General features: G+C 40.0%; 1 protein-coding gene and 1 non-coding gene across 2 annotated transcripts; one reads left to right on the forward strand and one right to left on the reverse strand.

Annotated features, from left to right (window-relative positions):
• Nucleotides 1-24,238: 24,238 nt before the first annotated feature.
• Nucleotides 24,239-24,347, forward strand: LOC120106095. Its single transcript, XR_005508332.1, has one exon. It is a non-coding gene; the product is annotated as a small nucleolar RNA R71 (small nucleolar RNA).
• A 5,464-nt stretch (nt 24,348-29,811) lies between these two features.
• LOC103716835 (fra a 1-associated protein) lies at nt 29,812-38,045 on the reverse strand. The gene is made up of 2 exons (XM_008805011.4): nt 37,705-38,045; nt 29,812-30,386 (listed from the first exon to the last, which is right to left on the reverse strand). The coding sequence occupies exons 1-2, from the start codon at nt 37,926-37,928 to the stop codon at nt 30,029-30,031; spliced, it is 582 nt and encodes a 193-aa protein (XP_008803233.2). The 5' UTR covers nt 37,929-38,045; the 3' UTR covers nt 29,812-30,028.
• Between the last annotated feature and the right edge of the window lie 34,044 nt (nt 38,046-72,089).

Below are 72,089 nucleotides of genomic sequence, written 5' to 3' on the forward strand. Positions count from 1 at the left end.
GGCATCTCCATTAATCAAGCAAAATATATCAAGGAGATGCTCAAGAAGTTTGATATGGAGGGAAACAAGTCAATCAGCACCCCCATGAGCTCATCATGCAAATTAGACCAAGATGAATCAGGTAAATCTGTAGATCAAAAACTTTATAGAGGTATGATAGGTTCTTTACTGTATCTTACTGCAAGTAGGCCTGATATTATGTTTAGTGTGTGCATGTGTGCTAGATATCAGGCTAATCCTAAAGAATCACACCTAGCTGCAGTTAAGAGAATCTTTAAATACTTAATTAGAACTAAGAACATAGGGCTGTGGTACTCTAAAGAATCTAGCCTAACCTTAATAGGGTACACAGATTCAGACTTCGCTGGATGTAAGCTGGATAGAAAAAGTACCAGCGGGTCCTGTCAATTTCTAGGAGAAAACCTAATCTCATGGTTTAGCAAGAAACAAAACTCGGTTGCGTTATCCACTGCAGAAGCTGAATATATTGCAGCCGGGAGTTGTTGTGCTCAAATCTTATGGATTAAACAACAATTAGAAGATTATGGCATTAAACAAGATAAAATCTCCATTAATTGTGATAACACAAGTGCCATAAATCTCACTAAAAATCCAATTCAACACTCAAGAACTAAACACATTGAGATAAGACATCACTTCATAAGAGATCATGTATTGAATGGTGATGTGTCACTCCAATTTGTGTGTACTGATAATCAATTAGCAGACATTTTTACAAAACCCCTAAGTGAAGAGAGGTTTAGTGTGCTTAGAAGGGGATTAGGAGTGATTGATCCATCCTAGTGGGAATTGTTCACTAGATTAATTGATTTTGATGATTAGAATGAGGTTAAAATAGAGTTTCTATACAGTGATCATCAAATCAGTCCTTAATTAGCTGATTTTTCCTCATTTGGCACGATTATGACATGGTTTTTAGGTGCGTGCCAAGGTTAGAGACGACTCGAGTAAGTTTCAGAGCCGGCTCCTAAGGGGGAGTCGACTCGCACATTTGCGGGAGTCGACTCGCAAAGTTGGCAGCTGAGGGGGAGTCGACTCGCACAATGTCGGGAGTCGACTCGAAGTCTACATGCGCTAACAGAGAGTCGACTCGCGCATATTCTGGAGTCGACTCGAGGTCGAGTCGACTCGCGACTCAGGGGAGTCGACTCGCAGTCGGGATCCGACTTTTTAACCCTAGGATTGTCGTTTCGCAAACACTTTTCCTCAAGCCGCCACTGTTCACAAAGCCCTAGAGCCGACTCCTAGGTCATCCCCGATCGTCTCCAAGCCCTTTTCCCGTTGATTCTTCGCCGGACATTGAGTTTCCGTCCGTTCCTAGGTCATTTCCGGTCCGTCCCGAGCTTCCTCTGTCGGTCCTTCACCGTCCTCTAGGTATTTTTCTTCCCGTTTAGGTCAAGATGCCTCGTAAGACCGTCGTTAGGAAGAGGTCCCGTCCCGAGGCAGGTCCCGAGCGGCGCTCCAAGGCGCGGCACGATCCCGCGAGGCAACCACCTCCGAATCGTTCCCCGCCTAGGGTGGTTCTCGTTAGGCCGTTGGCCGGGAAGGCCGTCACCTCCGGGAGGTTTGTCGATTTCGACTATCTCTCCCGGGAGGGGTTCACCATAGGCGATAGGCTTAGAGCCCAGGGCCTAGAGTACTTCCTCACCTTGGACCTTCCCACCTATCCTGGCCTAGTTCAAGAGTTTTATAGTACCGTCCATCGGGGAGATGGAGGTATCGAGGGCACGGTAGTAGGTGTCCCGTTGCGTGTCACAGAGGACCTCATTGCCCATATCCTTCACCTTCCATTAGTAGGGGTGGCTCCCGCACACCCTGAGGATAGAGTTGCGGCCCTTACGGTCGTCTTAGGGCATCCACCTCAGTCCCCCCTAGATGAGGTATCTGCTAGCTCACTTCCTATTGAAGTGAGAATCCTTTTGAGCATTCTGTCCAGGTCCATCTTCCCTAAGACAGGGAGATTTGATTTTGTGAATGAGAGGGACTTAGCTATTATGTCTTATATCCTTCAGGACACCCCGATCAACTTTCCAAAGCTCATTTATAGGTATATGTGTGAGCCCCTAGATAGACCTAGGCTCTCACTCCCATACGGGATGTTATTCACTCTTCTTTTTAGGCAGTACGAGATTTCCATTCCTGAGAGGGAACCCTCTCGTGCCTTGCGATGGACTGATCGCTTATGTATGGGGACTATGCACAGGATGGGGTTTCGGAAGAGAGAAGGGATCTGGGTTAGGAAGTCCACTCTCACTGCTCAGACCACCAGACCATCACCCAGTCCTGAGCCAGATTCAGACTACCCAGACCTTCCAGACCATCCAGACCTCCCATCCACTCCTCCTGCTCCTACCACCTCTGCCGGACCTTCCTCCTCAGTTCCACCATCTATGGAGGTCCGTATTGATACAGAGCAGCTCCGGGAGCTGCGGCAGGAGATCGTCCGAGATCTGAAGGACGAGCTGCTTCGGGAGATCCGCGGCTCGGTGCCTGCTCCCTCTTCTGCGCCCACTTCCTCTGCCCTGGTCCCTTCCTTGACAGCCGTGACTGACATGACGGCTCATGTACGGAAAGAGATCTACAATATCCGGAGTTTGGTCCAGGCCCAGTTCCATAGCATGAGTGAGGTCACGAGCTCCACTCGACAGATGCGAGAGGAGATAGGTCGTGACATGCACACCACCACCGAGGGGGCCGAGCGCTTGTCGAATGTACTCATCGACAAGCTGGACGCACTACAGACATCGGTGACTGGACTTCAGGCGTCGGTGACAGAGCTCTCCACTACACATAGCAGAGCCACCACGTCTATTATCACGCAGCTCGGACATGTGACAAATGCAGTCACCCTCCTCATGGAGCAGAGCCGATTGAGAGGAGGAGCACCATCCTCCAGAGGAGGTGCCACATCCTCGAGAGGAGGAGCCACACCCTCCAGAGGAGGAGATGCATCCTCGAGAGGGGGAGCTTCATCCTCGAGGAGGACATAGATGTGTTTGAGTTGTGTTTTGTCTTGCTTTGCTTTACTTATTGTATTCTCACATGTATTTACATTCATATCAATACAATGAGTAGACATTTTATCTTCAATTATGTGCCATTTGATGATTGGTTGTGCCATTGATTGTGTGTGATTACCTCCTTTTTGGTATGATGACAAAAAGGGGGAGAAATATGTATAAAATATGTAAAAAGGGGAGAAATATGAAAAAATGTGTAAAAGAAATCAATGGAAATAAATAAAAAGATAAACTCTTAATAACACACACAAATTTGTTCTAAGTGGATTCGGTACCTCGAGGCTCATTATCTCTCTTTTGGGGCTCCTAATGGAGTAATCTCCAGAATCTATTCAAGGAATATTCGGAGATTAGCTGAATCCTACTCAAGAACAAATTGACAGATTTTTCCTCTAAAAAGATAAAATTCAGTTCAAAAACTTCAAAGCATTAAAAGGAAATTCAGAGAATCAAAACATAGTTGAATGCATATGTTGAGGGGGAGAATCTGAATTTTAATCAAGCTAAATCATTAATGACATATAAGCCGAACAATTGATTGCATAATATGAAGGCTTATATAATTCCAAATGAAAGGGGGAGCTTTAACTCCGAAATTTAATGTTTCACTCCTTTCAAACTTGGATAAATTAAATTATCAGACATTTGAATTCATTTATGGATTTTACTTCATTGTTTTATGAGCAATTCACTTTACATATACTCAAAGTTTTGTCATCATCAAAAAGGGGGAGATTGTGGAGTGATTGATTAAAACCCCATTTGAATTTGATGAGCTCAAAGCATTTGAGTATATCTTGTGATTACTAATGAATTCAATTGAGTGTTTCAGTGAAAATCCTGTCCAAGTGTTCCTAGACTTGGTTCATAGTATTTTGGATAAGTTAAGAAGTCTGCATGAACCAATGTCTGAGACTCGAGTCGACTCCCGAGTATCACGAGTCGACTCCAAGCGTATCAAGTTCACTGGCACGAGCTCGAGTCGACTCCAGATCAGTACGAGTCGACTCCGACTGAGAACAGACAGAAGGACAGAAAGCTTCAACTTAGAAACTGTCAACGAGTCGACTCCCGAAGTGCGTGAGTCGACTCCAATGTTCAACGAGTCGACTACAGGGTAGTAAGAGTCGACTCCAAGAGAAACACAAAGAAAAGTCAGAGAGCAGTTTTCGGGTCTGAGATTCGAGTCGACTCCGGTGGAACGCGAGTCGACTCCGATGGTTGGCAGATCGACTCCAAAGAAGGTAAGAGTCGACTCTCAGAGGAACACAAAGAAAAAGTCAGAGAACGATTTTCGGACTCTGAGATTCGAGTCGACTTCCGCAGTACGCGAGTCGACTCCGAGACTGAGCGACCATCAACAGACAGAAGACCATGTTACTGCCTCTGAGATTCGAGTCGACTCACAGACAGCTCGAGTCGACTCCGAGACAAGCTTCACGTCAAAAGGCAGAAGACCAACTTTCGGAAACTGAGAGCCGAGTCGACTCCAAGGAAGTTCGAGTCGACTCCAAGAATGGATGAGCCAAAAGACAGAGAATCGGGAGTTCGGGCTCTGAGATTCGAGTCGACTTCCAGGACAGTCGAGTCGACTCGAGTGGACAAAATTCAAATTTGGATCCACGGACTTCAGTGGATGAGCCGACTCCAAAATTGCCACGTCAGTTCCAGAAGTTGGCGAGTCGACTCCAGGTCAAGACGAGTCGACTCCCAGTCAAGACTGCAACTTTAATTCAAATTTGGAACAGTTGCCGAGTCGACTCCGGAAAAGCGTGAGTCGACTCCTGCTACAGCCGAGTCGACTCCTGATCGCGCGAGTCGACTCCAACCCACCAACGGTCATATTGTCAGGCTGCGCAGAGTGTGCAGAACGGCCAGAAAAAGCAGAGTAACGGCTAGTTTCCGTGGGGGTTGGCTTAAATAGCCACAGAGGACTGTAGCAAGGCAGGGAACAGATATTCCACTCCAAGCATTCAAGTTTTCAAGCTCTCCAAGTGCTCTTAAACGAAAAAGGGGAGATCTGCATTTACTGCTCCAACAACTTCTTCCGAACAATCAAAGCTTCCTCCTCCTGTATTCAAGTCGACCACTCTTTCAAGAGGAGACCGGAGTTCCAGAAGCCATACCTCTTCACCAGCTTAAAAGCGTTTGAGGGCTTCTAACTCCTTTACGATTATATTGTTTTAAATCTGCTTTTTGAGAAGCTATTTTCTGTTTTCTTCTATCTCTTGTATTTACTTGATTCAATCGGGGGATTGAATCAAGGGGTTTAAGGTTGGTTGGTGAGCCAAGTTAAAACCAACGTGTGTAAGGGTTTGATTGTGAGCCCGGAAAAACAGTCGGGGTTTGGTTCTAGTCGGTGAGCCTGGGAAAACCGACCGAGTTCGTTGTGAGCTTGTAAAACAACAAGTTTGGTTGTGAGCTTGCAAAACAACCGGCTGTAATCCAAGGGGGTTATAGTGAAATTCCCAAGTGAGACTTAGGGAGTGGACGTAGGAGCAAGGGTTAGCTCCGAACCACTATAAAACTTTGTGTTTGTAGTGCATTGTCTCTCATCTTCTTCCCCGGACACTACTCACAGCACTTAGCTTTAATTAAACAACTTGCTATAGCTTTAAATTAATCATCCACAAAGTTTTAAATATTCAAGTTAATTTAAAAACCCAATTCACCCCCCCCCCTCTTGGGTTGTCTATCTGGGCAACAAATATTATTTTCAACAATTAAATTCTGCGATTCTTGATTAAGGATTAATTAGATAGAATAGTTCTAAGCATGGGATATATACTTTGAAAACATGAATTCAACATTCAAGTATTTATCGTGCCGGTTACGTCTACGACAAATCAAAAATCGAAACAATCCATGCATCAATAAATATAAACCTGTTGCCCAGAGATGGTCACCCAAGAGGGGGGTGAATTGGGTGTTTTAAAACTTTTCGCCTAATTAAAAATAAAACACACAAATATATGCACTAAAGTAAAGAAAGAGGAATGAGAAAGGTCAATCGCAAACACAAGATTTTATAGTGGTTCGGAGCTTCCACTGCTCCTACATCTACTCCCCAAATCACCTTTGGGAATTTCCACTATAATCCAAGATTACAATACGGTAGTTTTGCGAGTTCACTACCTAACTCGTTGTTTTACACCGGGCTCACAACAAACCCTAACACCCCCAATTTCACTTAGGCTTGGGACGCCTTTCCCTTGTTCCACGTCCCTTGACTGGAACAAGCACCACAAAGAAAGAGTTTACACAGAAAAGAAAAGCTCTAGAAAAGCAAATATGGCAATGATGAACAATAGAACCCGGTAGAATCCTTTTGCCGTTGGAAGCGTGGGAAATGGTGATTCTTCCGATGTGGATCGCGTAGATTTGAGTGTGAGCTTTGAATGCACGAGCGGAAGAGAGTGGTTGAGCTTGAAATCACTTGGGAAGCTTGAAAGCACTTGATTTCTTCACTTGAATGCACTCACTCCCTTGAACTTCTCTCTCTTGCTTCTCTCTTAAATGATCTAGCTTTTGGGTTGGTGAAAAGTTGTTTTGAAGCACTTAAGAGCTCCCTTTTATAGCCCAAAAAGCAAATATAGCCGTTAGAGATAAAGTAAAAGAGATTTGAAATTCAAACCAAACCTGTAAAAGTTGTCAGTCGCGTCCCAAGCGTTCCGGGGACGTCTCCGCTTCAACGAGAGACGTCTCGGCTACAAGATTTTACTTTTTACGTTGTCTGGGGTCGACTCGGCACTTTACGGGGACGACTCTGCTTGTTTGCACTTTTTGAATGGGGACGACTCCGCTGTATCGGGGTCGACTCCGCTTCTTTATCTCCGAAAAACATGTCCTCTGGAATTCCCTGAGAGAGCCGACTCCGCTCTTTCAGGGGACGTCTCCGCTGCCTTATCACCGAAAAAATCATTCTCTGGAAAACCCTGAGAGAGCCGTCTCCGCTATCTTGGGGACGACTCGGGAAGTCTCCTTTTTACTTGTGGGGACGACTCTGCTTGCTGTGGGGACGTCTCGCGCATATCTCTTGAAAACTGCCTTTCTGCCGCCACTGAGAGGTCGACTCCGCTACTGAGAGAGTCGACTCCGCTGTCGTGGGGACGACTCGGCAGGTGCCGGGGACGTCTCCAAGTGTGCCAGTTCTTCCTGTTTATGCCAGAGACGTCTCTGAGACTATCAGGGGACGTCTCGGCTGTCCCTGAACTTTTTCTTTCATCTCAAAAAAAAAATCTTCAATAAATTCATAAAAATTATGAGAACTTGCCTAGACATTTCTTAACAATATTCTTAATAAAACACATGAATTTCTCAATTAAATTGTTAAGATAAATGGAATTATACTCTAGTGTTTTGTATTCATCAAAATCCATTAGGGGGTCAACAATCTCCCCCTTTTTGATGATGACAAAATACTGAGTATATGCAAAATTCAAAATTTAAACATATACATAGTATTTGCTCAGATGTACAGGTATAAAGATAATTGAAAGCTAAGTTCTTTTTGACTCCCCCTTTCTTTTCCAGAAGGGCAATTATCTTAAAGCCAATATTCTTCAATTTTATCTCTTCCAATTCAACTTTTAAGCATGAATTTTGTATTTTGCATTCCAATGTATCCATATTGGTTCTACTCCCCTTATCCATATTGGTTCTATGGTTCTACTCCCCCTTTTTGTCATCAACAATGAAGGGGACAAATTATCTGTAGGTGCTTAAAGCATACTTCCTAGTAAGATTCAGCATATTTCCATGAACGACTCAAGAATATTCAAGTTATGCTCCCCCTGTCCAAGTCATTTCTATTAATGAATTCAGTCATTCATATCACTCCCCCTTTGTTTTGGAATTCATTTCAGACTCATCTTTTTGTTTAGTATAGTTATCACAAGATGTGCCCCCTCTGTTTTAGATGCATTGTTTCTTTGTATCAAATTTGAACACTCAAGGTATGTGATGAGATTTTTATGGCACATCACAAACTCACATACACAATCACATACACAGAGTTAGAAATGTACACAGGGTTTCAAAAGAGATAGTATGTCATTCATATGTCATTGTAAATCTTTGAAGTCAGTACATAGTCAAAAGAAGAAATCATTACAAGTATTGATTTCTAATACAAAAAGTGTTTCAAAATAGCCTAGGGTTTACAAAAAGAAGATTCCTAGATGTTTACAAAGCGTCCCTTATCGGCGACGTTGCTCATAAATCCTACAAGCTGCATCTATAAAAGCATTGATTGAATCCATTAGGGTCTTAAATTGATCTCCCTGTGACTTGTGGAAGGCTGCCACAAGTGCTTCAAATTCTTCAGTTGCCATTTCAATCCTCCCTCTAAGTTGGGCAACTAAAGTGCCCACATTGCCTCCTGGGCTTGTCAACTCTTTGAGGCTCTTGGAAATGGTCTTCAAGCTGTCCTTGAGCTCTATTGATCTGAATTTTTGGGAGGCATCCACACCAATTATTTCATGTGTTGTGGCTTCAATTTGACTTCTAATGTCCTTCAGCTCTTGTAGAAGCACTTCATGTGAAGCTCTGAAGGGGGCCAACTCTGTAGAGATCATGGATCTCATCTCCTCCCTCATTTGTTGGCAAATTGCAGATGCTAGGGTGCGCATCTGATCTTCTGAAAGAAAGGAGGGCCCGCTAACTGGAGGAGGTGGTGGCATGGATGTGGAAGGTCCAGCTGAGCTGGAGGGTATATCAGGGATATCCAAGTGGCTAGGTGGAGGAGAGTGATGGTCAGACTCATGATGTGGGTTCTCGGGCTCTAGGATTTGGGCTTTTCTCTTTGGTACCTTCATCCACGACCCATCTATCCATTCTTCTCATTGTGCCCTCATTATAATAGTCGGTGTTTCTCAAGGGCTTTGCAGGTTCATTTGTTGGAATGGGAACTTTGAAGTGTTTGAAAACTAAGGTAAAGATCATGCCGTAGGGTAAACTAAACCTAGAATACCTATGACATAGGGCAATGTAGTTTAGCATAAGTCTAGGGAGGTTTAGGGGTATCCCTAGTAGGATATGGTGCATTATAACTAAATCTCGCTCCGAAATAAAATCGAAGCGACCGGTTTTGGGAAATAGGATCCGGTTGACAATACTTAAAAGAAGTCTCATCTCTGCATTTAGGTCCTGGGAATTGACAACATCAAGAGGGCCGCAGTCCTCTCTTCCTAAAAGTAGATTTAGGGCTGATTCCCTTTGGGAATGTGAGGTTGGAGCCTCACCGTCCTTAGGGATTTGTAAGACAGTGGATAGGACATCTTCATTGACTTCTACTAATGTCCCCCGGACATATGCAGTGTACCCTTGGTCCCCTAAGGCCATATTGCTAAAAAGTTCTCTAACTAGGCCGGGGTAGGTCGAGGTATTTAGGGTACAAAGGTGCTCCCACCCTTGGGCTCGGAGTCTCTCTCCAATAGAGAACCCCTCATGATCTAAAAATGAGAAATCTATGTACCTTCCGGTCGTGACTGTGCGATTTGCACAGGAAATAGTCGTGGTTGGCGGAGCAACCGGAGGAGACGGCGGGGAATGTTCTTCCCTCCGTTCCTCATCGTCGGCCGCTGCCCTAGGTCGCCTTCCACGGGTTGTCCTAGCTCTTTTGGGTGCCATGATTGGAAATCCTAAGAAAAAGTGGAGAAGGAGGCTAGGGTTTGTGATGGAGAACAAATGGAGGCTAGGGTTTTCGTTTTTGATCGGGGATGAGAGAAGATAGCTCGGGTCGGCTCGAGCTGTTTCACTTATTTTAAAAACCCTAGTTCGGTCCCCGAGACGTCTCTGCGACTAAGGCGAGACGTCTCGCTTGGGGGGACGTCTCTGCGACTTGCCAGAAACGTCTCCGGCACTGAAAAATTTCAGACTGAATTTTATTTTTTCCCAAATTTTTATTTAATCGCCCTAAACAACATGATTTCTTTTGATAAACACAGAGTGAATTTGTTTGTGGTCCTCCCCATTAATAATACACCCTATAATAATTTGGTTATGATTTTTGAATTATTAATATTGAAATGAGGAATGTTTGACCAAATTTCGAATACCTATGATATAGGCTCTGAAAATATCTCTATGAAGAGTCCAAGGGAGGGTAACCATCCTCCGGAAAGTCAAACAGTTCGTCATTTAGATTAGATGGATTCATGCTTTCACTTATATTGACCTTGAGATGGATTACTAGTTTGAGTAGCAAAGCAATGCAATACAAATTCAATTCATTTGCTAGGATCATACAAGCTTAAAGCATTCCTCAAGAAATTGAATCTATCTTTACAAAGGGGCTTTGTAAAGATATCAGCCAATTGATTTTCAGTACATACATATTCAATCATCACATCATTTTTCAGCACATGATCCCTAATAAAGTGATGCCTAATCTCTATATGCTTTGACTTAGAGTGTTGGACGGGATTTTTTGTTAAATTAATTGCATTTGTATTATCACATTTAATTGGTATATTATCCATTTTGATACTGAAATCCTCAAGTTGTTGCTTAATCCAAAGAACTTGGGCACAACAGCTTCCAGCTGCAATGTACTCAGCCTCAGCTGTGGACAAGGCAACTGAATTTTGTTTCTTGCTAAACCAAGAAACCAAATTGGCACCCAAGAATTGACATGTGCCACTTGTGCTTTTTCTGTCGAGTTTGCACCCAGCAAAATCAGCATCGGAATAAGCAATTAAATTTATGTCAGATTGTTTAGAATACCATAAGCCTACATTAGATGTCCCTACTAGATATCTAAAAATTCTCTTAACAGCTTGCAAGTGTGATTCCTTAGGACATGCTTGGTATCTAGCACACATACAAACACTGAATAATATATCTGGTCTACTAGCAGTAAGGTAAAGTAGAGAGCCTATCATACCTCTGTACAATTTGCAGTCTATACTTTTACCTTTTTCATCTTTGTCAAGCTTGCAACTTGAGCCCATGGGTGTGCTGATTTCCTTTGCATCCTTCATCTTGAATTTTTCCAACATTTCCTTGATGTATTTGGACTGACTGATGAAGATGCCCTCCTCTGATTGTTTTATTTGTAGCCCAAGGAAGAAGTTGAGCTCACCCATCATGCTCATTTCAAATTCTCCCTGCATAAGCTTGGCAAACTCTTGACAAAGACTATCATTAGTAGCACCAAAAATTATATCATCCACATAAATTTGTACAAGCAATAAGTCATTTCCTTTTCTTTTAATAAAGAGGGTTTTGTCTACATTTCCTCTCTTAAATTTGTTTTCAATTAGAAAATTACTTAATCTTTCATACCATGCCCTAGGGGCTTGCTTAAGGCCATACAATGCTTTATACAATTTATACACATAATCTGGATGTAAGTGATTTTCAAAATCTGGAGGTTGTCCTACATAAACTTCCTCCATTATATAGCCGTTTAAAAATGCACTTTTTACATCCATTTGATAGAGTTTAAAATCCATGAAGCATGCATATGCCAAAAGTAATCTAATAGCTTCTAATCTAGCAACAGGAGCAAAAGTTTCATCAAAGTCTATTCCTTCCTCCTGATTATATCCTTTGGCCACTAGCCTGGCTTTGTTTCTTATTACTATCCCATCTTCATCTAGTTTATTTCTATATACCCATTTGGTGCCTATAATTGAAACATTAGGGGGTCTTTTCATTAGAGTCCAAACTTTATTTCTTTCAAATTGATTTAATTTCTCTTGCATAGCATTCATCCAATTATCATCTTTTTCAGCTTCTTCTAGTGATTTAGGCTCTATTTGTGAAACGAAAGCAAGATAATTACTAGTATTTCTTAGAGAGGATCTAGTTCTTATACCTTGTGAAGGATCACCAAGGATTAGATCCTTTGGATGACCATGTGCATACCTCCATTCCTTAGGAAGATCTTGAATTCTTGATGGAGGTTGATCTTCTTCACCTTGCTGATTTGTATCTTCTTTGATCTCATTCTCATGTTGTTTGTCTTGTATGGAGAATTCCTTCATTCGGTCTTCAAGTATACCTGCATCATCATCTTCTTCTTTTCTAGAAGAATCTCCATTAGCTTCATCAAAAACAACATGAATGGATTCTTCAACAACAAGAGTTCTCTTGTTGAAGACCCTGTATGCTCTACTAGATGAGGAATAACCTAAGAAGATCCCCTCATTTGATTTAGCACTAAATTTGCTTAGATTGTCCTTTCCATTATTTAAAACAAAGCATCGACAACCGAAAACATGAAAATAGCTTATATTTGGTTTCTTACCTTTTATTAACTCATAAGGTGTTTTCTTCAAGATGGATCTAACTAATGCACGGTTCAAAATGTGACATGCAGTATTTATTGCTTCAGCCCAGAAATATTTTGGTAGATCCGATTCGCACAACATGGTACGAGCCATATCTGCTAGTGTGTGATTCTTCCTCTCTACCACCCCATTTTGTTGGGGTGTTCTAGGTGCCGAGAAATTGTGATTGATACCATTTTCGTCACAAAACTTTTCAAAGTGCTGATTTTCAAACTCGGTACCATGATCACTCCTAATTGCTTTTAATTTAAGATTGAGTTCATTCGAAACTCTATTATGAAACTTGATAAAAGCGGGAAAGGACTCATCTTTATGTACAAGAAATGAAACCCATGTAAAACGTGAAAAATCATCAATAATTACAAGACCAAATTTCTTACCCCCTAGACTAGCAGTTCTAGTGGGTCCAAACAAGTCCATGTGAATTAGTTCCAAGGGTTTTGTTGTTGAGACTATGTTCTTAGACTTGAAAGAATTTCTTGTTTGTTTCCCTAATTGACATGCAGCACAAATTTTATTCTTTTCAAAGTCTATTTTTGGTAGTCCTTTAACTAGATCCTTTGTAATTAATTTAGAGATTAAATCCATGCTAGCATGCCCTAACCTACGATGCCATAACCAACTAGTCTCATTGACTTTGGGATTCATGGCTACAAGACATTGGCCATCCTTCATGGTGAGATCATCAAGATCTACCATGTAAACATTTCCATGCCTATGTCCTGTGAGTATGATCTCATTATCAATTGGACTACTAATTATGCATAGTGATGATTCAAATGATACTTTAAATCCCTTGTCACAAAATTGACTTATACTTAATAAATTATGTTTTAGTCCATTAACTAACAATACATTATCAATGAATGAGGAGGGTGATATGGAGATTTTACCAACACCAATGATTCGGCCTTTAGCATTGTCTCCAAATGTGACTACTCCTCCTTCTTTTGATTCCAAGGTGACGAAGAGACTCTTGTCACCGGTCATATGCCTTGAGCAGCCACTATCAAGATACCACATTCTCTTTTTATTCCCGGCTGCAAGGCATACCTACAAAATGATCACGTGAAGCTCTTAGGTACCCAAGTTTTCTTGGGTCCTTCGTGGTTAGTGTAGTTGGTTCCCTTAGGCACCCATACTTTAGTTATGTTTTTAGCTTTCACAAATGTACTCTTGTTAGTTTGGATCTTTCTTTGAATACAAGAGTAGGCTTTATGTCCATTCTTTCCACAATGAAAGCATGTAGGTTTTTCAGTTTTTACATCTTTTGCTTTTACAAAGAAATTCTTTAGATACTTTTGTTGCTTGTTAGTTTTATATCCTAATCCGGCTTTATTAAAAACAGCTCTTTGATTTAAAAGAATAAGATTTAATTTTTCAGAGCTTTGTGTAAATTTTTCAACAATTGGTTTGTACTTATGTACCTCATTCTTAAGATTCAAATTTTCTTTGACTAGTTCTTCCTTATCCTTTTTAAGAGATTCAACATTTTGTGCAAGTGAGGTATTATTATCGAGTAGGGATTTTACTTTTAGATTTAATTCCTTAATTACTGTTTTTGCCTTTTCATTTTCAATGGTAAGTTTTGAATTTTTGATTTCTAGGTTAGTAGTGTTAATATTTTTAACGTTCTCCTTTTCAATTAATAGGTTTTCAATATCTTCCTTCAGTTTTTGATTGGGGGCTTTTAATTCTTTATTTTTTGCTCCTAACATACTACAATCACCCATAAGTTCTTGAAAAGCTTCATACAATTCTTCTAAAGTAAAATTTATGGTTGGGTTTTGACATACCTCGTCGTCTTCGAACGCCATGAAGCACAAATTGGCGGTCTCTTCCTTCTCTTCCTCGGAGGATGATGTGTCACTATCATCCCATGTTGCCTTCAATGCCTTCTTCTTCTTCTTTCCAAAATACTTCTTTTGTTGAGGACATTCGGAACGAATGTGTCCCGGTCTCTTGCAATCATAGCATATGATTGGGTCTCTTTCTTTTTCCTTTTCTTTTTCCCAATCATTTCTCCCTCCAAATTTCTTTCTTGGGAAGGGTTTCTTTCTTCTCATGAATTTCTTAAACTTCCTTACTATCAAACCCAAGTCCTCATCTTGGCTTTCTTCTTCACTCTCACTACTCTCTTCTTCACACACACTTGAGGTAGCCTTGAGTGCGATTGTCTTTTTCTTAGGCAACTCTTCTTCATGTTGCTTCATCGTGAGCTCATGCGTCATCAATGACCCCAAAAGTTGTTCTAGCCCCAAGGTGTTGAGGTCTTTGGCTTCTACGATTGCCGTGACCTTTGCTTCCCATGCTTTTGGCAAAGACCTGAGAATTTTACTCACAAGTTCCGGGTTAGTGTAAGATTTACCCAAGCTCTTTAGACCATTAATAATATCGGTAAAGCGTGTAAACATGCATGTAATAGTTTCATTAGGTTCCATCTTAAACAATTCATATTTGTGAACTAGAATGTTCACTTTGGACTCTTTGACTTGATTTGTACCCTCGTGGGTAACTTCAAGCCTATCCCATATTTCCTTAGCGGAACTACATGTGGAGACTCTATTAAACTCATTTACATCTAAAGAACAAAATAATGAGTTCATGGCTCTCGAATTGAGTTGAGCCATCCTATCATCATTCTCATCCCAATCCTCCTCAGGTTTGGGAACTCGAATGCCATTAACCACGTGTGATGGTTCTTGTGGTCCCATGACTATAACCCTCCACAAGGCATAGTCTTGTGCTTGAATGAAAATTCTCATTCTAGTCTTCCAATAGGTATAATTTGTCCCATTGAAGAGTGGAGGTCTATTGGTTGCTTGCCCCTCGGCAGGAACATTGTTAAAGGGTGTTGCCATCTAGATCTTTGGCTAAGACGGTTAGGTCTTTCAAGAAATACACAGAGCACCTGCTCTGATACCACTTGTTGCCCAGAGATGGTCACCCAAGAGGGGGGTGAATTGGGTGTTTTAAAACTTTTCGCCTAATTAAAAATAAAACACACAAATATATGCACTAAAGTAAAGAAAGAGGAATGAGAAAGGTCAATCGCAAACACAAGGTTTTATAGTGGTTCGGAGCTTCCACTGCTCCTACATCCACTCCCCAAATCACCTTTGGGAATTTCCACTATAATCCAAGATTACAGTACGGTAGTTTTGCGAGTTCACTACCTAACTCGTTGTTTTACACCGGGCTCACAACAAACCCTAACACCCCCAATTTCACTTAGGCTTGGGACGCCTTTCCCTTGTTCCACGTCCCTTGACTGGAACAAGCACCGCAAAGAAAGAGTTTACACAGAAAAGAAAAGCTCTAGAAAAGCAAATATGGCAATGATGAACAATAGAACCCGGAAGAATCCTTTTGCCGTTGGAAGCGTGGGAAATGGTGATTCTTCCGATGTGGATCGCGTAGATTTGAGTGTGAGCTTTGAATGCACGAGCGGAAGAGAGTGGTTGAGCTTGAAATCACTTGGGAAGCTTGAAAGCACTTGATTTCTTCACTTGAATGCACTCACTCCCTTGAACTTCTCTCTCTTGCTTCTCTCTTAAATGATCTAGCTTTTGGGTTGGTGAAAAGTTGTTTTGAAGCACTTAAGAGCTCCCTTTTATAGCCCAAAAAGCAAATATAGCCGTTAGAGATAAAGTAAAAGAGATTTGAAATTCAAACCAAACCTGTAAAAGTTGTCAGTCGCGTCCCAGGCGTTCCGGAGACGTCTCCGCTTCAACGAGAGACGTCTCGGCTGCAAGATTTTACTTTTTACGTTGTCTGGGGTCGACTCGGCACTTTACGGGGACGACTCTACTTGTTTGCACTTTTTGAATGGGGACGACTCCGCTGTCTCGGGGTCGACTCCGCTTCTTTATCTCCGAAAAACATGTCCTCTGGAATTCCCTGAGAGAGCCGACTCCGCTCTTTCAGGGGACGTCTCCGCTGCCTTATCACCGAAAAAATCATTCTCTGGAAAACCCTGAGAGAGCCGTCTCCGCTATCTTGGGGACGACTCGGGAAGTCTCCTTTTTACTTGTGGGGACGACTCTGCTTGCTGTGGGGACGTCTCGCGCATATCTCTTGAAAACTGCCTTTCTGCCGCCACTGAGAGAGTCGACTCCGCTACTGAGAGAGTCGACTCCGCTGTCGTGGGGACGACTCGGCAGGTGCCGGGGACGTCTCCAAGTGTGCCAGTTCTTCTTGTTTGTGCCAGAGACGTCTCTGAGACTATCAGGAGACGTCTCGGCTGTCCCTGAACTTTTTCTTTCATCTCAAAAAAAAAATTCTTCAATAAATTCATAAAAATTATGGAAACTTGCCTAGACATTTCTTAACAATATTCTTAATAAAACACATGAATTTCTCAATTAAATTGTTAAGATAAATGGAATTATACTCTAGTGTTTTGTATTCATCAAAATCCATTAGGGGGTCAACAAAACCATACAAGATCTATCTAACAAATAAGTATGCAAGAACCAAGAGCATATAATAGATGTAAATCAAAGAGAATAATCGTTCAGAATTTACTTGAAGAAAGCAAACTGTCAAGGGTTCTTCCATCACCCTTGACCAAAGGTGTTAGCCTCCCATTACAATAGTAGCCTCCTCTTTTATATTTTTCTTTTCTTTTTTTTTCGGAAACAGGGCATACCCTGTTTCCTTTCTTTCTTCCCTTCTCTCTTTTGAAAACAGTCACCTTCTCTCCTCTATTTTTTGTGTGGGAACCAGAACCCCCCTGGCTCGCTGACTCCCTCTCTTTTTATACAATGAAACCTCTCCCCACAAACAAGATTTCCTTGCTTAAATTTTGCTGGGAGGAGGAGCTCGTCCGGGATGCGCATTCCGGCTGGCCGCGGGATGCCCGGACATTGGATCCGGCTGTGACATCGGGAGGGTGCTTGGACTGCGGAAGAGGCGTGAGGAGGAGTGGACAGCGGCTGATGTGGCCAGCTGGGGAAGGCTGAAGGTAGTAACGGAAGCTCAAATCATGGATCCGGGAGCTAGGTGCATGGGATCCTGAGATCTGGGAGCTAATCGTGGGCGCTGTGTTCGGAAGCTGGCAATGGATGCATCGCTGGAGGAATGAGCGCTGATCTCGGCTGAGATGAGGACTCCGAAAGAAGGAATGGGATCGCGGACAGACGCCATGGATCACTCGCAGGAGGCGGATGAATGGGCGTTGGGCTCGCTCGCAGGAAACGGATGAATGGGCGTGGCTCACTTGCGGAAACAGGAGAGTGTAAGCGGGAGTCGTGGCTCGGATGTGCGAGAACCCGGAAGAGGTGCCGCGCTGGGAGGTGATCGCGGGCAGGAGGGCTCGGGTGGACGCTGTGGAGGAAGCTGGAGATCCAATTGTAGATCTTCTTGGCTTGATGAATCTAAGCCCTTGGATGTTTCATTACGCATTGCCTCCAGATGGCTGCCATGTGTCCCTCGGGTGCAAGTGTGCTTGACCAGGTTCAATTCTGTTCCAGTGTAATTAGGCTTGAAGTCAACCAAATGCACATTTAAACTCTGATTTACGATAATCTGTGCCAAATAAAATATAAAATTAATGCAGCCCTTTTATTATTATTTGTTAGCAATAATATTAATTTAAGCAACGTGTATAACGCACTTTTGTGTTCTCATCATACCCCCCAACTAGCTTATTGCTAGTCTCTAGTAATTAACTAGCAAACAATAATGAGGACACAAAAGGTGTGGTTTAACCTATGACTTTTTATTGAAGCTAAAAACACAAAACTAAGATACGTACCCACTTTCGTAGGACATCACGATTGCACTTAGCTCGTGCAACAAGCCGTTAAACCCCTAGGTTACCCTAGCGGACGAGTGTTGTCTCGTGAGGGTTTGTAGAGATGTTACCCACAAACATCATGAATGATATGACATGAGGTCCTAAATTTTAAGCTAATACTCATGTAACTAATATATATTTTTAAGCATGGCAACTATCAATGCAAGGAAAATATGAAAGTGTAGTGTGCATAAAAGAGTATGACTTTCTTAGAGCACTAATACCTCCACCACAACATAGCACTGCTTGAATTTTTAGGTGCACTACTCAAGTTCACAAGTGTTTACTACAGTTTATTAGAGCCTGATCTATCAAATTTTCAGAATATCTCATGTTGTCTAAATTTGTCAAAAATGGTGCGCATATAAAGAAGGAGCAATCAAGCCCAGCTAAACATCCAAAGTACACAGAGTTCCAAATTAATGGAGTCAAACCAGTCATTACCACATGTCACTGGGTTCAGTCCAACCAACCTTATTCATGCTTATTTTTATTTTTAAACAAATATGACGATTACAATAGTCCAACCCCCTTAGGCTCTAGTAAGATCCATGTAGCGAGTTTTCGGCCAATGACTCCTGATCCAGTTGGCTCAAGGCATTAGGTGAAACACCCCTCGGGCTTAATTACTCGAACCAGACTACACCACGAGGTCAGACTTGTCATCTTTTTTTTTTTTTCGAGATAAAAAGAGGAGGTAAACTGAACCATATAACGTGACTGCATCGTGACTATAGGTCAACCAAGGTCGGAACATAAGGCACTTAGGTGATCTAGCCAGGGTATTCAACCTCTATCTTTATGTGAAAACCATATCATGAACCTTATAGTACGGACAAGGATACTCGTACTTCTTTTACAGATACGGCTTAATAAAAATGCATTAAACAAATATGAACTCCTGAGGCCTTCCTATAATCATTAAGTACATGTGCGGGGATCTAATAATAGGTCTCTGATCAGTTATAATATGCATGTGTTCCTTGCCGTAATAGTTGCACAAACTCAATATGAAATACATGTGCATTTGCTTAGAAAAGAAAGTAATAGAATAAATCAAATGCAAAAGCAAGTTTTTTTTTTTGCAAAATATTTCCCTCCCCCAACTTAAACATTGCATTGTCCTCAATGTAATAGATACAAGAAAACTATATATGAGAGACAGTAGAGAAAATAATATTAGAGAGAAGAGGAATACCTTGAGCTGTTGATATCTAAAAAATAAAACCTACAAAATAAGAAGAACACTAGAAATAAAAGAAAAAATTAATTCTAACTAATATACAGATAACTTTGCCGTCATGCTCAGTCGTAAGAAGGCTTCCCCAAGGAAAAGGAGTCCTCTTCATCTGCAAAATTCTCAAGAAAAGGTTTTAACCTATGTCCATTTACCTTCAAAATTCTACCATCCCGTGGATTCTCAATCTCAACCGCCCCATGTGGAAAAACAGTTTTTATAATGTAAGGACCTGTCCATCTCGATCGCAACTTACCAGAAAACAGATGTAAGCGGGAATCATATAAAAGAACTTTTTGCAAAGGTTCAAAAGATTTCTTTAAAATTGATTTATCATGTAAGATCTTTATTCGTTCTTTGCAAATTTTAGCATTATCATAAGCATCTCTGCGAATCTCATTAAGCTCGTTCAATTGCAATTTTCTAGCTAGACCGGCATCATGTAAATCAAAATTCAATTTTCTAATTGCCCAATACGATTTATGTTCTATTTTTACAGGCAGATGACACGCTTTTCCATAGACTAGCCGGTAGGGAGACATGCCAAGAATGGTTTTGTATGCAGTACGATAGGCCCATAATGCATCTGATAGTTTCAAGGACCAATCTTTTCGTAATGGGTTCACCGTTTTCTCTAAAATACGCTTGATCTCCCTATTGGCTAACTCTACCTGGCTACTGGTTTGCGGATGATATGGGGTAGCAATTCTATGGGTGACACCATACTTTTTCAATAAGGTTTCGAAAGGCTTATTACAAAAGTGTCTTCCACCGTCACTAATTATGATCTTAGGCATCCCAAATCGTGAAAAAATATTTTCTTTTAAAAACTTCAGGACGGTTTGTGATCATTGGTCCTACAAGCGACAGCTTCTACCCATTTGGACACATACTCGACACCAACTAAAATGTATTCATATCTAAAAGACGGTGGGAATGGTCCCATAAAATCGATGCCCCAACAATCGAAAATTTCGATAATAGTAATGGGTTGAAGAGGCATCATCTGCCTACGAGTTAGACTTCCAATACGTTGACATGGATCACATGTCCTGCAAAACTCGTGGGCATCTTTGAACATAGTGGGCCAATAGAAACCACATTGCAAAACTTTTGCAATAGTTTTCTTAGAGGCAAAGTGTCCACCACAAGCATCAGTGTGACAGAAAGAAAGTACACTTTGTATATCATGATCCGGTATGCATCGTCTAAAAATTTGGTCATTGCAATATTTAAATAAATAGGGTTCGTCATAGTAATAATTTCTTACTTCGCGCAAAAAATTTTTTCTATCTGTCGACCCCCAATGCTCCGGAATCCGGTTCGTAACAAGAAAATTTACAATGTCAGCGAACCATGGCACAGTAGAGAGTGCAAACAACTGCTCTTCAGGGAATGAGTCCTTGATGGAAAACTGTGGTACCGAATCATTAAAAACTAATCGTGATAAATGGTCTACCACATTCTCTACTCCTTTTTTATCTTTGATAGTGATGTCAAATTCTTGGAGTAGAAGTATCCATCGTATTAAGCGTGGTTTGGCCTCTTTCTTATCCAACAAATATTTTAGTGCTGCATGGTCCGTGAAGATAATAATAGGAGCACCAAGGATATAAGAGCGAAATTTATCTAAGGCAAATACTACTGCAAGCAATTTCTTTTCGGTAGTGGTGTAATTCATTTGAGCATCGTTTAAGGTTTTGCTTGCATAGTAAATGACATATGGCTTATTATCCTTGCATTGTCCTAGGACAGCTCCTATCGCATAGTTACTAGCATCACACATGATCTCAAAAGGTAATGACCAATCAGGTGGTCGTACGATGAGTGCAGTGCTAAGCATAGACTTCAACTTTTCGAATGCAGCTTGACAGGTTTCAGTCCAATTGAACGGTGTATCAAGGGATAGGAGGTTACATAATGGTCGAGCTATGACGCTAAAGTCCTTGATGAACCTCCTATAAAATCCGGCGTGACCCAAAAATGATCTAACATCTCTAACCGTCTTAGGTGCAGGTAGCTTAGCAATTAAATCAATCTTAGCTCTATCTACTTTCATGCCCTTCGATGAAACAATTTGTCCTAAGACAATTCCCTTTGGCACCATGAAGTGGCATTTCTCTCAATTTAGTATCAAATTCTTTTCCATACATCGAGCTAAGACGGCTTGTAAATGTGACAGGCAATCATCATATGTGTCGCCAAAAATGGAGAAGTCGTCCATGAACACTTCCAAAAATTTCTCGTTCATGTCTTCAAAGATGCTGAGCATGCATCTTTGGAATGTTGCAGGTGCATTACACAACCCAAATGGCATTCGTCGGAAAGCAAATGTGCCAAAAGGACAAGTGAAGGTAGTCTTCTCTTGATCTTCTGGTGAAATTTCAATTTGATAATATCCCGAATAGCCATCGAGAAAACAATAGAAATCATGCCCTGAAACTCTCTCCAACACTTGGTCTAGGAAGGGTAGAGGAAAGTGATCCTTTCGTGTGACCAAATTTAGCTTTCGGTAGTCAACACACATGCGCCAACTCGTCGGAACACGAGTTGGAACTAGTTCATCTTGTTCATTTTCCACTACCGTCAAACCCGACTTCTTAGGGACGACTTGAGTAGGGCTTACCCACTTGCTGTCGGAAATTGGATAAATAATACCCACGTCAAGCAACTTGAGGACTTTTGCCTTAACTACATCTTTCATCATAGGATTTAACCTTCATTGCATTTGCCTTGTGATTTTGGCATTGTCCTCCAAATATATCCGGTGCGTACAGATTAAGGGGCTAATCTCCTTCAAGTCGGCAATAGACCATCCTAAGGCTCCTTTATGATTCTTTAGAACACCAACTAATTTTCTTTCTTGGGTATGATCAAGTCCAGACGAGATGATTACAGGAAAAGTATCCTCAGGCCCAAGAAAGGCATACTTGAGTTCCTTCGATAAAGGTTTTAACTCGAGCTTAGGCACTTGCTCATGTAATGGTACTATCTTTGCTTCTCGAGGTGGCAACTGTTCAAATTTTTCTACTTTTGGTCTCCACCCATTGATCATCATGGCGTTCGAAAAATTCATACTAAGTTTGACCAACAAATTATCTTCATTGGTGCTATTAGAACACCAATCAATTAAACTATCGCCGGATGGATCGTTAAATGCTTCAGCTAACAAATATTCCTCCGTGATGGTTTCAACCCAATCAACCTCCTTACTCTCTTCGGAATCATTAGGTTGTTTGCACACATTAAAAATGTTTAGTTCTAAGGTCATGTTACCAAAAGAAAGCTTCATGATGCCATTCCTACAATTAATCAATGCATTAGAAGTTGCAAGGAATGGACGTCCTAAAATGACCGGAATCTGAGACTGTGAGTTCGAAGCCGGATGTGTGTCCAATACGATAAAATCGACAGGAAAGTAGAACTTGTCTACTTGGACTAATACATCCTCGACAATCCCCCTTGGAATTTTAACTGACCTGTCAGCTAATTGCAAAGTGACGGAGGTTGGCTTCAACTCACCTAAACCAAGTTGCTCATATACAGAATATGGCAACAAATTCACACTTGCCCCCAAATCTAACAATGCTCGCTCTATCCTAAAGTCGCCTATGATGCATGAAATGGTTGGGCAACCTGGATCTTTATATTTAGGAAGAATGTTGTGCTGCAAAATAGCACTCACATTTTCAGTTAAAAATGCCTTCTTCTTAACATTTAATCGGCGTTTGACAGTACACAAGTTCTTCAAAAATTTGGCATATGAGGATACTTGTTTGATTGCATCAAGAAGAGGTATGTTGATCTTTACTTGTTTAAAAAGCTCAAGAATTTCAGAATTAGGTTCGAGCTTTTGCAACGGCTTTAACCGTTGTGAAAAAGGTGGAGGAAAAGGACATTCAACTTTCTTGGTAGAAGTTGGGACCTCAACTTCTTCTTTGTCCCTTTCATCGACTTTGGGAGCATCAGAATTAGAAGTGACCTGCGGTCTCAATGGGGCGGTCTGATCAATGACTTTCCCATTACGCAAAGTCATGATGCTCTTTGCATGTTCTGTATGCGAACTAGAAGGAGCTGTATTATTACTACCGTGCATTTGTGGGTTAGGTTGGGGTTGAGCTGGAAGCTTACCCTTCTCTTGGGTACTGAGGACGGTAGTCAACATTGACAATTGGTTGCTTATATCTTCAAAATTTCGAGTGTTTTGAGCGTTGATATTAGCTTGACCTTGTAGAAAAGTTTGTATAGATTGCAAGGTATCCTCGATATTCGGCTTCTAAGAGGGTGGTGATGCAAAAGTAGGATGTGCAGGTGGAGGAGCTGAATGGTGTGACTGTTGAGGATGATCGTTTCTCCACCTAAAATTTGGATGATTCTTCCAACCAGGGTTATAGGTATTCGAGTATGGATCGTTATAAGGCTTTTGGTAGGAGTTCATAGCATTTGCTTGATCGTGCAAGACTTCTTTGAATGCCGGTATGGTGGGGCAATCTGTAGTGGTATGACCCGACATATCGCAGATACCACAACACTCGTTTCTAAGCTTTATAGTCTTGACAGACTCAACCTCCTAAGCTCAATTTCTTCTACCTTCCTAGTAAGGGCTGCCATTTTAGCATGAAGATCATCCTCAGTTCTGAGGTTGTAAAGGCCTCCCTGTACAGAGCTAGTAGGCTTAGGCAAAGACTTGTTATTTCTATCCCCGTTATCCCAAAGTTGGGCAGTCTCAGCAAGGGAATCCAAATACTCCCATGCCTCATCAGGTTATTTTTCTAAAAATCTACCATTGCACATGGTCTCTACAAACTGTTTCAATTGTGGAGATAAACCTTCATAAAAGAAGCTAATGGTTCTCCAAGTTTTGAATCCGTGATGAGGGCATGAGAGAAGAAGGTCTTTAAATCTTTCCCAACATTCATAAAATGTTTCGTTATCTTTTTGTTGGAAATTGCTGATATGTCTTTTCAAAAAGTTGGTCCTTTGTGTGGGAAAGAACTTCTTTAAAAATTCTCTCTGCATATCTTGCCAAGTTCTTATTGATCTAGGTCGCAAAGAGTTTAGCCATGTTTTGGCCTTATCCTTTAGAGAGAAAGGAAACAATGTCAGCTTGAGGACATCCTCGGTGACGTTTGGCACTCTAAATGTAATGCTCAATTCTTCAAAATCCTTTAAATGAAGATACGGACTCTCGGATTCTAACCCATGAAACTTGGGCAGCAATTGAATTACCCCGGGTTTGATGTCAAAATGTCCTACATTATCAGGAAAAATTATGCATGAAGGATGACTAGTCCTAGCCGGTTGTAGGTATTGTCTTAGGGTCATAATATGGGGTTCACGTTCTCGATCGTGGTGACTCCCCACATCTTCATTTAAATCAGCCATCTCACAAGGTGTGAGATACTGCGAAGGAATTTCAGGAATATGTCCTGAGGGATGATCTAAAGTTGTACGACTTAATTGACCAGTGTCGTCCCTATTCCACTTTAGCATGCAAAATATTTCCCTCTCTTTTTTTTATTTTATTTTTTTTTTAAAATATAAGTACCAACGAAAGATAACCTAAAACGACACCCTAAAACAAAAATCTATTCACAATCAAACATGCAACAAAACATTACACCTCAATTTCTAATATTTTTCTTAAATTTCTAGACAGCTCCTAACTGGTTTGAAGAGGGCACCTAAGCCTCCAATCCGGTCTAATGAACCGAGTTGACCAGGTAAGTGGAGGGGTCACGATGCATTCGCAAAGGTCCCACTTAAAATCCACTTGCCTCGAACAGATGAACTGTCTCCCTTATAGGGACAAAGCTTGCCTAGACATCAACTAAGCCACGGAGCGAAATTGGTGCAACTTTCGGTGGTCTTCGTCCTATTGAGCTCGAATGTCCTTAGGGGCCAACGTCTAGTTGATTTTAGTTAAGCTTAGGATATTTATGCACTGGGGTGATTTTTGGGCTAAGGACGAGTGATGAAATCCCGACCTTATCTTTTTAAATAGGTTCAGCCCTTAGAATATTTTATGCTGATGCCTTATACTATATGCAATAATCAAGAGACTTTTTTTTTAATGTTTTATGACATGACATTAAATTTCATTGAATAGGTGATCAAGCAAATTATTTATTTTTTTATAAAAAATTTTATGAGTTGAAGTTTGAAATTTGAATTCTGAAATTTGAAATTTAAAATTTAAAATTTTAGGTTTTCCCTTTTTTTTAATTTTTGAATCATCACCCTTGATCTTCTCTTAAAGGTTTTTTTTTAAATTGATTTTCAATTAGCAACAAGGGTTAATGAGATATGATAACAATAAAATTCTGATTCTAAAAAAAAATTAAATGCAGAAAATTTAAAACAGAAAGCAGCAAGGTTTCATATTAATCTAATGGTCTTAAAAGTCTCAGAATATCAATCAGACCGTTCCGATTATTGAACAATGTGTCATGTACTAGCTGACCAAATTTGAGTCAAATCAGACGGCTACTTTCTATTATATCTGAGTTTGATGCAAACTGTGTAGGGAATTAAAAATAGTAGTAAAGATTTATTTTTTTTTCAAAAGAAAAATACTAACTACTAAGGTAAAAATTAAATCTAAAATTATACTAATAACTCAGCCGTTCCCCGGCAACGGCGTCAAAAACTTGATGCAAAAATAAAACTGCTCTCCCAAGTGCAGGAGAATCGCACAAGTAGTATAACTCGGAAGTCCGAGGTCGATTCCTCAGAGAACGATCTATGGATTATTAGTGTAATTTTTAGATGAAATTTTTAGTTAATCTTTAGAAATTAAAAGCAGAGAATAATATGTGATTAAACAACGTTCAAGAATATAGAGAAGGCTAGGGATCTGGATTCTCCCTTGACAATATTATTTTCAACAATTAAATTATGTGATTCTTGATTAAGGATTAATTAGATAGAATAGTTCTAAGCATGGGATATATACTTTGAAAATATGAATTCAACATTCAAATATTTATCGTGCCGGTTACGTCTACGACAAATCAAAAATCGAAACAATCCATGCATCAATAAATATAAACCATACAAGATCTATCTAACAAATAAGTATGCAAAAACCAAGAGCATATAATAGATGTAAATCAAAGAGAATAATCGTTCAGAATTTACTTGAAAAAAGCAAACTGTCAAGGGTTCTTCCATCACCCTTGACCAAAGGTGTTAGCCTCCCATTACAATAGTAGCCTCCTCTTTTATATTTTTCTTTTCTTTTTTTTTCGGAAACAGGGCATACCCTGTTTCCTTTCTTTCTTCCCTTCTCTCTTTTGAAAACAGTCACCTTCTCTCCTCTGTTTTTTGTGTGGGAACCAGAACCCCCCCTGGCTCGCTGACTCCCTCTCTTTTTATACAATGAAACCTCTCCCCACAAACAAGATTTCCTTGCTTAAATTTTGCTGGGAGGAGGAGCTCGTCCGGGATGCGCATCCGGCTGGCCGCGGGGATGCCCGGATGTTGGATCCGGCTGTGACATCAGGAGGGTGCTTGGACTGCGGAAGAGGCGTGAGGAGGAGTGGACAGCGGCTGATGTGGCCAGCTGGGGAAGGCTGAAGGTAGTAACGGAAGCTCAAATCATGGATCCGGGAGCTAGGTGCATGGGATCCTGAGATCTGGGAGCTAATCGTGGGCGCTGTGTTCGGAAGTTGGCAATGGATGCATCGCTGGAGGAATGAGCGCTGATCTCGGCTGAGATGAGGACTCCGGAAGAAGGAATGGGATCGCGGACAGACGCCATGGATCACTCGCAGGAGGCGGATGAATGGGCGTTGGGCTCGCTCGCAGGAAATGGATGAATGGGCATGGCTCACTTGCGGAAACAGGAGAGTGTAAGCGAGAGTCGTGGCTCGGATGTGCGAGAACCCGGAAGAGGTGCCGCGCTGGGAGGTGATCGCGGGCAGGAGGGCTCGTGTGGACGCTGTGGAGGAAGCTTGGAGATCCAATTGCAGATCTTCTTGGCTTGATGAATCTAAGCCCTTGGATGTTTCATTACGCATTGCCTCCAGATGGCTGCCATGTGTCCCTCGGGTGCAAGTGTGCTTGACCAGGTTCAATTCTGTTCCAGTGTAATTAGGCTTGAAGTCAACCAAATGCACATTTAAACTCTGATTTACGATAATCTGTGCCAAATAAAATATAAAATTAATGCAGCCATTTTATCATTATTTGTTAGCAATAATATTAATTTAAGCAACGTGTATAACGCACTTTTGTGTTCTCATCACACTGCCTCTTCTAAAGCCCCTCCACTTGCCAAATCAACTGGGCTCACCCTCTTCACTGCTACCATCAATTGGACCAAGACACGATGATGATCCCCTCCACAAACAGACTGTGCCAAATGGCACGCAGCATCCCCTTGATTTTTAGCTTCTGCCACAAAATCCTCCATCTGCCCCTCCTTATGCTTCATCTTGATGCCACTAGCACTCCCACCACTGCCTGTTTGCCCATCCGAACTCTTCTCCAAAACCAACTCTGCCACAGGGATTGGAGCACTATTCACCCGTGCCATTTGGCAAGGTTGCTTCATTGTGGGTGCCGCAGACTTGCCCGAAGGAGCACCCTGCACAATGCTAGTCTCGAGACTATCGGACACCCTTGATCCAGCTCTCCCCTCTTTGCCGGTTGTCCTGGCCGTCGCCACCTCCCCCAAGTCCGAGAGGTTCGCCGCCGCTAAAAGGGCCCTTGCCAACTTCCTCCCTGGAGCCTTCGCTGCCCCACGCCGTGAAGAGTCGCCGACGCCTCTGATCTCCCGCTCTGCCCGAGGAGGCCGGTTGCACACCGTCGAGAGGGGCGGAGGGGAACTCTGTCTCCTCCGGCGGAAGCATCCCCCTAGTCGCCTTTTCACCGCTAGCAGTAACCCCCCGGCAGGAGAGGTTGAGCGCTTCTCGGTCTGGCCCTTGGCTCCGCAAGGGCTCTTATTTCGTTTCATAGGGCTCGGACCCAAGCCACTCAGGCTTTCACAGGGTTCAGCCCTATCACCAACCCGGCCCGGTCCACTGCCCAGTTCTCCCACACCCTGGCCCGCAACCCAGTTCCGAGCTGGGTTGATCCTGCCCGAACCCGACCTATGGCTTGACTCAGCCCCTGCTCCGACTCCCTGCGCGGGTTGACTCGGACCGGCCATGTTCATGCCCACGCCGGCTACCAAGACATCCTTCTCCGGTGTCCTACACCGAGCAACCTTGGAAGGCTTTTGTCACCCATCAAGGTCGATCGGAGAAGCCTCAGCTTCCGACCTATTCATGGTTGAATTCTTGCCGGAACGGGGGGATGCAGGTGCCGAGCTCGGCCGTGCCCCGGACTCGGTCGTCTCCTTCCTCTGATTCGACAACTTGGCCGCCCGTGGATTCCGAGTATGGCTCGTGACCATCCACGGTCCGAAGTCCTCCGATGCATCGCCTCCCCCATTCATCTGGCTCGTGGCCTCCGAAGGGTCCGTCCCTTCTACTGCTTTACCTTTTTCCCGGATCTCCCCCATCTCCGCCGACCCGGGCATCAGCGAGTAGCATACACAATCTGCCGCCAAATACCCTATCCGACCACATTTGGAGCACGGAGTCGGCAGGTTTTCGTAGATGAAACCCTGCCAGAAAGTCTCCTCTGCCCCCTCCGATCTCCCCCTCACAAAATTGCCTAGCCTGAGGAGGGCTGAACAATCCAACTCGATCTTCACCCTGGCAAAGTCATACCGCCTCCCCTTCTCTGTAACTCCATCCAACGCCAGGGGATTACCGGCACTAGCAACTATGCGGAGGATGGTGGGCTTCTTCTAGTAGTCCAAGGGCAGCCGCGGCAGGCGAAGCCAAGCAACCACCCGCCGACACCCCCAACACTAGGGACAAAATTAGGACGCCACCGGTCCATTACGAAAAGCTGACCGGCCACCATCCATGGGCCATTCAACATTGTGGCCTCACGGTCTTCCTCGTTGGCAAACAGAACAAACAAAAATCCATCCATCAATATGAGATACTCCACATGATATCCCAAACGCCCCACCCGCTTGATTTCCTTTGCCACCCATTTCATTGGGACGTTCCTTCCCAGGCTTCTTACAATGACTATGGTGCTCCGCCATTTCGACCGGATCCCCTCCAATTCCTCATATGAAACGTCCACCACCTCGAAAAACCTTCTCTGCAACATCTCCAGCTCATGAGGGGAAGTCTGATGACACGTCCAAGCTTGCTGCCTCGAGACTCCTTTCGCCACCTCCGCCCATGAACGACCCTTCGCCACACCCTAGGATCCAGAACCCTAGGCCCATCAGCCTTCCCCAGCGCCAGCGTTGTCGAGTCCCCCTGAAGGTCAACCATGACCCCCTCCCCACTCCTGCTCGCCGAAACTCCCCAGAGACTCCCCAAAAAAGTGCGAATTTTGACGCACCCACTCACCCACTCCTGCAACTTGTAACAGTTTCAAACTGGCATTTAAGATCGGTTATACATTTATTTACAAAAGGCGGCTTGCTGCCGTATAAACGCAGAATATTCAAAAACTGTTTGGAAATTCATAATTCCTCCAAATACAGCTTTTTTTTTTTTTTGGATAAGAATACAGCTAGGTTTCAAATGACTCATGATACCACAGGTTACAGGATCACAAAGAACGTAAGAATAACTTCTCACACATCTCTGATTTCGCCAGCATATTCAGAATAGGGTGACTCATTGGGTTGCTCAGAAGGATATATCTCACGTTGCTTATCTGCAGGTTTCCCGCGACCAAAAGTTGATTCCCTACCTTGCCTAGAGGGAATGCCAAGCGAGTGGAAGAATTCATTCGTCATCTCTTCAGCTGACTCGAGGAAACGATTGAGACCACCAAACAAGCCTCGCTCCATAGCTTCAATGTCGCCACGAAGCCCAGGAAAAGTGAAGAGGTCGTTAATCCTCGAGTCGAATGGAACCACCCCACTTGTTACTTCGTCTGTAACATCATCTTCAGTGTGCTCAGTTTTCGATTCCACCACCTCTGTAGGCCTGGGAAGAAAGCATGCGACATATCAGAAGCTGTTCTAGGTACTACAGATGATATAAAACGAAACAGACAAGTTACAAAATAGGCATGCAGTGTGAATGATCTCCTTGAGAATATTCGCCGTAACTTCTAACAAAATTACAATAGCAAGCTTAGTTGACTTTTAAAAAGATTTTAGTTCAAGGTACCAAGCACGAGGTGCGCATCGGTCGAGTATTGAATAACCTCGGCCCTGCTAAGTTCCACTTTTACGGTTAAAACATAATGGACACAATTAGAACAAATTTGGATGGCAATTATGTGGATCACCACAAGCTTAGTTGACCATTTACAAATAGAAAAATAAATTAATCCTAATTCAGATACAAAACAAAACAAAACATGGTAAGAAACCTATTAAAGCGTTTGATATAAGGAGAAATGTGTGGCAGCATATGGTGACAAAATATGATAGATCAGAAGACCTTGTTTGTGAATCCCGCAAGAAGCCAACAACTCCAAATCATCTTGCCAGAGCACCCATATGTATAAATAAGTAGATGCTGGCATATTATCAGTGTTCTTCAGATGGTGTAACTAAAGGAAGAAAAACACTATATATCAACACCATTGTTTCATAAAATATGGATCCAGTAACCCAATTATGCATCTCACGGAATGTGAGCATCTTACAAAAAAATTCATAGTACAAAAAAAAATGTTAAGGTATGACTTCTGACAGCTGTCTGGTTAAGATACAAGTCACAGGAATGATTCAGCACAGTGAATAAACTAGACCTAATTTCCAACTCAAATAAGATAAAAGAATTAGAGAATATGCATAGTTCTGTGATTAAAACCAAATACTTCCACAGATTCTATCAGAAATAGTTCTTCACAGATGAATCATAATTTTCAAAAGCAAATTTTCTTTGGTAAATCTCTTATTACTTTCCAAAGCATGTCTTATGTATCATCCTCCTTATAAATCTGAAGGAGCTTTTCGTTTAAAACCTATGATTTTCTTGAATATAGATTGCCATTTAAAGATTTCAAACACCTAGAACTTAGTACCAGGAAACTTTTAGGTATGGTAGCATACCCATTCGGAAACTCTCCAGAATCTAAAACCTGCACTCCATCTTAAGTGCTTCCTTACTTCAAATATTTTTGAAATATCCGCTTCCGAACACCTGTCCCACTCATGATGCTCACAACTAAGCACCTAGAAGGATGCTCTATCACCATATTTGTACAATACCAAATACACTTCAAAGAGCAATCTGTTGCAGGTCTTGCTCATCACTTTCAATGCTTAATTTCTAATGAAGGATTCACAAGTTGCTGAATGACAACAGAATATATATGGAAGGTTGATAAAAATAACTGCAACTCAAAATAAAAGGATGGAAAGCCATGGAAAGTTAAAATAACAAAAGTAAAACAATAAGAAAATGGTCCTATTTCCAGGGAATATCAAGGAACAAGAAATAAAGAAGCCATATGAAAGGTCGAGGCTATACTGGATGTTGGAAATCTAAAAAGATATGCGTGACAAGTTGCACAATCGGTTAGACACATGGAAAAGTAGTCAAAATGTCTTCAAAGTCAAAACAATGGAGAGAATATCATAGCAGTGAAAAAGAAGGTAGTTAGCCATGTTTAGAATTATGCATATTATCGTGATGGCCTAGAGTTTTCACTTAAATATCTCCACTAACTTTCAAAGGATAGAAACCAGTATTACCAATCAGATACAAAATCATATTCTTCTTCTCAAATCCAATGAACACACCCTCAAATCCTAAAAGTGCTTTATAAACTGAAACATTTCACATTTTCCCAAACTCTTCATTCTCACATTAAAAAAATAAAAATTACGATAACACTATACTCCACCGCTGGATCTCCAAGTTTTGATGGCAAAGCCCAACCAGGAGTTCCATGAAAATGTAGGCCAAGCTATTGAGATGGTTGATCAAAAGTATTGATCATGTTATTTAACATTGTCAGTCAAACAATTGATGAAAAGAAGCAGCATATCCAATTTTAAAACAATAAAAAACAAATCATATCTCCAATCGAACATGGATAATATCTCCAATGAACAAATATTGCAAATGACATTCTGTAATCATTTTCCTTTTTTGTATATGAAATCATTTTTTCTAGATAAATGTGAGATTTCATATCATATGTCATCTCTATCCAACTTAAGTTGGATTTATAAAAGTCTGGGTCCTTTTTTTTTCTTGGAGCTCTCCCACTGATTACATTAACTGGGAAGTTCTTTTTCTTTGAACTCTTTTTCTTTGTCTCATGCCATCACATGAGACATTGAACAAACATCTTATAGACAATAGATGCTCGCAAGTTCCCATTATATATAGAAAGTAATTGTTTCAACTTTCAACAACTTGATCTACTAGATTGACTTTTCTTTTCATCTGTAATCTTTACATCTGACTGGGACATGGAAAGGGACATGCTATCCATGGAGTTGGTTCCGCTTCCACAAAGAGGATCTGCCATTAGATCTTCAACTGCTTTTGCTTCAGTTTGTGATGAAAAGTCAACTAATTCAAGACTGATGGTACCTATTTTGAAGGGCGCTTCGACCGGTATTAACCTAGCTTACCCCAATTTTGATGATGGGGAATCAACAGCCTATGCCTCTACCTGTGATATCTAGGCTAGGCAGATTGTCTCTCAAAATAGAATTGCCTCACCTAACTCTCTAGCTGTGGTGCAACCTAGCTAGAATGACAAACCCTCAGTGTTCTGAAGGCATTGGATTGAAGGTGGTTTGGGATCTGAAGCTTTCAAATCTGTTTTGTTACCAGTTCCTTGCTTTTGTCAATCTTGGATCTTGATTCAATCTTCGCAAAGGTTCAGTAAGGTTTCTCGTTCAGCTCTCCCCGACTGCCCCTTTAGACTTGGCAGGTTTTCGTCCATCTTTTTCGTCTGCATAATGCTCCTGCTAGCCTGTTGAGTGGGTCTTCATACTAAACCAACACCTACATCAACACCTTATCACATTGCCTATCTGGGAGAAGTAGCATATGTAGCTATATAAACTTCTTTTAATTTAATTAAGGAACTTATTTATCATATTCTAAATCTAGCATTCAAGGTATCTCAAGTGACTAGGTTATGAACTTTGCATAACAGAAGCAAATGACATTTTATATTCAACATTAGAAAAAGGTACTAGTGTACCCATTGTTGGACTAAAACTACTTAAATTAAAGAATTTGACTGATGTTCAATCAAATACAGGAGTTATGTTTGGGGTGTGTTTATGGTTATATTATATAAGCTCTATAGAGATCTTTAGTAACTTTGCTCTCTCAACAACCCACCCCCCTCCCTCTGCACCCCCTCCCTCAAAAAGTGTGTGCATGTATGCCTACATTTTTTTTTCTTTTCCTACTATGTCCACATCTTTTAAATTTCACTTTTGTTTTCTTTTAGCTTTCTGAAACTTCTCTCTCATGATTCTCTTCATTTTCTAAGATCACATTATTTCCACCGATGCTTCCTATACGCATCAAAGACTATATAGAGCTATCCTGTTTCACATAAAAGCCAACTACTCAAGGAAGTTTTTCTCTTTTCCTAGACTAGCTTTACTTCATTGTTTCTAAATAAATGTGTGTGCATGCACACATATGAACACAATTTTTATAGTAAAGGAAGTATTAAATATATCATGTTACTTCGAGATCTTTTTAATTTTATACTATATTATCAAGCTACAAGAATTCCTGCAAGCCTTCAAATAGTTATATAGATCAAAGGAAAGGAGGTAAGAAGCACACTTATCCTCACATATAAGCAAGTGTCATCTTCTATCTCAATGCCATGACAGCAAACTCAACAAATAATCCCTTACAGATGAATTAGCCATTCCACAATAATAGAGATAATTATATAATGAACTAGCAATGAGCATACAAACCAACCCAAGACATAGTTTAATAAGTTGCCAATAATCATTTAATCCACCAGAAAGGACATTTAATCTTCTATCTAAATGCTATGCTGGCAAACTTGATGAATAATCTCTAAGGGGTGAATTATCTGCTATCTAATATAACTAAAAATTCCACAATAATACAGATGACTATATAATGAGATAACAAGAAGTCTACAAACCACGCCAGGACAAAGTTTAACAAATTGTTAATAATCCTTTAATCCAGATGTAAAGAGAGATTGAGTAATGAAATGAATCCATCTCTCAATCCAATAGCCACTAAATTTTGGTGCAAAATGCATAATCATCAATATGATGTTTTAGTTTCATTCACTCATTTATAGCAAAATCTTAAACAACTAATAATATGACGAGCACCAGTAATGTGAGAGCATAATTGTGTCAAAAAAAGATGGATAGAAAAGCTTTTAATATTTTAGACTACACAACCAAATAATTTCAATAAAAACACACAACATTTCTAGGAAATTTCCAGGAAATTAATCAAACAATAGTTGAACACCAAAAATTCTTCTAAACAAGAATACCAGTCCATCTATGAACTTACTACCATTTTATATTCTCTAACTCTACTTCGCAAGCCATATATCTCGAGTTAAGTGATCATATCATGCTTTCTCGTAGGATGCCAAACAAAACTTTTTGCAATATACAACTAATGGCTTCAAAGTTGGGGTGAAAGTCGATCGGATAATATCCCCGTGGATCTATTTTCGTATCCAAATCTATCCGAATATGGATAGATATTTGAGCATCCAACTAATATCCATATCTGCTTCCATATCCACCAACAAAAATTGGATATGGATATCAATAGATAACTATCTAATCTATATCCGAATATCCGATTCTACTGTAACCCTATTTAATTTTATATGATACTCATTAACTTTTAGGAAAAATATATAACCACAACAACATGCTATTTGCTTAATTTACTATCCATTTAATAATATCTTCGATTCTATGGTCATAAAGTTTAATTATCCGATTTATATCCATATTCGTTTAATACAAATATTCATTTAAACACTTAATAACATAGATATGAATTTTTGCATTCGACTAATATCCGCATTCATACCTATATTCATCAAACAAAACAAATATGGATAGGATATACTGGAATCCAATCTGTATCCAATCCGGTTTCAGCCCTACTTCAAAGTGGTGTTTGAACCAAAAGTTGACAATATTCAAAAAGGAGATAGGATAAATTATTAAATGCACAACACCTTTACATCATGTTCAAAAACCTTCAATGTCTGTGACTCCAAATCAAGGCTAATCGTATATAATAGTGGATCCTACCTCTAAGGTGATGAAAATAAAAAAGTTGGGTTATAGTAAAAGGAGCTAGTACTTTCCTAGAAATTTAGTCCCATCAACATTTATTTACCAAAAGTATTAACTAGCATAGTTTCTCATCTAAGAGTAAATAATATTGAAGGTCAACAGACCAAAAAGGAATCAAGAATGGAGAAAGAGAGAGAAGAAGCAACAATCAGTGGCAAGTCAAGAAAAAGGTCCTACAGCAACTAAGCTAGATGACATGCAGATAATATCATAAAGGGATAGGAAGCATCAAGGGATAGGAAGCATCCTTCAACAACTAAAAGGGCTTTGTAAAAAGGAAGCCTGGCAAAAAGAGCTTACAACTCTAAAGAGGAGCATGTATGGTGCATGTTATAAAAACATCTTAACAAAGACAATCCACCAAATGGTTGCTATCATTGCAGACATCTAGATTAAAATTGTCGGGACATAAAATTACAAATTCATGAGCTGTGTTAACCATTTGCACAAATGTCAACAAAAATGAGCAATGCAAAGTGCCCATGTGTGCCTTCACCAATTTAGAAAGAGGCACAATTGGATAAAAGAATTTCCAAGATAGAGCTTGAAAGAAGCCTTCCCATTAAGACAACTATCAACATGTAGTTTACAGATAATAATGTTGATACCCAAATCATTCAATTGCATGCTTCATACGAAAGCACCAAAGAAAATAAAAAATATTTAACATCTACATGCAAATGGTTATGATAATTGATTCATTCAAATGTTTATAAATCAAAGCAACTACAAACATAATATATAAAGGTTAAAATCCATTTGTGCTCTTTTGATGAACAGCCAGACATTTACAAGGACAGCTTTTGATCACAAGTATACAACTCTGAACCTATTAAAATTGACTGTTAGAACATGCATGGCTGTGCTAATGAAACTGTAATCTAGCTAGGCGAAAGAGGAGCTTATACCAAGATAGTATCAGATGATATGTTATCTACCTGATAGAATTCATCTCTCTCTCTCTCTCTCTCTCTCTCTCTCTCTCTCTCTCTCTCTCACACACACACACACACACACAGAGTAGATTGCTTATTACATCACAACCTCTTGGGCATCAAACATTACCCTATAATTGCAGAAGAAATGAAATAAGTTATCATATATGTTTACAAATCATTATTTAACCATTAATCCTTTATCATGAACATTATTCCTTTAAGCCAAAGGCAAAAATGCCTTTTTCTTCTAAAACAAGCAAATTGGTAGGTGACTAAGCATACATAACCCTACTTTTTCTAAGATCTATCTGCATTGACAGGCTTAACCCCACATAGGAATGCTCAACAAATGTCAATTAACAAAGCCAACACAAATAGTTGAAACAAGAGATGATGGCAATTTTTATGTTTATCCACATCCATCTACTATCATTCTCTTCCCTACTCCCATGCCAGTTTCTTTCCTGTACCATTATCAGTTTTGATACAAGCACAAATGTGCATTCACCCAAATGAAAGCAGAAGGCACAATGTTTCCTTAACCTTAAGAAAACACAGGCTGAAGGCCCTAAATCATGCCAATATTAAGTTTCTAGGTTTGAATATTGCTTCTCCGAAATAAAAAGGGCGCATATACACAACCTTTCCAAACAATCATACCCTAAAATTCATGGATTACATAATATGTTTGAAATTTCTCACAAAATCTTGATGCCTTGTATTCCTGAGAAAATCGTTTCTTCCGGTTTCATTTTAAAAAGAATGATAAATCCTACCCTCCAATCCAACAAGACAACAACTTCCGAAGTAACAGAATTGCAATCAAGAGAAAACAATATAGAAGGACAAACCCAGCAAAGATCTTGGAACAGAGGAAGAAAATGGGGCACGAAATGGAAACAGAAAGGAAACGATCAAATTATTCAGATAACAAAGTTAACCCTAAAGATACGAGACTGATTTCCAAAACACAAAGAGACAACTCAAAACCGTAAATTGATAGAAAACAAGAGACGAGAAAGGATAAAGGGAGGACAAATGGAATACCTCCCGATGCAATCTCTTAGGGTCTGCTCGGTCTTCTCGCACTTCCTAACGAATCTCCCGGGTTCGACCTCCTCCGTCCGGCAGCTCGATTTCATCACCCTCCTCGTCGAGAACCGATCCTCCCCCGACCTAGAGTTAGGGTTTACCAGCTCCCCAATCTCGCCGAACCCCCGGCCGGAAGCCAAGGAATCCGAGGACTCGTCATCCACCCACTTCCACCCCATGCTTTCTCTCGCGCGCTCGCTCGCTTGCTCGCTTTCCTTCGTTTTTTCGGGCTTTTCTTTCCCTTCGGTGAACTCGCTTCCTATCGTTTGCTTGGAGCGCAAACCAAGGAATGAAGGGACAGCTGTGGACCAGTTTATAGAACGGGAACTGGATCCGGACACGTACAGATTGCTTCCAAAAGTTTCTGGTTGGATCTAGGGTCAGGTTAGATCAGGGACGGATCCAACGCAAGTTTAATCATTCCTGAATTGGGTTTAAAAATCGAACCCAAATCTAACACAATTATTTTTGGATTGGATGGAACCGGATTTAATATTGACTAGTTGTAGCCTCGTGCGTTGCTCGGAATTTGTCCTGTATATATGCAGTTTAAAAACGTTGGAAAGTTTTCATTGAGTTGCATTTTTGCATATGTTCCCAACAAAATCTTGAATGGAATCTCTAAGCTTCCGTTCACTTACCACCATCATTCTAAGGCCATATTTGAGGGAGCTGCGGGCAGTAGAGCTTTTGGAAGTAAAGTTGTTGGAAGTAGAGCTGTTTGAAGTAGAGCTGTTATAAAAAGTTGTTTACTGTTTGGTAAGTACATTTGTAAAGTATTGTGGCACTTTAACATATGTTTGGTAAACAAACTGAGATAGTACTTTTGTATCACAAAATTACCATAAAGAACATTGCATAGTATTATACAACAGAATATAATAAAACATAACATATATTAATACATAAATATACGATATAGTATAATATTATTGTAATATAAAATAATATTATTATAATATAGCATAATAGTAATATAATTATTAGAGTAAATTAATTTTTGATAATATAACATAATATTAAATTATTTAACATAACATATTAATGTATTATGATATAATATAATATATATTATATTTATAGTATAATACAATAATAAAGGTATAAAATATTATAATTATTAGTATAAATTAATTTTTCATAATATAACATAATATTAAATTATTTAAAATAACATATTAATGTATTATGATGTAATGTAATATAATATTATATTTATAGTATAATACAATAATAAAGGTATAAAATATTTTAATTATTAGTGTAAATTAATTTTTTATCCTCCGAATGACCATTTATCTCTCTAACAATTTTTTTTGTGGAAGGGAGTCTGACGGCTAGGGTTCTTGGCTCTAGCAGATTTTTAGATTTATAAAAGGACAAACTATGTAATTATTATATTTTAATATGGCCATTTTTGTCAAAAATACAGCTTTCCGACAAAGCTGAAAACAACATTTTCAAAAAGCTCCAAATTGGAGCTTCCCCCCAAAAGCTGCTTTCAGCTTCCCCTAAAAGTTGAAACAGCTTTTCGGAAATTTTATCAAATACCATTTTTTATCTAAAAGTACTTTTGGAGGGCCAGAAAGTGCTTTTTGGCCCTCCAAAAGCTCCCCCAAACAGGGCCTAGTTCTTCAAGCCTTCATGATGCCCACATTCCTAGTCTGCATGGGACCACTTTCTCAATTTCCTTATATTTGTAAACAAGGTTTATCGTCTTGGACCGTCGTGGTGGTTGCTGACGTTCCTTCATACACCAAGGGCTATAAAGATACTACTCTTTGGGGGCGTTTGGTAACCCCAACAGGATCACCACAGTGATTTGAGATCTCCGGTGATCTAAGATCTTCGGTGATCCGAATGCTAGGGTGATTTGATCCCCAGTGATCTAAGATCAATGTGTTTGGTAGGTCATGGTCCAGTAATTAAAAATCTCCGGATATCCATGAGTAACTTGTTTAGTATGGTATGGAGATTCAAGATCACCGACCACATAATACTACAAATATCTCTGATATATCTTAGATGAATTATTTATGTGTTTTTAATTCTCATGAATGAAAAATATAAGTCAATATACTAATTCTTATAATAGCTCCATAATTTTGTCATATATCCTACTTTTAGTAACCCTTATCATATATTTATTAATCATATAAATATATTATAATAAAATATTAATATATTTATCAATATATTAATTATTAATATATTCTATAAAAATATATTTATTACTCCTATAAATTATTAATCTTATAAAAATATGTTATTTTTCGTTATAGAATTAATATTTGTATTTATACTTATAATAGATTTTTTAATACTAATAATTATTTTGATTAAAAAATAAGGTAAATAGGAGTAATATATTAAATATTTTCATTATATAAATATAAAATATAATAATATATTTCTACTATAATTTAAAATTATCCTTCAATAATAATAGGATAATAATATGATTAGTAATATATTATAATATAATATATATCATTAATATAATATATAATATCAATATAATATTTTATACATATATAACATTGACATAATATATTGATGGTATATTGATATATCAATTTTTCTGCTAAATTGAGAAGTATTTTTGCCTTTAACTTTCAACCCAGAATCACTGTCTTGGGGTGATCTTGGATTTTCGACCTCAAGGACGAGTACCTCATCACCGAGTTCGGTGGTGATTTGAGGAGTGAGAGTGAAGGTAATTTAGGATCACCACCATGTAGGATCTCCGTGGTGCAACCAAACACGATGATCTCATCACTTCTACCCACATCATCCTTAATTTTAGGACGATCATCCCATAACAAACGCACCCTTTTAGTTTAGTAATCCAGACGCCAGATCCACTAGAGCCATTTTTCCTCTGCAATAAGCCACCATGTTGTAGATTGCCCTATTCTAAGCAAGTTTCATGGCACATGCTCCAACAAACATTAAAACCACCCTTACAAGCTTCGTGATGTTCTTCTCAAACGTGCATTCCATCACTCACTTCATGACCAACCCGGTCACAAGTAAAGCAATAGATGGATATTCCTTCATAGGTGGAGTGCTAAACAAAGGGTTCTCTATCATCATCCCTCTCCATGTTAACTCTAGTGGCCAATGGCAAATCTAGATTAACAAGAATGCATACCTAAGCATAACTTTGCTTCTTTAAACTCTCAGTCCAGTCATCAAGCCATAAGGGCTTCCTGACAATAGCAGCAATTTTTGATAGTCGCATCATCATTCCATAACTCCACCAAAACCTCCTCCATTTTCATCAATAGTAATAGTTGCTTAGTAGGATCCTTGGTGGCCTTAAAATTAGGCTTCTACAATTTCAGTGCCAAGACCTGGCCTCTAATGATCTATAAGGACCCGTGCGGTCGTGTATTTAGTCTCACATCGGTTATTCACTAGGTAGATCTTGGGTACTTATGCAGAATAAAAAAAAATCCAAATAATACCTTCCGGCTAGCCATTTTGGGTGAGATCCTGGGTTGTTATATGATCCATGGCCCTTGTATAGTAATCCTCTCTTGATTGGAATTGAAAAGTATAATGATCATTGGCAACCAAAAGAATTTCCAAACCACCGATTAACTTCCATCTCTCTCTCAAGGTATTTGTGGAAGCTCGAACCCCAATCTTTTTCCTAGGTTCTTACAAACTAAAGAAATTGTTATCTTAGCCCTAGGAGCATCCAACTACTTAGGTGGAATGTGAACCACTTCTTTAAACTAAGCCCTAAGGTATTCAATCTCCTCATTGGTAATATGACTGATGGCATTCAGGGACCTTAGCCCCTTTATTACAATAGGCTACGAATTTCCAATCCACTTCATGCCCTCAATGAGTTTCTCACTAGGATAATCCTTCATTCATGAAATTGTCATTAACCAAGCAAATATTAGATGAAACCTCTCCTCTGAGAGTAGAAATGACTTGATCCACCCGGCCTCGCTAGAAGATCTTGTCAGAAGTAGGGTATGCCCTAATATACCCTATAAGTCATTTGCATATTTAACATATAATTTTAAGATATTATGACTATCCCCTATTTTACAAACAATCATAAACTATTGGGTCGTGTCACAAATGGGACTTACAACCAAAAAAGAGTCTGCAAATGCCATTATTGGGTAGAATAACCAAGTGAATGGTTGTTTATTCCACAAAGAGACTTGGATCACTCTAATACTTGAAAATTGTTCACAACTATGGTGAGGTTAGGCATCGCAGTCATGCAGCTATATTGTGTACAATGTTTAATAACAGATTAGATGGCTATTTTTCTCATAGTCATTAAAGTAGTTGATTTTGCACAAGCATAGTGGATATATTTTATACTAAATGGTCAATGTCACGAGACTATCTGATGAAAATTATTGTCAGAGTCGGAGATGTTAATCTGGGCATGATTATCCATTATAATTGTGGTTCAATAATATGGGGCCAAACTACGTATCAACAATGATACTCTAGATTTATCCATGATAGGAAGTATACTAGTTTATTATGCCTCGTCACGAGTGGGGTAAGCTTTGTTCTTCCAAGGAATCCATCTATGACATTTATCCATATCAAAATAAAGACATGACAGGCATATGAGTCCTGGTACCAAACAATGTTTTAACCAAATCAGTTTTCATATTATAGTTATTATTTATATTGAATACATTGAACTATTATTCAAAAATAGTTGTGCATGGTCATCAGTTTTCTATTTTGTTTGTCATGTGATCTAGGGTTCTGATAGGTCATAAAATAAATTGGTTACGGGTTTGATAGTGCTAATTTTTCCAAAGGTCAATCAATGATAAAGGATGGTGGAGGGGTTGAATTGTAGGAACAATTGCTATGCGCAAGCAGGACTTCTATCTACTCTATCTACCAGAGATTAACATGACTATACATCTTTATATATAGGGAGGTTGGTTCACACTTCATTGTCACTATGGCACATCCATGAAGTAAGATGAGACGTAGTAGATTAGAAAACTAAGTTGACCTCACAGTCCTGAAGTTATTTGTCATCCTTGACCTTTTCTTAGATTTCCCTTAAGCAGACCCTCGGTATATAGATTGGTTTATATGGGTTGGCATTAGAATTATTGGGTTGGTATTATCAACTTGGATATGGTTTTAACTAGAGCTGATCATAGGCCTGGCCTAGGCATAGAAAAGGTCAAATTTTAAATCGTCTTAGCCCATAGCCAAACTAAAAATGAATAGAGTAAGGCTTGAGGCTCAGCCCATGATCAGCTCTAGTTTAACCCTATGTTAGGGTTTCTAGGGTAGCTGGCAGTTAGGGCTAACCTTAGGTAGCCAACTACACTTCTAGAAATCTTAGGGTGGCCGACAAAGTCTAGGTGGCAACTAGGCAGTAGGGTATAATCCTAATGGCCACCACAAACCTAGGGTTTCCTAGGTTGCCATAGTGGTTCTAGGGTTTCCATTATAGGATGCCCCCCAATTGTAAATAGGGAAGAAGAGGCAGGGGGTTAGAGAAGCATAAGAGATACATGTAAAATAGAGATCCTATAACTAAGGATAGGGGTGGCAATGCTTAACCATCTCACCTATTTAACTTGATTCAGCTCATTGTAGGTCGGATTAGGTTACCTATTTAATAAAATGGTGAGGCTTGGATCTAGATTTTTGACCTATTTAATAAACATGTCGAGTTTAACTGACAAATTTTTGAAGATTTTTGATTTATCTTATATCCGATCTGAACTATATCTAGTCTGACATAACTTGATTGCCACCACTAACTAGGGCTAACTAGGCAGAGGTACAAAAACTCTACTATATCTTGCAAGAAAGAGAGAGACAATGAGAGAAAGGAAGAAGAGGAAGACCGAGAAAAGGATACTATCGAGTAATCTTAGAGGGTTTGCTGAGTATCAATACTTTGTATGGTGTGGAGAGAATTCTCCATCCATCATATATTAGTTGTTCTATTGTTTTATCTACTTTGCAAGTATACATATCGCTTATTATGCATGTAATCTATATCTTAATGGTGATTATCAAAAAAAATATTCATGTTCATATTCTTTTGCTTTACATCATCCTGTTGGACTGCATCAGCATCATTCAATATGTGACATCCATCACATGAGAAGACTCTTTATTAGAGCTGGAAACCATGTTTAGATAACCTAGTCAAAAATTTGGACCTTCCGTGTCCTTAAGAACGGCATCTTCATTGAACTTTATTGTAACTTTCTCTAATAATTATGTATTTCAAGTTCTAAGCCATATAAAACTAAAATAGAGTTCTTTTAGGATAGAATAAAAGAAAGAAACAATTGTAGAGACACCCCTCCAAGTTTGGGCTATTTACACTTGGACCCCAAAAGTTTAAAAAGTTTCAATTAACTACCAAAATTTCAAATTCATTATGATATGGCCCAATCATCTATCTCCATTACAACAGTCATCACATGATGGTCACTTGATAATGAAACTTTCATAAAATCTTAGAAATACCCTTTCCACTAACTTAGTAGGGAGCTCTTGTTTTGGCAAGAATTAAAGGGGAGGGGAAGGAGAGTTATGTGGCTCTCATGTGACTCTCTTCTCCCTTCCTCTTTTTACTAGATCTCTATGCTCAATTGGACAAAAAGAAGAGGACTGGAAAGAGGTTAATAAAGGGGATGGGAGAGAGGACAATAGAGTGGAGGGGGAGAGGAACTTGGAGCATAATGGCTTCGAGCATGAACATTAGCCACAACTTCGTCCAAACCTCCAAGCAGAACTCCATGGTCTATTACAACTTTGAGTTGAGGGCTCGTTTAAACACCTCATGGACCACATATAATCTTAGATGGAGATTCTATGGGTGCTCCTCGTATAAGGTAAGGGGCTTGCTCATTTCTAACTGATTTTCCATCTCCAATTCCTTGCCCATTTCTTCAATTTGCTAATGCAAGGAAGAAAAGGATGTGAGTTTTTCCAGCGGTATGATCCTCCATTCTCACTATGTACGGAAAACCTTATCGACAAGTTGATCCAAAAAAATAAAAATATAAAGAGTGGGATTCTGGTTTGTAAAACGAAGAAAAAGTATTTGGATGGTCACATAGAGTGTCTTGGTACTAAAGTGGAGTGTTAGGAACTGGCATGTCAAGGTTAGCATGAAGGGCTTCACTTAATAGATAAAGCAATCAGTGGAGGGACCAAGTATAATATAGTTGAACTTTTGGGATCCAAGTGTATCTATTTGAAACTATTGAGGGCTAAGTGTTTCTAATGTAAACTTTTAGGATCTCTTTGTAACTTATTAAGAAAGTAATGTATGGAAGTGTGTTGCCCAGATAGACAACCCAAGAGGGGGGGTGAATTGGGTTTTAAAATAATTTTGCAATTAAAACGTTTGTGGATGACTAATTAATACTTTTGCAAGATGATTAATTAGTTGCTATGTGCTGTGAGTGAAATGAGAGTAAGAGAGAGAGACACAAGCAATCACAAACACAATGTTTTTATAGTGGTTCGGAGCTAACCCTTGCTCCTACGTCCACTCCCCAAGTCTCACTTGGGAATTCACTATAACCCCTCGGATTACAGCCGGTTGTTTTACAAGCTTACAACCCAACTTGTTGTTTTACGAGGTCACAACGAACTCGGTCGGTTTTCGCAGGCTCACCGACTAGAACCACCCGATTGTTTTCCCGGGATCACAATCGAACCCTTACACGTTGGTTTTACCCTCGGCTCACCAACCAACCTCTACACCCTTGATTCAATCCCCCGATTGAATCAAGTGACAAGAAAACAGTTTATAAAGAATACAGGAATAGCTTCTTGAAAAGCAAATATAAACAATATAACTAAAGAAGAGTTAGAAGCCCTCAAACAGATTTTTAGATTTGAGGAAGGAGGCTTCTCGAACTCTGCAATCTCCTCGTGAGTGGGAAGAAGATTTGCTATCAGATGAGGAGCCTTGAATGCGAAGAAGACGTTGGGAGTATGGACTTCAATGCACTTCTTCCTTCTTTCTCTTGTATTTACTCTAGAGAGGCTTTGGTAGGTGAAAATCACTTTAGCTTTGAATGGAGTCTCTCGTTTTTCCCTTGCTACAGTCCTCTGTGGCTATTTAAGCCATTCCCCACGGAAACTAGCCGTTAGACATACTTTTCTAGCCGTTCTGCACATTCTGCACATCCTGACAATGTGTCCGTTGGGATCGGAGTCGACTCGCGCGATCTGGAGTCGACTCGGCTGTAGCAGGAGTCGACTCATGCTTTTCTGGAGTCGGCTCGGCAACTGTTCCAGATTTGAATTAAAGTGGTCTTCTCGACTGAAAGTCGACTCGACTTAACCCGGAGTCGACTCCCCAAAGTTTGGAGCTGACTTGGCATTTTTGGAGTCGGCTCATGCCAAGGAATCCATGGATGTATTCTTCAACTTGGCTCACTCGAGTCGACTCGTGAATTCTGGGAGTCGACTCGGTGCTCAGAGCCCGAACTTCCGATCTTCTGTCTTTTGGCTCGTCCAGTCTTGGAGTCGACTCGAACTGTTCCGGAGTCGACTCGGCTCTCAGTATCCGGAAAACAGTTCTCTGTCTTTTTGGAGTAGCGCTGCCTTGGAGTCGACTCGAACTTTCTTGGAGTCGACTCGCGTCTCAGAGACACAAATACTGTCTTCTGTCTTTTTGAGGTCGCGCTGTCTCGGAGTCGACTCGGCCTTTGCGGGAGTCGACTCGGCCCTCAGTGTCCGAAAGTTGCTCTCTGACTTTTGCCTTGTATTACACTGAGAGTCGACTCTCACTTTCTTTAGAGTCGACCTGCCAACCATCGGAGTCGACTCGCGTTCCTCAGGAGTCGACTCGGCTCTCAGGGTCCGAAAACTGCTCTCTGACTTTTTGTATGTAACTCTCTGGAGTCGATTCATATTACCCTGGAGTCGACTCGGCTAGCATCGAAGTCGACTCGCGCACTTCAGGAGTCGACTCGCTGACAGGTTCTGAGTTGGGTCTTTCTGTTTGTCTGTCTGTTCTTAGTCGGAGTCGACTCGTAATGTTCCGGAGTCGACTCGAGCCTGTGCCAATGCTTCTGATACGCTTGGAGTCGACTCGTACTTTCCAGGAGTCGACTCGAGTCTCAGACTTTGGTTCATATAGACTTCTTAACTTATCCAAATTGTCTTGAACCAAATCTAGAGACTCTTAACCATAAATTTACAAGATTTTCACTGAAATACTAGATTGAATTCATTAGTAAACATAAGATATACTCAAATGCTTTGAGCTCATCAAAATCAAATAGGGTTACAATCAATCACTCCACAAAGTGCTTAGTATTTTGTGCTTGGTATTTTCTTATCTCTCATTTTTATAGTGTAGAATGATATGTTATAATAATTTTGACATTGTAAATTCACATTATAGCTATTAGTGAATCCAATCTACCGATATAAGATTGACTCTAAAGTCTAAATATTCTAACTTGGATATTTAAAACTACTATTTAGCTATGCTTGTACAAAGTGTTGATACATAACTTAACTAATACATTAGAATCAGGGCATATACAAAACTAATTCAGCTACATCATGATTCAGTCTAACTAATATATAATCTAACTAATACATAACCTAACTGTACAACATTGATACATATCCTAATAGATTCAGCTAGCACAAAACTAATTCAGCCATATCTAATTAAATGAAGTGTCACAAAAGTACTTCAAGTGGCACAAAATTGATCATAGGAATCAGTGCAATTGAAAACTTGCATTGCTTAATGTCAGCTTAATCCAGTTGATCAAGCTAATACATAACCTAGCTAAAATCATGCAACTAGAATCATATATAACCCGACTATAAACTCATTCATAAACTATCACTTTATAATAAGCTATATCATGATCTAGCTGTGCTATAATCAGTCCTATTTAAAATGAGTTGAATATATCACAGACCATACAATCACCTATGTCATACCCTAACCATACAATCATCTGTGCTAATCTTGTTTACAGTATGCTAAACACAATCAGCTATGCTAGAACCTAACCACACACATGCATACAATCAAAATTGGCACATAACATGAATAAGATTATAATTACGCCATTACACATATAAAACATATTTTCAAAAAAAAAAGCCAAAAATTGGACAATTTATCACCATATAAGATCACAAAAAAGACACTGTATACACCAAAAAATTATGACAAAAAACATAACGCCAAAGTCTTTAAGTGGGTCTTTAAGATGGCTAGCTAGAAGAACTTAAGGTTGTTATTGGATCTGACTCTTGAATGTGGTTGCTTCTGAGGCTACTATTAAGGTTGCTGTTGCTGAGACTGTTGCTAAGGCTGCTGTTACTTGAGATAGTTGGTTATTGCTTAGGGTGCTTGTAGGCCACTGCTGATGGAGCACCCAAAATTACTGCTACTGACAGGGCACCTAAAATTGGTAGTGACAAAATAACCCATATAAAAGTAGTAAGAGATTATAGCTACATAAAAGATCATCAGTGTACCTTAGATTCATTTTTTTTGAATGTTCTACCTTGTTCTTCACTACCTATCACCTGAAAATGAAAACAAAGCATATTAAGTTTGGATGATTAAAACAACTACTCAAAATTGGAAACAAATACTCAAATCCAACTATTTAGTTTGGATTTTTTTCTCATTACCTTCCTTTGCCTCCCACTTTTTGCACCTGCTCCACCAGCTACCTCATTTTTTTGCCTAAATGCACCTTTCCCCATTTTGGGCACTTCTTTCTTAGGAGGGTTGTCCTTCTTAGGACCTTTGTAGGTCCTGGCATTTTTGCCCCATTGCAGGTAGTTGCTACACCTGAAATCGCCCTCATCTTTTTAATCTTGTGAGGATCTTGCACTTCATCCTCCCTTCATTCTCCTCCCTTCTTCTCGACTTCTTGGGCCTACCAAGAGGTCTCTTAAGTATAAATACAGCTACTAGCTCACACTAAGAGGGCTCCTAGGACTGTTTCCAGGTAAGTCTTGATAAGTGGCTCATAGGTTCTCTTGAACATATCTTTGGAAAAGCAATGGTCCACAAAATTCTCAACCTTTTTTTAGATAATATAATTGCTGTCGCTGCATAGCAGCATCTTATACTAATAATATCGAACTTTTTGCACCCACATGTTTTTGTCTCTAGGTCAAACACATAGGTTAAATCATAGCGATTCACCTAAAAATTACTGCCTCCATCCCATGTGATGTGACATTGCATGGCTTGCAGCTTTGTTAACTCCACCTGCTTTCAAATTTTAGAACATATTGGTCCTCCATACTTCAAAGCCGCCAACCTCTTAGCTTGGAACCTCTGCATCAGAAGCCTTCTAATGGTCTCCAAATAGGTGATATGGCTTATCCCTAGCTATCATAATATAATTGTTAAAATATTTCATATGTTGTTGAGTATCAGGTAACACATCAGCCTGGGATTGAAAGCATGCCTACACCATAGAGATGACCCTTGCTACTGCATACAGGGCATCCTTGAAGTTCTGCCCTTAAATAACCTTCTAAAGTTTGTATGCAAATACCTCACAAAAAATATATGATCGGCATTTACCATGAAGCTATTAAAGGTCTCCACTAACTCCTAGAAAAAGAGTAGACTATGAATCATAAAGACAAAGGTTAGTATAGTGGACTATTAGAGAGGGTAAAATGATTAAATTTGAATGGCTAAGCCTCATCTTTTACATGTCTAATATAAAAGTCTACCCCTTTCTTCCACCGTTCTTATATCTCCCAACAGGTTAGTGATAAACCAACTCTAGCTCTCCTTGACCACGACCACGCAATAGGAAATATGTCATGATTTTCATCACTCCCAACGGTTGATAATAATTGTCCTCCCATGGCTCCTTTCAAGTGGCACCCATCCAAGCCAATAATGGGTCTACACCTATTAAGAAACCCCCTCTTACATGTATCAAATGTTCATATAACCTCTAGAAGGAGGCTGCTACCCTTCTACTGCAATGTACCCAAAAGCATGGTGCTGCCCTTCTTAAGTATGTGACCTATATATGGCTAGAAGTGTCTATCTCTTTACCCTATAGACTTAAGCCTTAGATATATGCACTTTGACCTCCCTCTTCACCCTTCTTTAACACTTCATTTGGTATTAGATTGATATTCTCCTTGGAAGTCTGAGATAACCATCTAGATTTACATGGTGATTCTCAGAGTGTCTCACATATTTATGTGTGGGTTAAAACTTTCAAATATGATAGGTGGCTATCTTCTACAGGGGGAGGCATGAATCCTCCAACCGTAATTCTTCTTGTATATAGTCATGACTCTAGCTTTTTACATTATGCTTGTGGATATAATCAAAGCCTTCCTGCAAAGCATATTGCGTCAAAGCCCTCCTAAAAATATGAACTAAAGCAAATAACATCCCAAGTTTCAATTTCCTTACTCATCCCTTTAAAGCTTACTGAAGTCCGCGTCCTCATTGAATTTTAGAAACCTCGAGCTACCACATTGCCCTTTAAATGAGCTAGTAATGTTTTTGAGCTCATTATTATCACCTAGCTCAAGCTTCTTGCCCATCATCTCCTCTTCTTCTACAACTCCTTCTCCTTGAGGACATTGTACATTTATATCAATGATTGAGTGATCAATATACTCGAACAACTAATCGTCCTCCTCATTTGACTCCTGGATGACAGACTACCATTACTATTATTGAAATTGACTACATCATCCTCTTACTGTTCTTCTTCCAAGGCCTCTTATCATGCCTTTTTCTCTGTTTTTGACCTTACTCATCCTTTTGGATGTTAACATTCCCTACCCCTCCCGTTGCTAATGCCATTTTTCATGTCCATCTACAGCCTTGTCTATCTCTACATCCTGCTGCAATTTATCTTGATTGAGATCAGCAATTGCCCCACCATTCTCTTATTAGGTGGAAGAAAGTGTAGAGGGTGTCTCTAGAAGGTCCAACTCTATCTCATTGATGCCATGTTCTACATAAACTACTTATATTGCTCTCCCCCTTAGTGATAGCCATCATATCAAGTATATCTTGATCACTATATAGTGGCCTAGTCCCTCTTTCAAAGATTGCTTTAGGACTAAATGTATAATTGTTCAATCTTTTGGTAATCTAGCTCCTTGGTAATATTTTCCAACTCTATTATACTCATTTCATCTTAGTCATAGTTATCATAGTAGCTAACACTACCACCAACATACTGCATAGCGGGAGAGAAATGAAGGTAGTCCCTATGGTGGATCTCTAGAGTAAATAGATCATCTATTCGTACACAGAAAAAATCATTGTTAATGCCACTCAATTTTGTGAGGCATATAGAAGCACACCAACTATAAAGAAAGTGATAAAAAACTAGACAAACAATGATAAGATAGAACCACTTTCACATGGATAATTACAACATATGTCTAACAAGGGTCCATATTAAGATGCAGACCACTTTCACATGGACAATGACAACCTATGTCATATAAGAGTCCCTATTAAGATAGGGACCACTTTCACATAAATAACTACAATCCATATCATATAAAGAACTCTATTGAGATAGTGAACACTTAAAATCCATGTCATATGATTCAGACATTTCTCTCACATAAATAACTACATTCGATGTTATACAATCCAGGAACTTCTATCAAATTCATATTATAAAAAACTACGATGCATATCATATAAGAAACTCTATTGAGATAGCAACCACTTACAATCCACGTTATACAATTCAAGCATTTGTCTCACATAAACAACTACAGTCCATGTTATACAATCAAGAAACTTCTATCACATTTGAGTATCATAACATGCGGCAGATTATAACATGTCTATAGTGTATGGCCCCTCTTCAGCCTATACAATCTACATGCATTTTGTTAGGATAGAAGGTGGACCATGTAGTGTGTGGGTTCCAACAAACTATGATTCTCAGGGTCCCAACGGTTTGAAAATCCATCTTTTGTTGAGACAATCGATAAGGTTTTGTAGGATCCAAAAAGTGGATTCTTCATCTTTTCTACAGCATTCCAAAAGGTGGGTCATCTACCTTTTAGTAACCAATAGACAAAGGCTGCTATGCCTTCCAATCCATATGGAAGTAACCTTGAGACAACAATATTTTACTACAATCCCTAACAAATAAATATAAAAAAACTTCAACTTCTGACTACAATCCCTAAAAAATAAGCTTTTTTCAAGCAACTAACCATAAAAAACTTCAATATTTTACTAGAATCCCTAAAACCCAACTTCAATATGAAACTACATGACCACATTGGGAACATTAACTCACATAGCATCCGCATTATCAAATTAGAAAGAAATTTCAAAGGGCCAATGACAAAACCCTACCTCATCAATGCCTAGTGAGTGCCTCCCCCTTCTAGCATGCTTGCGTACTGGCTGGTGAGAAATCTGGGCTCATGGAATCCAACAATACCCATAGAGTAGAATCTAAATAGAATTTTGGGAGCTTGGGAGTTAGAGAATTGTCATGCTACAAACCTAACACCTAGGTTGACCACGTGACATGGCCACATGAACCCTAGAACGATGCCTAGAGATCATGCAAGCCCTATGATGAACAATATCTAAGTAATTTCAGAAATTTAAAACAATAGTTAATGGTCAATTCAATCCAAAATTAACCACTATAAATCATCAATTTGCTCAATTACAAAATTTTTAAATATTAGTCGGTATCAAAATATAGAAATAACTAATTAACTAACTAATATCTATTGCTCTAACTCCTTATACCACCCATTTGAAACTATGCACCCTGTGTCTCTCAAAAAAGTAAGAGATAGATATGAGCTTTTCCAATCCAGTAGGAATTTTCACACATCCACACCTTATAATAATAATTGAGAAAAAATGATAAATAATCTATGTAAATTCTATACCATAGTATACCATAATTGCAAAGATAAGCATGGCACACACAACTTTAAAATGCAACAAATCACATCAAATAATTTTTCCATATTTGCTTATATCGGATCCAATATCATCTAAGTTCACAGCTTTGGAATACCACAACTACATTTCCGGCCCTTGGTGGAGCATCAACAATACTACATTTTCGGCCCGTGGTGGGGCATCAACAACACCACATTTCGGCTTGTGGTGGGGCATCAACAATCTGGCTAGTCTAGAGCACCGCAACCAACCATGCAGATGTGCCAATCAATAACATGCTTGTTATTACACAACATCGCACCACAAAATTTGACAAACACAAATACCAAATTTACACAATCAAAAGCAGAATATATGATAGATTCTTACATAAAGATCTATATATATATGAAAACAAATAAGTGTATAATAAGCAGCCATCATATACCCTACAAAGTAGAATCACAGATGCACAAAATAGTTACATATATAGGTGATCAATGTCCAGGAATTCTTACCACAATTTTTGATAAACTCACATAATCCATACCTTGTTTAGAAACTGCGGTGTCAAGAATCCTGCTCAACATTCTACTATCCTGTAGAATATTCTCCTACATTGCGAAATAAAATATTAAAATAAAAACCATAAACTAAAACTCAACTACCTAGAATCTCTCTACTGGGGTTCACTAGGGGTCTACCATCGTGTCCCCTGATCCCTCATCCACATCTCCTCAGCCCATTAGAGAGAGAAGAAAGAGAAGAGAGGGTCTTCTCCTCTGTTCAAATAGGGGAGACATCTCTCTCTCCCTCCTCAACCAAGCCTAGAGGAGCCAACGGACGGTGGCCCACTACAGCCCCTTCACTCGGCGGCAGTCCCGAGCACAAGCTGCGGCTAGAGGTGGTCGGCAATCCAAGGAAAAGAGAAGGAAATAGGGATGACCTTGTTTCATGTTTTTCAGGCTTCTCGCCAGCCAAAACAAGCAGTGACCCCAGCCATCAAGCTAAAAAACTAAGAGGAAGAAGAAGTCCAACCCCTTACCTTAGTCCGGCAAAGTTTCGGTGACCCTTCTTAGTAGAAATCGAAAGAAGAACTTGACAAAAAGGATAGAAATTGGAGGTGGTTGCTTGCGATTTCAATGGTGGACTCTATAGGAGGGTTTGGGTACTCTTTTATAGATAGAATCCCAAGAATTTAGTCATGATCAACTAGCCTTAGGATTTCTGGAATTGTCGAACGCAGGGTTTGGGTCTTCTTCCCTGCCATCATGCGCATGGCACACATGATTTTGTGGGCTTGGGCCTCTTTAGGCTGGCCCAATGGGTTAAAGCCCAATTATCATATTCTCCCCCCCCCCCAAAAAAAAAAAAAATCATCCTCAAAATTAACATACCTAAGATTTAGAAAAGCTGAGGGTGCTTGACCTTCATATCTTCCTCAACCTCACAAGTGGCCTCTCTTTTTGAATGACTGCTCCATTGTATCTTCACATAAGGAATGGTCTGATGTCATAAGACTTGATCCTTCCTGTCCACGATTCATACCGGATATGCCTCATAGGTCAAATGTTCAAAAGGATACAATGGCCCATACTCCACCACATGATTCTATTCTGGAATATATTTCTTCAACATCGATACATGAAATACAATATGCACACTCGATAAAACCAGTGGTAATGTTAATCGATACACCACCTCTCTGATCCTATCCAAGACCTCAAACGAACCAATATATCGAGGGTTCAATTTGCCGCAAACCCTGAACCTCATCACACCTTTAGTGGTGGATACCCTCAAGAAAACATGATCACCAACCTAAAATTCCAGCTCTCTTTTTCTATTATCGGTATAAATCTTTTATCTACTCTAAGTTGTGCGAAGTCGTTCTCTGATTGTTAGTATCTTATCTACACTTTACTATACTATAGACCCAATAAATTCCACTCGCCCACATCATCCCAATATATAGGAGATCGGCACCTCCTACCATACAATTTCTCAAAATAAGCCATTCGGATGCTTGCTTGATAGCTATTGTTATAAGCAAACTCAACTAGTGATAGGTGACTATTCCATGCACCACCCCAAGTCCATAACACAAACCCTCAGCATATCTTCTAAGATCTGGATTGTTTGCTTCAGTTGTCCATCAGTTTATGGATGAAAAGCTGTACTAAAGTTTAATTTGGTACCAAGAGCCTCATGAAGGTTTCTCTAGAATTGTGACACAAACCTACTATCTCTATCAGACACAATAGTAACCGGAACCCCTTGAAGCCTCATAATTTGTTCTATATACAAGCCTACCAATTTTTCTAAAGAAAAACCAACCCTAAACGAAAAAAAGTACGCTGATTTGGTCAGTTGATCAACAATCACCCAAACAGCATTATTACCCCAAGGGGTTTTAGGCAAGCCAATCATAAAATCTATGGTGATGTGCTCCCACTTTCACTAAGGAATAAGAAGAGACTGCAATAGTCCGACAGGTCTTTGATGCTCAACTTTTATCTGTTGACACACTAAGCACTGAGAAACTTACTGAGCTATATCTCTTTTCATACCCGTCCAAAAAAAATTTCTTCGATCTTGATACATCTTAGTGCCTCCTGGGTGCACCATTTAAGCTGACTTATGAGCCTCATCAAGAATCTCTTTCTTAATTTCAAATCCTTCGGCACACACACCCTATTACCAAACCTTAGAGAACCATCCACATGTATCCGAAATTCTGATTGGGCACCTTACTCTACAACTTCTCTCTGATCTTCTATAACTTTGAGTCCTCTTTCCAAGACAACTTAATCCTCTCAATTAGAGTAGGCTGTACTGTGAGAGTGGTAAGTTAAACCTTAGGATCATGCAATCACACCTCAATCCCAGATCTCTCTAAATCCAATAAAATGTGATACTGGGTAGTAATCAAATCTACAAATTCACTCAAAAAATTTTTGCTCAAAACATCGGCCACCACATTTGCTTTTCATGTGCTTTTCATGGATGATAACTAATAGTCAAATTATAATCCTTTAATAGTTCTAATCATCTTCTTTGCCTCAAATTCAACTCCTTCTGAGTAAAAATATATTTTAGTTATAGGTATTTATCAGTGTATGAATCAGTGTGGAGTTCATTTCAATTTGATATATATTTTAGAGAACAAACAATTGAGTAATTGCGTGTTCATCTTCTGTACATGAACACAGTTATTTATCATAAAAATCACAATTTATCATCCATCTTGCAAGAAGAAATATGGAAAAACCATGTTCACTGAATGGTTGCAAGCTACTAAAAGTTTTGAAGATGCACATGATCTAATTTATGCAGAATTTTCTACAAAATGGGTATGAAATTCAAAAAATAAAATTTGCACCAGGAGACAATAAAAAAAAAGAGGATTGGTAGAATTATTTACAATCATCAAAGTTCAGGTGAGTTATATTATCTAAGAATACTTCTAAACATGGTTAAAGGACCAAGAAGTTATGATGAAACCAAAATTGTGAAAGGTATTATTCATCCAACATTTTAATCTGCATGCAATGTACTTGATTTATTAGGTAACAATAAAGAATAGCATGAAATATAAAATGAAGCTTCTCACCGGGCAACAACAGCTAGGGGTGCAAGCGGGTCAGGTTGGGTTGGGTCATCCATTCATCCCGACCCAACACAGTTCCTTGCTCGGGTCCTAAATTTGGATCCAGACCAACCCAATAAAATATCGGATCGAGTTGAGTCAGGTCACCGCTATAATTGTTGACCCAATAGGTCATCCAGGTTGGGTCGAGTCTATGTATAACCCAGACCCAACCCAAAAAATTTGAGTCTGGTTTGGGACCGAGTTGGATCTGGTTCGAGTCAACCCATCCATGGCTTCAGAACTTGTTTGCACTCTCATGAGCTACGGCTCACGGGCTCAAATAATTTTACAGATTCGAGTTGAAACAGGTCATAGGATTGAAAATTTAAAATTATCTAAATTTTAAATGGATCGGGTCGGGTCAGATCTAGTCTGAATTCAGCAAACCCAGACCCAACCCAGAAAATAAAATGGGTCCAATTTTAGGATCCGATCCGGCCCAACGGGTCCTCCAAAACTAGTCGAATTGAGTCTAAGCGGGTCGGGTCACGGGTCAACCCGACGCATTTGCTGCCTTATTTCTAGGATCACAATTGAAAAATCATGTTTATTTGAATTGGAGGAATTGTTTAACAAGAATTGCAACTCTCTATGAATACAATCTTCAATACTGAATAAAATTATTACAGAAGAAATAAATAACAGATTACTAAAAAAAAGAATTAGATTATGATATTTGTGAATTACAACAGGAACACTCCAAGTTATTCAACATTTAAATGAGCAAAGAATTATTTACGATGAAGTTTTAAATGTAGTAACTAATTATGTAGGTCGATTATTTTTTGTCTATGGTCATAGAGAAATTGGCAAAATTATCTTTGGCAAACAATAGCTTTCAGAATTCGTTCCAAAGGAAAAATTATTCTTATTGCTGCTTCATCAAAAACTGCATCACTTTTATTACTTGAAGGATGAATAGCTCGTTCAAGATTAAAATACCAATTCACTTAGATGAATGCTCCACATGTGAAATAAAAGAGGAACCCATCTAGCAAAGCTAATTGAAGAAGGGTGCCCCGATCATGGGGATTCTATACAATTGAATCTTGGAGGATGTCAGGTGGGATCATTATTACATCGAAGTTGAATAGTTGTAAAATTGATGTCTTCAATCAATGCAGCCAGAATGTAGTTATGGTCATATCTGATGGAAATGGGCCGCCATGGGTTTTGTCAGCCGTCTATGCTAGCACTAACTTCACAGAAAGGAGGAGATTATGGGAGAAGGTGAGTTGTCTAATCAATCAGAGATACCCAACAATGGTGGCCGGTGATTTTAACTGCATAGATAGTCCTATGGAGAAGAGGGGGGGCAAGCCCTTCACTCACAAGTTGGAGGTGAGGGAGTTTCAGAAATTTATTATGGAGAATGGACTGGTGGACCTAGGTTTCTTCGGGCTGAGGTTCACATGGTGTAACAACAGGCTGGGTTGTGCTAGGATATGGAAGCGGATTGACTGGATCTTCGCCACGGTAGGATGGATTCAGAATTGGCCGAAATTTAGAGTAAGCCATCTGCCATGCATTGCATCAGATCATTACCCTGTGTTGATCAGCACCTCCCCTTATACTCGGATTAGTGGCCCTTTTCGGTTTGAGAAACTTCGGCTCTCTTATCCACGATCCTAATAGGTGGTGAGGGAGGCGTGGCAGATACCGGTGCACGGGGATGCAGTGCATAGGGTCACCCACATGTTGGAGATGACAAAAAGGCGCCTGAGGAGATAGAACAGACTTGAGGTGGGGAATATCTTTAGAAAGATTGAAGTTGCCGAAGCAGCGATTGGAGATCTTCAGGCCAAAGAGGAGCAGATGGATGGGTTGACTGATGGTGAGCAGATGGAGCTTCGAGCAAAGTTGTCTATGCATCACTCCCTTTTGCGACAGCAGAAGATTTTTTGGAGACAAAAGTCGCGGGTTCAGTGGATCTTAGAGGGTGATCGTAACACAAGTTTTTTTCACCAAGCCACTATTATTTGCAGGCAGCAGAACAGAATTCACAGCATCAGGAAGAGCAGTGGCCAGATGATTGATGATCCAGGCTTGGTTAGGAGAATTTTGGAGGAGTTCTTCAAGTCTAGGTGGATAGATAGAGCAGACTAGTAGCAGTGGGCTACCCACCCAGCTTATCCCAGGGAGGAGAGTCTTAGATGAGGAGAACTATGAGCTGATCAGACTGGTAACGGCAGCAGAAATTCAGGAGAGTCTTTGGTCCCAGCTGAGGACAAGGCTCCTGGCCCAGATGGTTTTCCTCCAATTTTCTTCAGACGATATTGGCACATAGTCAGGGTAGATGTGACCGAGGCTATCTTACAGTGCTTCAGTTCAGCTAGGATGGCTTGTGAGTGGAAAAAAACTTTCATTACTCTTATTCCTAAGAGGCAGGACGCTATGGAGCCATATCACTACCGACCGATCAACCTGTGCACCACTCTCTACAAGATCATTGCTAAGATCCTACTGAGGAGAGTCAGAGGTATACTAGCTGAGCTGATTAGCCCTGAGCAGGGAGCCTTCATTGGGGGGCGGAGTATTTCTGATAATGTACTGATAGCACAGAAGTTCATGTGTGATCTTAGACATGCTTCGGACAGGAGGGGGCTGATGGGCATCAAACTGGACATGAAGAGAGCATATAATAGAATGAATTGAAATTTCTTGATATGATCTATGGAGATTTTTGGGTTCCATCATCAATGGATCAGATGGGTGGTGTGCTGCATTCAGGCACCCTTCTTTGCTATTCTGGTGAACGGCATGACTACGCGATTTTTTGAGTCCTTAGTGGGCCTGCGACAAGGATGCCTATTGTCACCTCTACTTTCATCCTTGCCTCGGACGTCCTATCCAGAGCTCTATGTAGTGCCGCTGAGGCACAGGTGGTGGAACCCTATAGGCCGATGGCAAGTACTTTCCAGATCTCTCATTTATTATTTGCTGATGATTGCCTCCTAATGGCAAGGGCGAGTAGGGAGTCGGCACATGCTCTTCACAGGATCGTTGAGGAGTATTGCAGGGATTCTGGGAAGCAGGTCAATTTGGCCAAGTCGGCAGTCTGCTTCAGCTCGAGGACTGATCCACAACTGAGAGGTGCCATTTTGGATATACTAGGGATTGGTGAGCAAGAGGTCACTCTGCGGTATCTCGGGGTTCCCATCATCGGTCGGCGACTACACATGGGGGATTGCTCGGAGTTGGAGCTGAGTTTCCGACAGAGGCTAGAGGAGTGGCAGGCGAGCACCCTATCCATGATGGGCAGGATTATCTTGGTCAGGTCAGTGCTAAGCTCCATACCCATATACTTACTTTCAAACACCATGGTTCCTATTGCCTTGTTAAAGTCACTGGAACAATTGATTTGGAGCTTTGTATGGGGTGGTCGAGCACATGGAGGAGGCACTCATTTGCTCGCCTGGGAGGTTCTTTGTCAGCTAACAAGCAGTGGGGGATTGGGTATACATTCCCTCACCAGAAGGCACTAGTGACCAGGCATGTGGCCAGATGTCTCTTGGAGCCAGATGGACTGTGGAGTAGATTGATGAGAGCCAAGTATGGGCGGCGGATTGAGAGAGATGTCTTCAGACCTGGGCGGTAGTGCTCCTACATCTGGCGAGAGATGTATGCACGGGATCCATTAGTGCACCCCCGGATTTGCTAGGCAGTGGTAGATGGCCGCTGCATTGATGTTGTAGAGGACAGATGGCTGACGGGACTGCCTTTGTCTAGATGGCCGACCTTTTTCGACCCAGTTGCACTAGATGGGATCAGTGTGAGTGATCTCTTCACCTCGGGCGAGAGTAGATGGGATGAGGAACGGGTTCGCAGGCTTTTCGGTGATGCTTTGGCTGAGAAGGTAATGGCTACCCCCCTACTGGGGATGGTTGATAGGAGGATATGGAGCTTGACAGAACGGGCGAGAGCCACAGCTAGTGATCTCCAGGTTATAGTGAACTCGGGGTCAACCCGCCGGCTAGAGGGGCGGTGGATTTGGAGGCTACCGGTACATCCGCGAGTGGCCCTCTTCCTATGGAAGGTGGCGTGGGACATTCTATCGACCAGAAGGACTCTAGCTAGGAGAGGGGTTCAAATTCTGGCTGATTGTGAGGAATGCTCGGGGGAGGAGACTATCAATCATGCCTTGTTCACTTGTTCGCAGGCACTTCAGGTATAGGGCCTGGCTACTTCCCACCGTTGGACTTTCATCTCCACAGACGCATTCTTGAGCGAGTTGAGGGACTTAGGTCGGAGACCTGGTGGAGCAGAGAGAGGAATGGTATGGGCTTATATGGCATACCACATCTAGCTGGACATAAATACGTGGATTTTCGATGGCAGAAGATTTTATCCGAAATCAGTGGTAGACAGAACTTTTGCACATGCAACTGAGCTAGCGAGCGCTGCGGTAGAATTTCCACCTGGAGAGGATAGAGACATCTGGGGCTCCCCCTTAGCTCTTGTAGCGCCTAGACATGTCATGGTACCCATGGTATCCTAGGATCCCCCACTCCCTAGTTTTCTCAAGGTAAACTTGTTAGAAGTATGCCCTAGAAGCCAACGTGGCTGACGCATATTTATAATCTGGAACATAAATTTATAATTTGACACTTATTAATAAATAAGATTGGGCAATTTATTTTTCATTCATGTTTATATGTGTCCATGAATCGTTCAAGAAATTAATAGATGATGACACATAATTTCAAGAAGTTGAGAATTTGAGGCATGTGTCATTAGGGATTAATTTCTAAATGCTCCTGATCGATGGATCCATCACGAGGGACGATGATCGATCCACTGAGATTAGTGCACAGATCACTTAGTCAGATGGACGAGTCTCGAGTCCACGGTGTAGAGACACTAGAGTGATTATGCAAGTACTTGTTAGAGAACAAGATACTAAGCGTGACCAAAGATAGTAGTCACATGGATGTCTATCCACTCGTCAGTGACTACTTATGCTGCAGTTGTATGACTGGTCCTTTGACCTGCGATGCCTCAGCTATTCACTGTGAGGTTGCTGTAATTTGACGAGCATGTGAACTTGGGCCCTAGTCATTCGGGTCCCTGTAGTGCGAATTGGCTGCAGTAGGTTCATTTTAGAATAGTGTTGCATCTAGATGGGATCTATTGACCTTGATAGATTAGGAGTGATCCTATGTGATTTATGAGACTGAGTTCGATAAATTTCTGGCTAGGTATTTTGGAAAAAGAGTTTTTCATATCTCGAACTGGAAGTCGTATAAATTTGACATATGACAGACGATGGGGTTTGACTAGATATCCATAACCTCCGTCATGTCGTAATCCATGATAGAGGGACTGTATCATATGCTAACTGCACCAAGAGATTCAGATATTCCATTCTGCTGGGTTGCCACCACATACTGCTAGGTGTCACTAGTGGATTATGAGACTCGAAGGCATTCACTTGGTGATCAGTGAACCCTAAGTGTAGAACTGAAATCGTTTCAGTCCACCGAAAGGAGTTTCAATGATATTGAGATGGAGATCTCAATATTTCTCACTACCAGTCAGAATAGAACCTACGGAGTGACACACATAGAGGATTTAATTAGTCAGACTATCATAATTGTGATTTGAAATCATAATAGAAATCAATCATCAATATGATTGGTGATTGAATAAACCCACTAGTGTTAGTGAGTTAGTGGAAGAGGAATTAAGTGGAATTGATTGCAATTGGATTGCAATTGGATTACAATTGGGCTGATTTAATGAGCCAAATCAAATTGGGTTCGATCCAAATTGATTTGGGTTCATGATTGGGTCAATTTGATTAAACCAAGGTTTGTGCGGATTTTAAAGACCACATGTCATCATAGGATGAATATGACTTAAGTCATATTCACACTATGCGGACTTTAAAGTCCACATGGCGTCGTAGGATGAATGCTCCCAAATCAATTAATTCTCCTAATGAGATTAGGAATTCTAATGTGATTATAAAATTAATCAATTGATTAAATAGACACATGTCATGCATCTATGAGCACAAGGATTGGACACTTGGCATTAATCTAAGGGTGGGTTATAGTCCCATACTCCTAATAAGATTAGGAGGAGCCCTAAACCCAATCTATAAAAGGGTAGCAAGGAAGAAGTTATGAATTAATTCTCTCCTCTTTCTCTCCATGCCTCCTCCTCTTTCTTCTTCCTTCTCCACGGCAGCAAGGGGTCTTCATCCTCCTCTTCTTCCACGGTAGTAAGGCAAGAAAGATCCACGTGCAAGGTTCCTCCTTCCTCTTCCTCCATCGCGAGCAAGGTTGAAGAAGAAATGGTTCTTCTTTAAGGAGGTATGTTGCAGATTTTTATCTTCTAATCTATATAATAGTCATGAGAGGTCTTTGCAAGAAGCTAGCACTCCGATAAGACCCTATCTCAGATGACTAGATCCCCATGTGAATACCTGTAGAGGCCAGACAATTGTGTGGCTCAAACAGGAGCCTAGATAGATCATCAAGCTGCGGTGTTCTTCACCTACAGAATTTTTGAAGATGAGATCTTCAAATTAATTTCTTCTGATTTTAGTTTCAATTTTATGAATCTTAATCAACCTTCCTCAGATCCTAATCTTTCCTCCCTAATGAATTCAAAGATCTTCTGGATTTGGATCGAAAAATTTTTTTGAATTCTATGATCCGAGGCGCGTTCATGCGATGAACAACGTTCCGTTCGAATTTCGCTGCGAACGTTGTATCGAACGGGGCGTAACTTAGCAGTGGTACCAGAGCCATGGTTCTAGGACCTAAGGATTGATTACCACATTTTTAATCTAATTTTTAAAGGAATTATGCTTGCTGGATTTTCTGCGTGTTGAAATTTCAGGTTGCTGAAATTTTCAGCATGCAGATTTTTATTTGCTATGATCTTGCAAATTATTTTAGAATTGCAATTAGATTACATTATTTTAAATCAAGTAATGCATGATCTGAAATACAGAGAATAGCATAATAGGTTTAAAATTTCAGATCTAAAAATATACATGAGATGCATATGGTAATCATAATGTTCATACTTGTTTAAGGTTATGTTTAAAATAATGTATGCATGAGATGTATGTATTAGTTAAAAAAAAATTTATTTGCATGAGATGTAAATAAAATCCTTAAACAATAGGACATTTACATAAGATGTAAACTGAAACAATTATGTCATTTACATAAGATGTAATCACATAATATATGAAAGGGTTCCATGATTACATAGGATGTAAACCTGAACCAATGTGATATTTACATAAGATGTAAATCGAATGACATATGGTATGGGGTAGATGGTTATATTAGATGTAAATCCCAAGAGACCTAAAATCTTCCTAAATCAATCGAGAGTGAATGATACATTGAGCTAGCCATATTTGATTAATTGATCTAATTGGTGTCTATGCAAGCTCAAAGGTGGTTACTTAATTAGGACCTTACTCTCTGAGTAAGGAGAGCCTCCCACCTGCTTACCTGGCCAATTGATCGATTACCTCCTATGAAAAGCTCAAAGTTGGAATTACTAAGATCTGATTACCTAATATTAAGTCGATTGGTCTTCCACCATAGTAGAGTTGCTAAGATCTTTCCGGCGTTGATTAGTCTCGGCTGGATACAGTAAGCTAGTTGCATCGGGAAATTGGACCTCTCTGTTAACATGAGATGTTGTGGGGTAAAGGTGGGGTTGGGCTCCAATAACTGTTAGGTGAGGACTCAATCACAGATTTATTTTCGCGGGATATACGGTGGGTCTGACTTAACCAAAGAACGGGTCCAATAACTGTTAGGTGAGGTCCTTATGACTTGGAGACCAGGTTAGCTCAATATGCTTACGAAGCATTGTACAAGAGTTGTACACTCATCGTCTATGTGTCTCCAATAACTGTTAGGTGAGGTGACATGTAGATTGGTGGGACCGCAGCACCCCATTCGAAATCCTAAGTCGCAGGTTTTCGTATCTTTACCAGAGGAGTGTGAGAGATCCAAAAAATAGTGGGAGGATTTGATCCAATTTTGTTTTAAAAGTTTCTAAAACAAATTAATGTCAAATATAAATTTCTAATTAGAATCTTTACTCTCTGCAGATGTCAATGGCTTCCAACCCGATAGTTCGAATTCTAGATAACAATAGGTTGACCGGACCAAACTATAAAGATTGGCTCCGTAACTTAAAGATTGTCTTGAGTTGTGAAAAGATAGCTTATGTTCTTGACCATGAACTCCCGGTGTTACCAACCCATGCAACCAATGAGTAGCGTGAGACGCATGCAAAATGGTTGGATGATGACAATAAGATTAGGTGCTACATTTTGGCATCATGTCCAACGAATTGCAATGCCAGCATGAGAGCATGAAGACTGCTAAGGACATACTTGATCACCTACAAGAGTTGTATGGTGAACAGAGTCGCGCAGCAAGGTTTGAAGTATCCAAGCGGCTCTCCAAAGCCAAGATGCGTGATGGGCAGTCCGTCTATGAACATGGTTTGACCATGATCAAGGATCTTGAGGAGCTTGAGAAGCTTGGCATGACCATGCACAAGAATTTGCAAACGGATTTGATCCTACAATCGTTGCCATCTTCATATGGGCAGTTTATTGTAAACTACCATATGAATAAAATTGAATACACCAAACTTGAATTGTTGAATATGTTGGTAACAACTGAGGGAGCCTTGAAAGGTTCAAGGGGCACAGTTCTCGCTGCTGAGCTAGCTTCTCCTTTCAAAAGAAAGTCTACTGGGAAGAAGAAGAAGCCTGCGAAGAAGCAGAAGACCGAGAAAAATCCGAAGAAGGAAGTTCCTAAGAAGAAGGCCGAACCCAAAGAAAAATATTTCCATTGCAATGAAGATGGCCATTGGAAGAGGAACTGTCCTATCTACATGGGAAACATAAAGAGTAAGAAGGGTGACACGCCTTCTGAAGGTATGTCTAATATGCTCATTATTGAAACTAATCTAACGGTTTCTTCTATTTTCAGTTGGATTATAGACTCTGGTTCTAGTGTTCACTTGTGCACTACCATGCAGGGTCTAAATAAAAGTAGAAGGCTTACGAAAGGTACGGTAACCCTAAGGGTTGGCAATGGAGTAAGAGTTGCTGTTGTTGCTGTGGGCACATTCCCTTTGCATTTACCGTCAGGATTTAGTTTGATACTTAGAGATTGTTATTTTATACCTAGTGCTAGCAGAAATCTGATTTCTGTATCTTGTCTAGCACAGGAACATTATGAATTCAATTTCAATAAAGACTACATTTCTATTTATTTGCGAAATAAACTGTTTGGACGTGGTTTTATGATTGACAGTCTCTATCACTTATATATGGATGTATCTGTAAATGTATCTGAGCGTACAGTGAGTACTATAGGATCTAAAAGATCTAGAGATGAGATAAATCAAAAGTATTTATGGCACCCCAGACTTGGTCATATAGGAGAAGACAGAATTAACAAATTGGAGAAACATGAACTTTTGAGTTCATTGACTTCTGAGTTATATCCGATTTGTGAATCCTGCCTTCAAGAAAAAATGGCCAAAGTACCCTTTGTAGGACACGAGGAGAGGTCCACTGAAATACTTGCCCTAGTACACACTGATGTGTGTGGCCCATTCGATGTGCAGGCTAGGGATCAATTTTTCTACTTTATTACTTTTACCGATGATTTCTCACGGTATGGTTATGTCTATTTTATGAGACAAAAATCTGAAGCATTTGAAAGGTTCAAAGAATTCAGATTTGAAGTAGAAAAACAGACAGGAAAACTCATTAAGGTTCTTCGATCAGATCGAGGAGGAGAATACCTTAGTGGAGAGTTTCGCGATTATCTCAAACAAAATGGTATAGTTTCACAATGGACACCTCCTGGAACACCTCAACTCAACGGAGTGTCAGAAAGGAGGAATCAGACTGTTGCCCAGATAGACAACCCAAGAGGGGGGGTGAATTGGGTTTTAAAATAATTTTGCAATTAAAACGTTGTGGATGACTAATTAATGCTTTACCAAGATGATTAATTAATTGCTATGTGCTGTGAATGAAATGAGAGTAAAAGAAAGAGACACACAATCACAAACACAAGGCTTTTATAGTGGTTCGGAGCTAACCCTTGCTCCTACGTCCACTCCCCAAGTCTCACTTGGGAATTCACTATAATCCCTTGGATTACAGCCGGTTGTTTTACAAGCTCACAACCAAACTTGTTGTTTTACGAGCTCACAACGAACTCGGTCGGTTTTCTCTGGCTCACCGACTAGAACCACCCCGATTGTTTTCTCGGGATCACAATCGAACCCTTACACGTTGGTTTTACACTCGGCTCACCAACCAACCTCTACACCCTTGATTCAATCCCCCGATTGAACCAAGCAAAGACAAGATGGAAATAATGACAACAAACAGAAAAACAGAGCTTCTCAAAAGCAGATAAATAACAATATAAACTAGAGAGAAGTTAAGAGCCCTCAAACACGTTTGAGTTGGAGTAGAGTAGGGCTTCTTGAACTTCGGGTCTCCTCTTGAATGTCTGGTCGACTTGAATGCAGGAGGAGATCTCTTTCAATGTTTGGGAAGAGGTAGTTGGATGGAGTTATGGCGCTCTTCCCTCTTTTCGTTGAAAAACCACTTGCAGAGAATGAATGCTTGATTAATTTGAATGAAATGGTGCGTCTCTACCTTGCTACAGTCCTCTGTGGCTATTTAAGCCATCCCCCACGGAAACTAGCCGTTAGACACCTTTTTCTGCCCGTTCTGCACACTCTGCACAACCTGACAATATGTCCGTTGAGGGTCGGAGTCGACTCGCGCGATCAGGAGTCGACTCGGCTGTAGCGGGAGTCGACTCATGCTTTTCTGGAGTCGACTCGGCAACTGTTCCGGGTTTGAATTAAAGTAGCCTCTTCGACTGAGAGTCGACTCGTCTTGACCCGAAGTCGACTCGCCAACTTCTGGAGCTGACTTGGCATTTTCGGAGTCGGCTCATCTCATGAAATCCATGGAGCTAATTTTCAACTTGGCCCACTCGAGTCGACTCGACAATCCTGGGAGTCGACTCGGCGCTCAGAGCCCGAACTCCCGATTTTCTGTCTTTTGGCTCGTCCAGTCTTGGAGTCGACTCGAACTTCCCCGGAGTCGACTCAGCTCTCAGTTTCCGAAACATAGGCTTCTGCCTTTTTGGTGTAGCGCTGCCTTGGAGTCGACTCGAGCTGTCTGGGAGTCGACTCGGCTCTCAGAGACAGTAAATCGGTCTTCTGTCTTTTTGGGGTCGCGCTGTCTCGGAGTCGACTCGCGTATTGCGGGAGTCGACTCGAATCTCAGAGTCCGAAAACTGCTCTCTGACTTTTGCCTTGTGTACCACTGAGAGTCGACTCGCGCTTTCTTTGGAGTCGACCTGTCAACCATCGGAGTCGACTCGCGTTCCACAGGAGTCGACTCGAATCTCAGGGTCGAAAATCGCTCTCTGACTTTTCTGTCTGTAACTCCTTGGAGTCGACTCATACTACTCCGGAGTCGACTCGGTAAACATCGGAGTCGACTCGCGCACTTCAGGAGTCGACTCGCTGACAGGTTTTGAGTTGATGCTTTCTGCTCGTCTGTCTGTTCTCAGTCGGAGTCGACTCGTGTTGCCCAGTAGATACAACCCAAGAGGGGGGGTGAATTGGGTCTTTTAAAACTTTTATGCTACTTCTAAAACTTTATGATTAATTATGCTAAGTTGTATAGATGCACAGTGAAAGTTAAACTTAGCAAGGGTTTGATGTATAGACTTCGACTTGATTAAATATGCTTGCAACTAAAGGATGTGCAGATAAGAATTAAGCAAGCAATTTATCTAAGTAAGTAAGTGTGTTAGTTAGACAATAACTAGAGGCATTACAAACACAAAGGACATATAGTGGTTCGGTGCACCCCAGCACCTACATCCACTCTCCAAGACCTCTTGGGAATTTCACTATAATCCTACCGATTACAGCCGGTTGTTTTACAAGCTCACAACCCAACTTGTTGTTTTACGAGGTCACAACGAACTCGGTCGGTTTTCCCAGGCTCACCGACTAGAACCACTCCGATTGTTTTTCCGGGATCACAATCAAACCCTTACACGTTGGTTTTACCCTCGACTCACCAACAAACCTAAACCCCGTTGGTTTTCCCTTTGGCTCACCAACAAACCTTAATCCCGTTGGTTTTCCCTTTGGCTCACCAACAAACCTTACACCGTTGGTTTTCCCTTTGGCTCACCAACAAACCTTTAACCCCTTGATTCAATCCCTTGATTGAATCAAGTTACAAGATATTAAAACAAAGAATAAAAACAAATCAAAGCTTCTTAAACAAGCAGATATGACAATATAAACAAATAGAGTAAAGAGAAGCCCTCAAACGAGTTTTGAAGATGGAGGAGCTCGGCTTCTTCTTTACTTGATCCTCCTCTGATTTGGCATGAAGTAGAGGATCCCCGAGGCAGCACACGGATGGAGAGGAAGCTTTCGGATTCACTTGGATGCTCTTCTTCTCTCTATTTCGTTTTGGATGGCCCTTTTGTGCTTGTGGGAGATTTCCTTTGTAATCTCTTTGAGATCTCTTTTCTAGATGATCTCTCCCACTTCCATGAGTTCTCCCCTAGCTCTCTTCTTGTTTTTATAGCTTTAGATGGCGTGGAAACAAGAATATAGCCGTTAGAGACAAGAAAAAGAGCCGTTGGACACAGTCTGCATTTCCTGACAATGTTACCGTTGGGATCGGAGTCGACTCGCGCGATCAGGAGTCGGCTCGCCTGTTGCAGGAGTCGGCTCGTGTTTTACCGGAGACGACTCGGCCACTGTTCCAAATTTGAATTAATGTGCTTGCCTCGACTGGGAGTCGACTCGTCTTAACCTGGAGTCGACTCGCCAACTTCTGGAGCTGACTTGGCAATTTCGGAGTCGGCTCATCCACTGAAGTCCGTGGATCCAATTTTGAATTTTGTCCTCTCGAGTCGACTCGACTGTCCTGGGAGTCGACTCGAATCTCAGAGCCCGAACTCCCGATCCTCTGTCTTTTGGCTCGTCCAGTCTTGGAGTCGACTCGAACTTCCTTGGAGTCGACTCGGCTCTCAGTTTGCGAAACACAGCCTTCTGCCATCTTGGTGTTGCGCTGCCTTGGAGTCGACTCGAGCTGTCTGGGAGTCGACTCGAATCTCAGAGGCAGTAACTTGGTTTTCTGTCTGTTGATGGTCGCGGAGTCTCGGAGTCGACTCGTGCAATGCGGGAGTCGACTCGAATCTCAGACCCGAAAACTGCTCTCTGACTTTTCTGCCTGTGACTCCTAGGAGTCGACTCATACTTCTCCGGAGTCGACTCATACTTCTCCGGAGTCGACTCGAATTCCACTGGAGTCGACTCGAAGACTGTTCTTTTGAATTTTTCTTTTGATTTTACTCCTCCAATTTGAATCCTTTGAACTTTAAACTTGGGCCAATAAATTGTAGCTTTCTTCCAACTTGAGAGCTTTGGAGGCCTTCTTGTGTTCTCCCAACTTGCTATGTTCCTTGCAAAATAAATATCTTTCTCCTTGCAACATAAACATTAGTATCTATACTTCAAGGTTTTGTGATCATCAAAATCAATCTATGAATCAATCTTTGGGTCATCAATCTCCCCCTTTTTGATGATGACAAAACTTGGAGTATATGCAATATAAAAGATATTGATTTCTAGAAGTAATACATAGCTAAGTTGCATGAAGTAGAAAACATATATATGTAAAAACATACTTCATGATAATGCTTTAGATTTAATCAGCTTAACACAATTAACATATTTAAATTTTAAGCTGATTTGTATTCAATTCAAAGTAATAAAGCATTATGAGTATATATAGCATATACTTAGATATTTCTCCCCCTTTTTGACAACATCAAAAAGATAGTGAAACATTAAGCACAAAGATCAGAGCAGAACACATCGAGTGTGAATTCAAAAGGTTTTCTAATTTGATACCACAGATAGTTTTCTAATCAAGTGTAGGTGGAATCTTCCTTAGGTTAATTCAAGAAGTACTACAAATGATATTCAAGGAAAAACATGAGTGGAAATCTAACCTCTCTTCACTGAGTATGAAAGCTTGTTCGTTTAAGACCTTTTGCCCAATCTATTAAGTATTTTATCAACCATGAGAGCAATTTAATTAATTTTCTTTATGACTTCAAAGTTCTTTTATGATAATAGGAGCATTGGGGCACAAATATCAAAATATACATTCATGCAATTTTTGATACATCTTAGAGCTCTTTTAAAGACTTTCTTTTATTTCTTTAGAAAATAAGCACAATTTGATACATAAAATAATGAATTTGCACAAAATTGAAGTTCCAAAAAGCAAGCCAATTAGAGCTCATTAGTGAAGTTCCAAAAATAGATTTTCTAAGAGATACTCAAGAAAATTTAACACATTATTCTCCCCCTTTTTCATTAAATTAGAGGCTCTTAAGATTTGCAATTTGGTTCAAGAGTGATGCATGAGATATACTAACCAAATAACACGCCTCAAGGTGTATCATACAGATTTTCAGATTTAAATTTCAGATGATACATATTGGAGAGTATTAGAATCACTTTTCATTTAGTGTTCTTTCTCTCTCCTTTAGTTATAGATTTATGCGATTAAGTTCCATAAGACCTTTCCTTCTGAAATTTTCTTTCTCCCCCTCAATTGATCATTCCATTTAAGAGTTTAGAATCCTAAGATAATGTTCAATAAGATTGTCAATCTCAAAAATATATTTCAGCTTATTTTCATAAGACTCAAGGTTTGAGATAAGACAACTTTTATAGAACTCATCTCAAGGAAATTAAAGCATGTCTTGCAATATAAGGAGGTTCATCAAAATCAATCCATAAAATTCAAAGTATGCATCAAAATAAAGTGTCTTTGGGATAGGATACTGAATATCTAAAGCTCCCCCTCAAAAGATGCATTCTTCTTTAATCATTTTAAATTGTTGAATTTCAGATTTTAGTGATAAACGTGAATAACACTGAAATTCTGTAATATCGAGAATGTAGAGTAATCTAGTATTATTCCAAAATTTGTAGTAATTACTCTTTCTAATCTTTTACGAACAAGTTATGCTTTCTCTTAATCTTAGAGAAAATGTATAGAAATATTAATCAGAAAATGATTCATTTGAAGCTCAATTTCTTTCAAAAGCATTTACATTTTCTTTCTTTTAGAGTCATTTGAGTGAACTGAAATATTTCTAGTTTTAAGATCATTCACTCTATTAATGGAAGTCTTTAATAATGTAGGAGAGAAAAACATATAGATGATCATTGAAGTATATCTATTTATAGAACTCAATTTCTTAATTATAGTTTTTCTGCAATGGATACATGAAGCACAATAAATCTTTTTAATATCAAAATAAGATCATATATTTAGAAATTTTTGTTTGCAATCAAGATCTTCGAAAGACACATCATTTGGACCAATATTAGTACACTTTGAAGATAAGAAATGATATGTTTCGGATGCGTATCGGAGCAATCAACCAAAGGCATCAGAATTAATTCTGTTTTTCTTACATTAAGATTTTATTTAGAAATCATATTGAGTCTAAGCTTGTATACAAAATCAGATTCTGAATTACATAGGATTTTCAATTGAGGCTTTCAAAATCATAATTTGAGATATGTATCTTCCACATTATAGCTCATCTTAAATCATTAAGATTGAAAACGCATATTTCAATAACATTAGAGCACTTTCAGAATCTTTGTATTTAATTTTGAGTT

The sequence above is a fragment of the Phoenix dactylifera genome, unplaced genomic scaffold, assembly GCF_009389715.1.
Source record: "Phoenix dactylifera cultivar Barhee BC4 unplaced genomic scaffold, palm_55x_up_171113_PBpolish2nd_filt_p 000455F, whole genome shotgun sequence".
Lineage (NCBI taxonomy): Eukaryota > Viridiplantae > Streptophyta > Magnoliopsida > Arecales > Arecaceae > Phoenix > Phoenix dactylifera.

What these genes read in the sequence shown, in the direction of transcription:
- LOC103716835 (XM_008805011.4), bottom strand. Translation starts at nt 37,928, where the DNA reads ATGGGGTGGAAGTGGGTGGATGACGAGTCCTCGGATTCCTTGGCTTCC. An exon ending in CTAAGAGATTGCATCGGGAG is followed by an intron (nt 30,387 to 37,704) that starts GTATTCCATTTG and finishes CTTTCTTCCCAG; the next exon opens with GCCTACAGAGGTGGTGGAAT.